This window comes from Raphanus sativus, chromosome 9, assembly GCF_000801105.2.
Source record: "Raphanus sativus cultivar WK10039 chromosome 9, ASM80110v3, whole genome shotgun sequence".
In the NCBI taxonomy this organism is placed as follows: domain Eukaryota; kingdom Viridiplantae; phylum Streptophyta; class Magnoliopsida; order Brassicales; family Brassicaceae; genus Raphanus; species Raphanus sativus.
This window is the reverse complement of record NC_079519.1, coordinates 20566651-20636468: the sequence shown is the minus strand read 5'-3', so window position 1 is coordinate 20636468 and position 69818 is coordinate 20566651. Positions and strand designations below refer to the sequence as shown.

General features: G+C 37.6%; 7 protein-coding genes, 2 long non-coding RNA genes and 2 pseudogenes across 14 annotated transcripts in view; 8 read left to right on the top strand and 3 right to left on the bottom strand.

Annotated features, from left to right (window-relative positions):
• The window catches only part of LOC108823920 (uncharacterized), a 16363-nt gene extending 15349 nt beyond the window's left edge, over positions 1–1014 (bottom strand). The window contains exons 1-3 of the long non-coding RNA XR_008938887.1: positions 563–1014; positions 412–466; positions 1–253 (exon numbers count right to left, since the gene is read on the bottom strand). The exon at positions 1–253 is cut by the window's left edge and continues 483 nt beyond it. This is a non-coding gene — a long non-coding RNA (uncharacterized LOC108823920). The remainder of the gene's footprint in view (positions 254–411; positions 467–562) is intronic.
• A 16410-nt stretch (positions 1015–17424) lies between these two features.
• Positions 17425–19050, top strand: LOC108824924 (disease resistance-like protein DSC2). Its single transcript, XM_056994880.1, has 4 exons — positions 17425–17439; positions 17550–18512; positions 18600–18896; positions 18988–19050. Exons 1-3 carry the CDS (start codon positions 17425–17427, stop codon positions 18699–18701), a joined length of 1080 nt encoding a protein of 359 aa, XP_056850860.1. The 3' UTR covers positions 18702–18896; positions 18988–19050.
• LOC130494670 (disease resistance-like protein DSC2) lies at positions 18855–19569 on the top strand. Its single transcript, XM_056994879.1, has 3 exons — positions 18855–18896; positions 18988–19168; positions 19250–19569. The coding sequence occupies exons 1-3, from the start codon at positions 18855–18857 to the stop codon at positions 19567–19569; spliced, it is 543 nt and encodes a 180-aa protein (XP_056850859.1).
• A 1770-nt stretch (positions 19570–21339) lies between these two features.
• On the top strand, positions 21340–22279 carry LOC108824923 (uncharacterized). The gene has a single exon (XM_018598286.2). It carries the CDS (start codon positions 21428–21430, stop codon positions 22127–22129), a length of 702 nt encoding a protein of 233 aa, XP_018453788.2. The 5' UTR covers positions 21340–21427; the 3' UTR covers positions 22130–22279.
• Positions 22280–22823: 544 nt separating this feature from the next.
• On the top strand, positions 22824–23061 carry LOC108824922 (uncharacterized; annotated as a pseudogene).
• Positions 23062–23241: 180 nt separating this feature from the next.
• On the bottom strand, positions 23242–25706 carry LOC108824096 (putative transferase At4g12130, mitochondrial). Of its 3 annotated transcripts, none has more exons than XM_056993481.1 (6): positions 25191–25706; positions 24841–25067; positions 24661–24759; positions 24432–24590; positions 24094–24353; positions 23242–23536 (listed from the first exon to the last, which is right to left on the bottom strand). In XM_056993481.1, exons 1-5 carry the CDS (start codon positions 25646–25648, stop codon positions 24106–24108), a joined length of 1191 nt encoding a protein of 396 aa, XP_056849461.1. In that variant the 5' UTR covers positions 25649–25706; the 3' UTR covers positions 23242–23536; positions 24094–24105. The 3 variants fall into 3 exon arrangements, with proteins under 3 accessions (XP_056849461.1, XP_018452947.2, XP_018452946.2); XM_018597445.2 differs by lacking the exon at positions 23242–23536 and adding an exon at positions 23543–23693; XM_018597444.2 differs by lacking the exon at positions 23242–23536 and having other exon boundaries at positions 23897–24353.
• Positions 25707–26725: 1019 nt separating this feature from the next.
• LOC108824921 (ankyrin repeat-containing protein BDA1-like) lies at positions 26726–28716 on the top strand (annotated as a pseudogene).
• Positions 28717–29629: 913 nt separating this feature from the next.
• On the top strand, positions 29630–32401 carry LOC108832055 (uncharacterized). Of its 3 annotated transcripts, none has more exons than XR_001946454.2 (8): positions 29630–30035; positions 30263–30466; positions 30605–30694; positions 31166–31311; positions 31388–31469; positions 31552–31667; positions 31751–31898; positions 32006–32401. It is a non-coding gene; the product is annotated as an uncharacterized LOC108832055 (long non-coding RNA). The 3 variants fall into 3 exon arrangements; XR_001946453.2 differs by having other exon boundaries at positions 29630–30149; XR_001946452.2 differs by having other exon boundaries at positions 29630–30466.
• A 1335-nt stretch (positions 32402–33736) lies between these two features.
• On the top strand, positions 33737–38330 carry LOC108823779 (protein transport Sec1b). Of its 2 annotated transcripts, none has more exons than XM_018597061.2 (21): positions 33737–34055; positions 34266–34324; positions 34438–34519; positions 34610–34688; positions 34778–34828; positions 34930–35026; positions 35112–35144; positions 35386–35511; positions 35603–35794; positions 35886–35969; positions 36065–36163; positions 36270–36346; positions 36430–36526; positions 36662–36787; positions 36862–36957; positions 37050–37172; positions 37277–37351; positions 37439–37617; positions 37726–37816; positions 37910–37999; positions 38075–38330. In XM_018597061.2, the coding sequence occupies exons 1-21, from the start codon at positions 33983–33985 to the stop codon at positions 38129–38131; spliced, it is 1986 nt and encodes a 661-aa protein (XP_018452563.2). In that variant the 5' UTR covers positions 33737–33982; the 3' UTR covers positions 38132–38330. The 2 variants fall into 2 exon arrangements, with proteins under 2 accessions (XP_018452563.2, XP_018452562.2); XM_018597060.2 differs by having other exon boundaries at positions 33738–34055; positions 37274–37351.
• A 7540-nt stretch (positions 38331–45870) lies between these two features.
• Positions 45871–48941, bottom strand: LOC108826937 (uncharacterized). The gene is made up of 5 exons (XM_018600284.2): positions 48422–48941; positions 47155–47307; positions 46921–47057; positions 46600–46827; positions 45871–46506 (listed from the first exon to the last, which is right to left on the bottom strand). Exons 1-5 carry the CDS (start codon positions 48876–48878, stop codon positions 45988–45990), a joined length of 1494 nt encoding a protein of 497 aa, XP_018455786.2. The 5' UTR covers positions 48879–48941; the 3' UTR covers positions 45871–45987.
• Positions 48942–51321: 2380 nt separating this feature from the next.
• LOC108832051 (ATP-dependent Clp protease ATP-binding subunit CLPT2, chloroplastic) lies at positions 51322–52762 on the top strand. Its single transcript, XM_056994878.1, has 6 exons — positions 51322–51336; positions 51443–51738; positions 51819–51857; positions 51933–52042; positions 52144–52323; positions 52460–52762. Exons 1-6 carry the CDS (start codon positions 51322–51324, stop codon positions 52615–52617), a joined length of 798 nt encoding a protein of 265 aa, XP_056850858.1. The 3' UTR covers positions 52618–52762.
• Positions 52763–69818: the final 17056 nt, after the last annotated feature.

Here is a 69818-nt window from a genome sequence, read left to right as displayed (position 1 = left end):
CTGTCTCACAGACCATATAAGAGCTCCATTTGTGCTGGATCTGCAAATAAGCATATACATTATGCACTTCTGATTTGAGCACACGCCAAAAGCTTACAATACAAAATTATCTTCAGAGAACGTATCTGAACTTATCTGAAAGTGAAAACTCTCGCCTCATTCCCCCAAACGTATACATAATTCTGGCTTCATTCGATTGCTCCAACAGTACATATATATTACCTAAAATGTATTAAGACTGAGCTGATCTGATCTACAGATTGATCAAAACAACAGAGAATCAGTAATAGGGAAACAATAAAAGAATTGACTCAATACATAGTTCTTCCATCCGAACTAGCAAACAAATCTGACAAAAAATATTTGTCAAAGAATTGCTGGTATGGGACATACATAAGAAAAAAAGATGACCTGTTCATGGTGGCAGAGATAGTATAACAGAGAGCGTAAACGCCCGATCTCAGACCTGAATAATTATAACAGCCAAATATAATATTTAGAAAAAAAACCGAGATCAGAATTGAAGAAGTAACGAAAAAAGAATGATCATAGGCTTTCTCACAAAAGAGATGATCCATGTGGAGGCAATGTTGATGGACAGTACTTTAGTTTTCTTGATAGACGCCCAAGAGTCTTACCTGTACTCGGAATACTTTTTGACGGAAATCGTTGGCGACGATTGTTGCGGCCTGTGACTTGGTTTGAGAAACGGTGGCGATATAGTCGAAGTTGGGGACTTGTTTGCCGGCGGCGGATTCGAACTGAGAGGTGAGCGGCGTCGGATCCTCCTTTGACTTCGCTCGACGACGCCGTATCAAGCACCTGTGATGTCGCTCATCGTCTCGCTTCCAAATTCCAGGAAACTGGAGATGCGATCACGTTGGGTGAATCCCTAGATTTTCTAATTGAGGATTTGCCGGAGCAATATTATTGGCGGTGTTAAATAGGACCGTTTTAGTTTAACGGTTCAATTTTCGAAATAAAATCAAAATCACAAAAGACGCCAAATAATCACTTTTCGGTCCGTTGGGAACTTTAATGCAATTAGGCAAAAGATACTCCTTTGTAGAACGAGTACATGAAAAATGTCTAATATAGTTAACTAATTTACTTTACAAACTAAACTTAAATGTAATGTAATTGATCCCAGAGCTATGGAGCATGGACTTCAGTTCATAAAGGTTCCCTAAGATGCGCAAAAAAGGACACGTTAATATTGACATTTTGAGAATTTAATCAACAAATTTTAAGGTATATCAAATATTGAATTCAATTAAAAAAATACAAACGTACCAGCAGTTTGAGCGTTCTAAGCTAGATTTCTCTAACACTTCCATTCACTATAGTTCAGTTTTCCTTTTCACTTTAAATATGGTAGAGTAATCGAAAGATGAAACAATTATAATCATAGGGATTTTTTACTTTGTAATAATATCATAATAAAACACTTCTCGCTTAACGCATACATTTTTCTTGTTTAATGACCAAAATACCATGTAAAGAGGTAATTCCTTCTCACTGGATCACCGGATTTATGTGAATACTAGGTGGTAACATGTGTCCTGCGCAGGATGAACATACTAAAATAGATTATTAATTTTAATCTATATAGATATTATAAAATTAACAGTTATAGACACAAATACTATGTATTATATAATGAAAAATAGAACGAAATTGTGCATGTTTATATAAGGTAAGCTTCGATTTTTTAAAAAACTTGTGTAAGTGGTTAGTTGTAATTGAAGTATATTTTGTGGAAGTAAACTTATCACAGTAATCAAAGACATATAAACTTTTGATGAATTTAAGATAAAACAAAATATAGACAACAAAATCATAGTTTTCATAATATTAATTATGAATATAAGATAAAATGAAACATAAGTAAAATAATAATAAAATATGAAAGGAACAAATTATAAAGAAACAAATAAAAAACTGATAAAACCGAAACTACTTTGAAAAGTGCCTTCAAAACTCTTCGTTTGCAATCTTTTACCAAACTGAGCACAATTATTTAACAAAAAATTGTTTCGTTTGCAATCTTATACAAAAGTAAACACAATTATTTAACAAAAAATCGTATGACTTTTACATTAATATTTCATATAGACTTTTTTGGCTTCAAGCCGGAGATGAAATCCATAACACTCATTATCTTTGCGTGTTTTAAATTTTGTAGGTTGTGATACGGTAGATGAAAATTTAGTATATTGTATATAGTAGTAACCAATAAGGTTTATCCTATAATAATTGAGTCAATCAAATATACTATATCGCAAGACTAATGGCAGAAAAATCTCTACAGTTTCCTGTTTAATTTTTAATTGGTAATGAGAATTTAAATAAATTAGTAGTAACTTTGCTATATTAAATAAAACCAGAATGTGATTAAATTAACATAGGCATATCAATTTCCTATTTTCGGTTATTGCATAAATTACTAATGTGATTGGTATTGTAATAACTAATAGGGTTTAAGCCATAATAATCGAGTCGATCAAATATATTACATCGACTTAATTAAATTCTCATAAATTATGGTCAAACGTTAAATTAGGGAAAAAAATCAGGGAAATATAGAAAACAATATTATTTGATTTGATATTAATAGATGCCCTGAAATCCCCATTGATTTAAATTTACAGGTTGATTTCATATTTATTTACTTGAATCTCTAAATCATTAGCTGATGCAAGCCTCTTCATCTACAATAAAAATTGCACTCTGCTCTACCTGTTAGTTTACGTCGATGATATTATCATCACTTGGAACAATGACACAGTCGTCAACAACTTCATTCAGTCTCTCTCCAGTCGTTTTTCACTAAAGGACCTAGGCCTTCTCTCTTACTTTCTTGGCATTGAAGTTTTACGTACAACAATGGGTTACTAATTAATCAGCCCAGCTATATTGCAGATATCTTACACAAGACCAAGATGAGCACAACCACACCTGCAACGACACCAATGTGCTCGACTACACCTCTCACATTGCACTCTGGAACTCCACTTCCAGATCCTAAGGAATACCGTGCTACTGTCGGGAGCTTGCAGTACATGTCCTTGACTCGACCTGACATCTCCGACGCTGTCAACAAGCTCTCTTAGTATATGCATCAGCCCGCGACTGACTACTGGACTGCAGTCAAGCGGATCCTCCGATATATCTTGGGAACTGCTTCAAACGGTCTCTTCTTTTCCAGAAACAATCCTCCTTCTCTCTATGCCTTCACTGACACTGACTGGGCCGGAGATAAAGATGACTACATGTCCACTGGTGCTTACATCGTTTACTATGGCTCTCATCCAATCGCTTGGTCCTCCAAAAAACAATCTGGCGTAGCCCGCTCATCCACATAAGCTGAATATCGCTCGGTCGCTAACACCACTGCTGAAGTCATCTGGATCAAGTCTTTACTTGCATAACTCGACATCATAACCACCAAAATCACCTGCCATCTACTGTGACAACAAAGGAGCTACCTATCTTTGCGCTAACCCAATGTTTCATTCCAGAATGAAACACTTAGCTCTTGATTATCCCTTCGTCAGAAACCATGTCCAAGCAGCTAACAACCGCGTTTCACACATACACTCTACTGATCAGCTTGTTGATGCTCTCACCAAACCTCTACCACGGCCTCGCTTTGCCTCGCTCTGTATCAAGATCGGATTTGCTACCCCTAGTCCATCTTGAGGGGGCGTATGGGGCTATTGAAAGTCTTGATGCTCACTCCTCTGATTACGCACAATATATTCTTTCATTAACTTAGTATATAGCCTTACCAAACTTGTACATTCTCTTCTGTATAAAACAGATTACTCTTGTCAATAATAATCATCGATTCCATAATACAATAGTATTTGATGAGATATCAAGTTTCTGCAAGCCTTCGCATCGATATCAATGTCTCTAGTTTCTTAGATCATGGCTGCATTCGAAGGCTCATCGAAGATCAACTCATCAACTGATGTTGGTTAGCACCAAAGATCTCAAGGGCTGCAACCAAGTTAGGGTTTAGCCACAGCAAGCTTTTCCGATATTATTAGATGGACTGTAACCTTTAGATGCAAGAAAAAGAAAACAGTCAGTCGCAGCAGCACTAAAGCGAAGTATCAAAGAATGGTTTTGGCAACTTGTGAGCTTATTTGGTTACAACAACTAAGCTAAGCTGTTTTGTGATAACAAGTTTGCCATTCATATATCCACCAACCATGTGTTGTTTATGAACGCACTCTGTCACACAATTCGGGATCAGGTCAAAAGCGGTTTCATCAAAGCTGATTCATGTGCTGAATTACTCTTTACTGTATGTCAATCTCAAGCCCTGTGTTTTTTATGAACGCACTCTTTCCCGTATGTCAGTATGAAGCCTCTCCTCTCCAACTTCATTGTCCATTTCAGAGACTGTGGGGGAAGAGGGGGGGGGGGGGGGAGGGGTGTATCAGATATACTAAGCCTCGTACGCGTACGAGATACTAGATGCTTTATATACTTGTATACAAACAAAGTCATTGTACATCATTTATTAACTATTGAGTATAATTTTAAGTTCTTGAAGTCTACTCTTTTACTCAATAAGCAAGCTTTCCTTCCGTTTTAGTATCTCATTTAGGGATGGACAAAATATCCGTAAATTTTGATTTCAAACGTTATTTGTTTCAATTCGATTTAAAAAATCTGAATATCCGTTAATTCTAAAAATCAAAGCAAATAATAAACTTCAATATCCGTCAAAGACGGAACAAATCACGAATAATCATTTTTCTTAAAACGCATATCCGATCTGATCTGCAACATACATATGCATATACATATATATATATATATACCGTATAACCTTTTTAAATTAATAATCTATAAATTAATATCTCTATAAATTAATATAATTTCATAGTTCCGAATTGAGTTTTTGGTTCAATTAGTATCTCGATAAATTAATAATCTCTATAAATTAATAAAAAATTATAGTTTTGGTGTAGTCCCAACATTATTAATTTATAGAGGTTTCGCTGTATATATATATATATATATAGTTATATATTTTATACCTCTATATAAATTCTAGTTATTTTATCCACTAAATTAATTATTTAGTCATTAAATTTTTAAAAGTATGTAGCTTTTTAATAATTGTGTAATGAAATATTATTTTTAATAATAAAATATTCATTTTCTTTAATATTTTTCAAAAAAAAAAAAATTTATTATCTTTTACCGAATTGACGGAGATCCAATAAAATATAAAATTAATTATTTTTACGGAGCGATCATAGAAATCTTTAAAATTCCGAATATTGATTCTATCTATGTCCACCCATGATCTCACTCCGAAGATAAGAAAGCAGTGGGAAGTTTGAAGGAACACAAAATAATAAAAGAAAAGTCAACGTTTTTTTAGTATCTTTGCATAACTTTCTTCTTTATCTATTAAGTAATTAATAAATAACAATTGTCTTTAGGTTTCTTTAAAGTCAAAGACATAGCTTTTTGTTATTTCTCCCTCTCTCATTGCAGAAGTTCCATGTCTTGTCTTTAGGCCTGGGATTTTTAACCGGATCCGAAGAACCGGACCGGAACCGACCCGATTTTGTTCGGTTCGGTTTGATTTCGGTACAGCCAAAAGTAACCAATGGATAATCATATAAAAGTCCATGGATAATGGGTCGGATCCGGGTTTTACCCGAGCCATTTCGGATATCCGATATATCCGGAATTAAAGTCCCGACATAACCGTTACACGCGTGTGTAGACATAGTGTATCAGCTCGAGAAAAACCCCAATTCCCAAAATACGAACCCTAGCTTTTCGATTCATCTTCTCCATTATAGCAATCGAGAATTGTGAAGGTTCGTATACAAATAGAGCAACCCGTGTTATCAGAAATCTTAAAGCTGGAAACATTAGTCGATTCTCTTCTCTCTCCACCGTCTGCATCTTCGAGAATTCACTCGGAGGTGAGCAACGATTTCAATTGTTTTATTTGATACTTTGATCACTTATTTATGTTATCGAATATTGATAAAGCTATATTGATCATTTGATTGTCTGATAAGTGATAACTTTGATTCCTCTTCTTTTTTTTTTTAACTCACTTCAAGTCTTCAATCGTATCAGTTCTTATTTCTTAACTTGTTCTTGTATGTTCTATGTAGATGGATTCTTCTCCAACTCATGAACAAGATGAAGTCAACGATCAACTAATGGATGAAGATATTTCTTCAGATGAAGATCTACAGACACCGAATTCGGGGAAAGAAACAACAGAGAAGAAGATGGTGGTTCTAAGTCAAAGAAGAAGACGAGGTCTGATGTCTGGGCTCATTACAGCAGGCTGCCAAGCAACTACAACAGATGCAAATGCCGCTATTGTAAGAAAGAGTTCAGCTGTGCAAGCAAGTCTGGGACCTCTAATCTGAGGAAGCATAAGAATGGTTGTAGGGCATACATGGCGTGGAAGGCTGCAACTAAGTCCAGAAACCAGTCACAGATAGATCCCGATGAAGAAGGTAACATGAGTCTGTCTAAGGTGTCTGAGGAAGTGTTCAAAGAAGCTACCAATGAGATGATAGTCCTAGGCGAGTTGTCGTTATCCTTTGTGGAGAGCTTAGCGTGGAAACACTTCTGCAAGAAAGCCAAGATAGATCCGCCGGTATGTAGGAAGACTTGCACAAAGGAGATAGCGGCAATGTATATGGCGAGGAAAGCAGAGATGAAGAAGGTTCTTGGACAGAACAAGCAGAGACTCTCTCTCACAACCGACATCTGGACTGCTCCCTACACTGCGGTTAGTTACATGGTGATTACTGCTCACTTCATTGATTCTACTTGGAAGCTTAGGAAGATGATTATTGGGTTCAAGAACGTTGACGATCACAAAGGGTCTACCATTGCAAGAGTCCTTGTAGATTGTTTAGCAGAGTGGGAAATAAAAAGGGTCTTCTGCATCACGGTTGACAATGCCACAGCTAACACGACGGCCATGAAGAAGTTCAAAGAAGAATTCATGAAACATGGTGGAGATGCATTGGTTCTAAAGGGCGAGTTCTTGCATGTTAGGTGTGCTACACATATTTTGAATCTGATCGTGAAGGAAGGGTTGAATGAGGTGGATGATAGCTTGACTGCCATTCGGAATGGAGTTCAGTATGTGAGGTCTTCAACCAACAGACTCAAGTCGTTCGAGTTTCGGGTTGATAGTGGCAAGATGACTAGAGGAAGCCTTCCATTAGACGTCAAGACAAGATGGAACTCTACCTATCTCATGCTAGACCAAGCGATCAAATTCAAGGCAGCATTTGAGAAGATGGAGGCTGAAGACAAACCGTACAATGACTACTTCATGGAGCTTGAAAATGGAAAAAAGAGGATTGGACCACCGACTACAAGAGATTGGGAAGAAGCTGAGAGGTTGGTACACTTTCTTGTCATCTTTTACAATTCAACTCTGATGCTGTCGGCTACAAAGGGCATTACGTCGCACAAGATCTACAATGAGATTGTCACCATCACTAGGAATGTCAGCAAGATAAGCTCTGTGCCTGGACCTGATGAAACACTGCGGTTGAAAGCTTTGAATATGATGGGGAAGATAAGGAAGTACTGGAATCCATTTGTTGAAGAATCTGAGTCTGAGAGCAGTAAGTCTAAGAGCTGTAAGATGAATAAGCTTTTGATTGTTGCTACTGTCTTTGATCCAAGAAAGAAGATGAACTTTGCTAACCTCTGCTTTGAGAAGCTCTACGGAAAAGAAAGCATCGAGTATACTCTGCTTTCTGAATCAATAATGGACATCCTGAAGCGCTTATATGAAGAGTACACTCTTGGATACATCACAAGTGGTGGAGGATCAGGTGGCTCGCAGTCGCAAGGAGGATCATCTTCTCAAACCCAAACTCAAGACAGTGGTGCAGTTCTCCAGAGTCCAGTTGTAGGCAGTGGTATCGGATACGAAAGAATGGATAATCTCTACGAGGAGCTTGTACAAGAAACAGGTACACAAGATTCTAGTAATGAGTTAGAAGTTTATTTGAGAGAGAAAGTAGAGGTTACAAAGAGTGGTACTGGACTTGGAGCCGAGTTTGATGTTTTATCGTGGTGGAGAAGAAACAGTGTGAAGTTCCCGATCTTCTCTCAGATAGCTGCTGATATTCTTGCGGTTCAAGCATCATCTGTAGCATCAGAGAGTGCATTTAGCACTAGTGGGAGAGTCTTAGACCCGTACAGGAGCTGCTTAACTCACTTCATGGTTGAGGTGTTGGTGTGCACAGAACAATGGTTGAAGTCCGAGATTCACATCAATGAGAAAGGCATTCTTACAATAGAGCAGTTACTTTCAGATGTGGAAACTCAAGATGATCTTCTGAGAGGTATGATTCACTTCTTTAAACTCTTTATAATATAACTTTGAATCTTCAAGTTTTGAACACTTATAGGTTTCTGTATTTGTTTTCATAGAGTTTGAAGCTGGATGCAATTTAGAATAAGGAGTGGCTATGGAGTATGGAGTGTGGACGACTGAGAGTGACTGTCATTTGTGATTTGCATCATTTCGTTTTTTTTCTTGTTTAAGACATCAACTTCTTTATGTTTCGGTTGTGATTTGTGAACTTGTGATTTGCTTTTCTTTATGTTTGGGTTGTGAACTTGTGATGCTTTGTTTCAGTTCTTGCTTTTCTTTATGTTTGGGTTGTGAACTTGTGATGCTTTGTTTCAGTTCTTGTTCTTGTTTAAGTCTTTCAGACATCAAGTATGTTATTTTCAGTTCTTGTTTTTATTTCAGTTCATGAATTTGGTTTCAAAATCGTTTTTTCGGTTAATAATTTGTTTTCGGTACGGGTTTAACCGAACCGTTTGTACCCAATTGGTTTCGGGTCTACATTCGGATACTTTTTAAACCGAAACATTGAGTACCCATTTTTCGGATTGGATATGGTTACTTTTATCAGAAGACCGAACCGACCCCGGAACCGGTCAGACCCGATCCGAAACCAAACCGTAGGTGTTCAAAGTACTCATTGGATACACTTTTCAAATAACCAAAAACCCGGAACCGAACGGTTCCGACCCGGAACCGAACCGAATACCCGAAATCCCAGGCCTACTTGTCTTGTATGTTTGCTCCATCGATCATTCTAATGAATTACTCGTTTTACATTACAGTGGCTACTGCTCTGGCGGTTGGTTTCGTCACACTTTTCTGTGTACTTGGCTTTTTGGTATACAAAAAAACCCAAATCAGTCGAGCCTTCGTCATCTCTGATCTCATCTCCTCCGTCTCGTTCATCCCCTCTGTCACGAATCTGGACACACCAAGTGTTCCCTAGCTTCCGCGGGGAAGACGTACGGAAAGGTCTTCTGAGTCATATTCAAAAGGAGTTCGAAAGCAGAGGAATCGTTCCTTTCGTTGATAACGAGATCAAGAGAGGCGAGTCAATCGGTCCTGAGCTCTTTCGAGCGATTAGAGAATCAAAGATCGCCATTGTCTTGCTCTCAAAGAACTACTCTTCATCAAGCTGGTGTCTCAACGAGTTGGTGGAGATTATGAGGTGCAGGGAAGAGATTGGTCAAACGGTTCTGACTGTTTTCTATCAAGTGGATCCCTCTGATGTGAGAAAGCAGACAGGAGACTTCGGGAAAGCCTTTGACAAAACCTGTGTCGGGAAAACGGAAGAGGTGAAGCAGAGATGGAGGCGAGCGTTGATGGACGTTGCTGAAAGAACAGATTTGTGGCTAGTCTATGTATTCCTTTGCAAATATGTTAGAGAGCAAATATGTAAGTGCATAAAGTAAAGAACACATAGAAATTTGTTAACGAGGTTCGTTTCCTACATCCCCGGGACCACGTCCAGAACTCATTCACTAGAAAGATCGCAACTACAATTGCTATATGGTACCAGCACACACCCGTGCCGACCACTCTTATCTAGAATTACAATGATGAGAGCAACTACTACTCCTTGTCTTCTTGACGAGTATAGTTCTCTATAACAAAACTACCAGATCTCTCAACTGGTAGGACGACGTCACACACATCCATGTGCATCTTCAATAAACCCTAGACGCGTAACACTTCCAGTCACCGTCTCGTTGTCTTTATACTCAAACGCCAAACCCTAACCAAGGATTGGGCTTAGTACAAATCACCAAGGCCCACATGACTTCTCTTATTAATTCAAAGCCCATGTGGCCTTTCCATCACATATTCTCAGCAACTCACGTACCATCACGTTTTTGCTTCAGCTACACCATATCATTCTGCACATACTTGTCTCACAAGTAATCACCAAGTTCCAGCATCTATATAAAGCTCAGTTAACATAACTCAACAATCTCTCCCTTGTTTTCTGAGTTTTATAATCCAAACAACATCTAAATATGCTCCTCACATAACAACAATAAGGCTGCTCAAAGATCAATCTTCTTCATTCTCTCCCTTTTTATTTGAGTGTGTTAACTCAAGCTCAACTTTGAAGGCATCAAACGCTCACCCTAGATTATTGCATGACATTCTCTCCCTGCTTGAGTGCACACTCACATAAAACCACCACGCTTAGTAAGTAGAACACATTCATACTTTTGTCTCAACGTCACTTTCCAATAAATTCTGCGTAAAACTGATGATCACTTAGAACTGCTCTCCCACCATCAGTTAGATTCTCTCCCTATTTGAGTGCACATTCATATAACACAGTCGTTTGTAGATCTGTCTCTAGCTTCCGGAAGGTCTGACTGTTTCTCAAGATCTCATGTCGCATCAACTCATGCTGCAAGTGACAGAATCCATACACTCGGTTATAGTCTCATTGCCTTTTGGTGTTCTGAACTAGATTTAGAAAATCCATGAAACTCTTCAACACTATCATCTGCTGTGCATCCAGTTTAGACCAAGATTGATAATCAAAAATATCATGTTTAACACTTAACGTGTGTTGAATCCATAAACCCAGTTCACTTCTTCTTTGATTCTTAGATGATATAAGCTTGGCTTTGTTTCTTCTATAACTTCTGCTGTTAATCAAAAATCTTTGATATCCTTTGATACTATCAACCTTCATTTTAACCGTACCCAAAGTAACATGTTCTTGTCACACATTCTTTCTCTGAACTAGAGAAAACCAGAAAATCAGATTATAACATGTAGTCCTCATCTATGCTATTTGCTTAGAATCAGCTGTCCCAACATCAAACAGATACCGCTGTCGCCAATAGCACAGGATCGGAGCCTGACGTACGCACAGAACAGTCTCTGACTGATGCAGTAGCAGTTCTGAGCTTCATTCTTCTCTTGTTCCATTCTCTCTTCAAACAACTTGATCTAATTTCCTTTTTCTTCTTGGAACTCTTGGAACCCCGTCAAGGAATCAGCACGTAGAGTTTTATGTAACACTTGCAGAAACTGAATCAGATAACTTGCAACACACCAAACCAAGTGTAGGCTCAACCACTTCGTTATAGAAAGAATCTAAAGCAAAATCAAGTATCTGCTACAACAGTACTCAATCACTTTAACCTCCCTTTTTTAAAAAAGTCCTGTAGCCATTGGCATATAAGAAAAACTCAGCTCCCCTTTGCTTTCTCGAGTAAGACACTGATATCTTTGACGTTTTGCTACCAAGAGTAACCAAGATGTGATTCTGTCCAGTTACACATATTTATTCATCATCTTTTCTATGATTTAGCATCAGACCCAGCTTGACAACATTCTCTCAAATCTTAAGAACCTGAAACAGAGGAACAAAACAAATCTTACGCATCACCATTTTCTGAAAGCTTCCATTGCTCATTCTTTTCAGGACACACTGGAAAGTACTGCTCCAAACCACATGTCATCAATCTTTAGCCCTTTTAATATTCTCGTGAAAGTATCACAGATCATGTCAAAGACTGCAGTAGGAGAAACTTCTCCGAGAAACCATCACTCGTATGATCTCAATCAAACTTCTGAAAACACAGTGAAGAAACTCAAAGGAAGTTGTTCCATTATCAGAAAGGCACCTTGAACAACTCTTCTCTCAACACTGACAAGAAAATCTTGTGTTCCATCTTAAAACTGCACCAAAGAACAATCATCACAAGACACCAGACTGATTCTGCAATAAATTCTTGTGTTCTGATGAGTTGGACCCCTTTTAGATTGCTGACTTAGCGGTTCACACGTAACGGTAAGAACATAGCACTCTGATCTCGTCCCAGCGGAGGCATCCTAAGAGCACTAGCTCGCACATTTAACTATAATTTATAAAACCCCGAGAACATCATTCCTCATGCACCAGACACAATGACTTTCTATTGTTCATTTCACCTTAAAGACCAGTGATTTCTCTGATTTCGTTGTTATCCTTTGAGGTAGCCACATGAGCCTTCTAACTTCACTTCACAGTCATCTTCTTGCTTTAGTTTCAAGACCACACTGAGCATCTTTGGATTTGAAACTCTCAAACTCTGAACTCTTGAGTTTTCAGACTCGTCAACAATGAAAAGATGAACAAATATATTCCTGAGACTGAATATCACTTCAAGCAACCACTCACTGACACCTTGAGATCTCTTGATGACCTTTATTGCTACAATAGTCTAAGATTTTGATGGTGGAAATCTGCATCTTAGCCTTACGATGATCCCTCTCTTCACAGAATCAGAATGTTGCTTCATCCTTCAGACTCTGAACCCTTTTTTTTTTTTTTGGTTTAGTAACTCTTTGCAATTTAGAGGTCTGAGCTTGCCTTTGACCATGATTCCACAAGCTGCTTTTCTTGTATTTATCAAAAACATTCTCTTCTACTTGAGTCACGTGCAAGAACCATTGGTAAAAACATGACTGCAGACTCTTAATCAGCTGTTCTGGCGCTCCATCAATCAACAAAGACATAGGTCTCTGCAACAAATTCCTTCTATTGAAATCCAGCTCTACATGTCTAGAAAGTCTCTGGAGGGAGTTAACGAAGCTCAGACACAACTTACACCAACCGTTGGAATCACAATCCCACCGTTGAATTTCAAGACAGTAGCGTAATGAGGATTTTCACCAAGTTTCAGCTCAATCAGATTACTTTTGAATCTCAACACGTTGCCTTGAAACACCCATCTTAGAACATATTGATGCAACAGTTTTTTGGATCATTTTTTTTTTTTTTAATCTTCTTGTTGACTTGAGATGCCCATAAGTTTTCTCAGCTTCAGATGAGTACGATCCTTTAACAAAAATCTGCAATTCTTGTTTTCTTTTCCGCTTGAGTCTTGACAGAACTCACATACTGTAGTAATCACCTTTCCAAGCTACCAAATACATGTTGTCTGAGAACAATAAACCTTGCATGCTCTTTTAAACGAACTCTGCAAAACCTGCAACCATCCTCTGTTTTGCTCCCTCACAAGTTGTACTTCTTACTCCGTGCTCTAGCCAAATTCAAGACAAATGATTTTTCCATCTTTATTCTTCAACACCATACCCAGATATACCAACTTTGACGCTAACTGCTTCCCGGGATCCCATCTGCTCAACACAGCTTCACACTTATCTTAGATGCTATGAAAACTGAATCAGACAAGAATTCTTCCTTTTCTGCATTTTTCATTTCTCAGTCCCTGATTCCCTTGATTTCTTCAGAGCATGTGTATTACTCGCTTCATCTCTAACAAGTTTGATTACTTGATCTTCCCCCTTCAGTCTGGAAACAAGAGACATATCGTGTTTACAGAGACGAAACTGAGATTCTTGAGTCTAGCAGCATAAAAATTTTGCACTAATATAAGCCAATCTTTCTGAAATCAACAGCAAGGCCATATCTCTTCTACTTGACTTGTAGACCAGAACCAAGCGTAGCCAGATCTCACGGCACCATATTGAAAGAAAATTCAGCGAGCATACTTGAGTTTTCTTCTTAAAATGGTCTTTGAACAAATGACTTTTAACCAAGAGAGAGTACACCAGTTGCTTGCATTACCAACACAGCGAGTGACTGTATTTTAACAGCTTGATTGCTAGTGCCTTGCCTTGAGGACTTTTTGTGATCTCTTTTTAACTACTCAAATCTTGATTTCTCTTCTTCTTTCACTGCTGCACCCAATATAACATCCAGAAATCTTATCTCTGTTTCAGCTTAGCTTGCTCTCAAATCGACTATGTATCTTGAAGAATACCATGAACGCTTTCTGCAACTGAAGCTTTCTCCATTGTATTAAGTGTGACCCCTAAGCCTCTTTTCAGATCAGATAAAATAATATCGATTGATTCTTCTTCTGTCTCTGTGCTTTATATATAAATCTTTTGTAACTCTTCCCTTGATTCTATAAGCATCATGAAGAACTATCTCTGCAGCCTCCAGGAATTTATTGACTCTGCAAATGTTCCTTCTGGTGGTACACAAACTTACCTCTAGCACTATTGAAACTTAGGTCGTCAAATTATTCAATAATCCTCTGATTTTTTCTTGAAGCGATTCTGATACATCTCCAATCACTTCTCTGCAAGTCTAGAAACCTGGATTGACCACCCATGACATCTACTTTTAGTCTTTGCAACATTCACTTGCAACACTAGTACTGCATCTCTTGATATATTTTACAACATAAAGCCTTTTTGCAAGTAACTTGATAGAATCTCATCTGACTTCGATACTGTCTTCTTATACCAGCAGTTCTGATGCTGCCCTTGCTTTATGAACTGAACTCTCATGTTCCAGAGATAATAACCATTGACACGGCAGTATACTTCTTTTGCTTCCAGATATTCTGTTCTTTGATCTGAAATCACACTCACTTCTTGATTCATCTTAACAAGAACAGAACCATACGCTTCACACCACGATTTCAATACTTCATCATTCATGTTCATTCTGATTTTGCGTGCTTCACACTTATTAGCCATGAATCTCAGCCTTTTGTCAACCTTATAAATACCAGGCTGAACTTGATCATTTCTGACCAAAATCTCTGCATTCTACAACATTCTTCCGTGTACTAAGACTGACAGTATCTTACTCACCCAGGTAATTCTCAAGTTTCATCACATGTGAGCAACAAAGCTTACTTTCTTGAGTCTCACAGAACATATTCAATCACACGGATCACTTTTGCAATGAGAACCCAGCATTCAACTCCATCTAAACACTTTGTACCTCTCACTGTTACCATTAACATTTCTTGAACCCAGCTTAGGAGATAATTTAACACAGACCCATGGTTCTTCATTGACAACTCCAAGCAGCTTTCAAACACTATTCTGAAACCTTTGATCAATTCTGACAGGAGACATCACAAGTTTTTGCATATGCTTCTGAATGCACCAATCTACCTTGAAAACTCTCAGCTTGTTTCCCTATGATCCGAAAGTACCTTGATCTTCTTCTTCTCCTTGATACATTTCTCGTCCACTGAGAACTCGCATGACACTTCATCTTCTCCCAAAAACTCAGGTTAGCCAACCCAAACTCAAACCCTCTGAGCTGTAGCCAGTAGACTGATCCGGATCCAGTTCTTTCTTTTATGACAATGAGACTGAAACAAAGACATTTTCGACACAGCTCTCTTATAGGCAGATATAACCGATCACTGTTGACAGAAAATCCTAACTCTTCAATTGAAAGTCCTGATGCTGACTATATCTTCACTGACACTTTACTGCTCATGCTACTACTCACTTGAGCTGATCCAAACTCTCTGCACCTATCAGGAGATGATTTATTTCTCTTAGCTTTCTCTAAAGCATGTTCCTGCCGCTAGTCTTTCGAGACCTCACAACTTATCATGGCTTCTCACACATCTCGGTACCAATCTGATCACCACTAAGATAACGCTCACAACCAGCTCTTCTTTCTCATAAGTTTTTAAATTGATCCCAAGCGCAAGCCATTTTGTCTCTCTCTCTATCAAATCTTGATGACATGTCTGCGATTTCCAGTAAATGTTGTCGCTGACCTCTAAAACACCCACATGCACTACAAAAAATCTCCACACTTTATATACGATCAATGATCTGCCTTGACAAAAACACTTCTTCATCTTCTACGCTGCCCCCTTTGAGACTTTCCTACGAATCGTTTCAGTGGTCTTTGGTAGATCGGAGTATGAACTTGTATTAGAAATCATTTGAACACTCTCTTCAAGTCGTTCAATCAGGTTTATGAGACTACAAACACCTGTTGTATCTCGACTGACCAATTTCTAACCATCGTTAAGGCTCAAGCCAACACATTTTTATATGTTCCTTGATCTCCAAGTTACACACTTGTAACCACCAAAAACCTTTTTCAAACTTCGACGGCTAGCCTCTTGTCAACACCACAACTTCATGAGCTTACTTCTCCATTGATTCTCTGCATTTCTCTTCTAGGTTCTTAAAATCGTCACTTCTAACAAAGCAGCCATAGTTTCATAGAGTTCTCACTGCCATGACGTCCCACAGACGTAAGAAGTCGATTATCAAGGCTTCATATTTCTCGTTCAGCCCTAGCGTTTCCGACTACTCCACACCTTCGCTGAAGTCTTCTATCTTAGCCACAAATACCATCTCCAGGATCATACCCGAATCAAAACTAGATCCGACACATCTATAGCGGGAACCTGACTCTGATACCAATTGAAAGAACAGATTTGTGGCTAGTCTATGTATTCCTTTGCAAATATGTTAGAGAGCAAATATGTAAGTGCATAAAGTAAAGAACACATAGAAATTTGTTAACGAGGTTCGTTTCCTACATCCCCGGGACCACGTCCAGAACTCATTCACTAGAAAGATCGCAACTACAATTGCTATATGGTACCAGCACACACCCGTGCCGACCACTCTTATCTAGAATTACAAAGATGAGAGCAACTACTACTCCTTGTCTTCTTGACGAGTATAGTTCTCTATAACAAAACTACCAGATCTCTCAACTGGTAGGACGACGTCACACACATCCATGTGCATCTTCAATAAACCCTAGACGCGTAACACTTCCAGTCACCGTCTCGTTGTCTTTATACTCAAACGCCAAACCCTAACCAAGGATTGGGCTTAGTACAAATCACCAAGGCCCACATGACTTCTCTTATTAATTCAAAGCCCATGTGGCCTTTCCATCACATATTCTCAGCAACTCACGTACCATCACGTTTTTGCTTCAGCTACACCATATCATTCTGCACATACTTGTCTCACAAGTAATCACCAAGTTCCAGCATCTATATAAAGCTCAGTTAACATAACTCAACAATCTCTCCCTTGTTTTCTGAGTTTTATAATCCAAACAACATCTAAATATGCTCCTCACGTAACAACAATAAGGCTGCTCAAAGATCAATCTTCTTCGGTTGCCAATATACTTGGAGAGGACTCTCGCAACTGGTACGTATGTTCTCTTGACTGGTTAAGCCGTGTGTGTTTATGAGTTCCTTACCCTCTCTCTCTCTCTCTCTTAGGATAGAGAAGCGGACATGAGTGTCGGACGTGTTGAACTATACGCCGTCGAGGGATTTTGATGACTATGTTGGACTCAGACCGCATATCACAAAGATCAATTCCTTATTATGCCCCGAGTCTGGTGATGTGAGGATGACAGGGTCCTCCTGGGATTGGCAAGACCACCGTTGCAAGAGTGCTATATGACCAGATCTCTGGAGATTTCCAGTTTGCTGTCTTCATAGAGAATATCAGGCTAAGCTATATGAGACGCTGCCATGATGAGGGTTTAATGAATGGTGAGCGGCAAAGGAAAATGAATTTACAAAGACTGCTCTTGTCTGAAATATTCAACCAGAAGGATATCCAGATTCATCATCTAGGTGCGGTGCAAGAGAGGCTCAAGGACCACAAAGTTCTTGTCATTCTTGATGGGGTTGATCAGTTAGAGCAACTAAATGCAATGGCCAAAGAAACTCAGTGGTTCGGCTACGGAAGTCAGATTATCATCACGACACAAGATCAAAGGCTTCTGAGTGCACATGGGATCAACCATATTTACAAGCTGGATCTTCCGGCTACTGATGAAGCCCTCCAGATCTTCTGTCTATACGCTTTCGGTCAAAAGTTCCCACGTGATGGTTTTAAGAAACTTGCCACGGAGTTTACTCAACTTGCGGGTGAACTTCCTCTGGGTCTTCGAGTTATGGGGTCTTATTTGCGAGGAATGTCCCTGGACGAGTGGGAAAATGCACTGCCAAGGTCAAGGACAAGCCTTGACGGTGAGATTGGTGAGATAGAAAGAACTCTAAGATTCAGCTATGACGTCTTAAGCGAAAAAGATAAATCTCTCTTTCTCCACGTAGCATGTTTGTTCCACGGTTTTCGAGCTGACCATGTGAAACAGTGGCTTGCTAACAGCGGTTTGGATGTTAACCATGGATTGGAAGTCTTAACTCGTAAATCTCTCATATCTTCTTCAAATGTGGGTTTCCTAAGGATGCATTCTTTGCTGCAACAACTAGGTGTTGACATTGTCCGTAAAGAATCTATCAGAGAGCCTGGGAAACGTCAGTTTTTAGTAGATGTTAATGACATTTCTGATGTTATCACAGACAATGCAGTAAGTATATTTACAGCTGACTACTTGTCTGATACTATATATACTTTTAGTCAATTAACTAAATCTTTGCTTTGGAAAACAACACAGGGCACTGGGACTATTCTAGGCATAATGCTAAATATCTCTAAGATCGAGGAGGACGCATTAGTTGTAGAAGAAAGCGTGTTTGATGGGATGACTAATCTCTAGTTTTTGATATTTCACGACTGTTTAAGAGATAAATTGAACTTCCCTCTTGGTCTGAATTGTCTTCCTCGTAAACTCAGGTTACTGCACTGGGACTATTGTCCACTAAGACTTTGGCCCTCTACGTTCTCCACAAAGTTTCTCGTTGAACTTATCATGCGGGGGAGCAAATTTGAGAAGCTGTGGGAAGGAATCCAGGTAAACATATAATGATTGTTTTTACAAAAAACCATCTCGACTCGACTCTAAACACATGAATGAAGTGTGCTCTTATTTTTGTTTTGCACAGTCGCTTAAGAATCTCAAGCGGATGGATTTGAGTGACAGCAGGAGCTTGAAAGAGATTCCAGATCTTTCAAACGCCACTAACCTCGAGTCATTGCTTCTCTCGTTCTGCACGAGTCTGTTGGAAATTCCTTCCTCTATTGGAAACGCCACTAGTCTTAAGACATTGGATCTCAGTTGCACAAGTCTTGTGAACCTCCCATTCCTCTATTTGTAATGCCACTAGTCTCGAGAAACTGGTTCTTAGCGGTTAAAAACTTTTCCAGAGATCACCACAAATATCCAAGAACTCAATCTGAGTAGTTCAGCTATCGAAGAATTGCCTTCATCTATCAGGCTGTGGTCTCGTCTCTATAAACTAGATATGCATAAGTGCAAAGGCCTGAAGGTGTTTCCCCCTGTTCCTGAAGGAATTGAAGAGCTGGACTTGAGTGAAAACGTTAATAGAAGAAGTTCCTCCGTGGATCGAGAATCTCTCTCGGCTTCGACACTTTGCTATGTTCAGATGCTGGAAGCTGGACAACGTTTCATTGTCAAGAATATCCAAGATGGTAGGAGTTTCTTGTATGCAAATTACTCGTGGTGATAAGGATCCGTCTAGGTATGTGGAAGTAAACATCAGGTGGTTTTCTGACTTCTTAAACCAGTGGACTCTACAGACAGATATGTTACAGATTTGTCTGCCAGAGACGGTTTACACTTCTCTAGTGTCACTCTTCTTCATCCGTAATGATTTCAAGACTGTTCCAGATTTCATCAAACAGCTTCCTCAACTAAAACAGCTTTCACTCTATGAATGTCGAAGTCTTGTATCATTACCTCAGCCTCCAGATTCCCTTTCATCTCTAGATGCGGAGAACTGTGACTCACTTGAGACAATAGATGGCTCCTTTCGCAATCCAGAGATCCGTCTGAATTTTTTAAACTGCGTCAACTTGAATCATGAGGCGAGAGAGCTCATCCAGACATCGGTTTGCAAACATGCGCTTTTACCCGCTGGAGAAGTTTCTGGACACTTCATTCATCGAGCTACTGGAGGTTCCATAACAATCCATTTGAAAGAGAGGCATCTTCCTATGTTCTTGAAATTTAAGGCTTGTCTTTTGATGGTCGATGACGAGGGTGATGTTGATGAGGAGGCTGATGACTACGACGAGGAGGTCATAGTCTATGGTGATTATGATACTTACCCACATAGCGATGGTTATAAGAAACAGGATACCATGAGGTTATCTTGTCGCGTCAACGGCAAACAGAATGGCCTCACTACTCGATATGGATCGAGTGTGCATCTATTACCTACTCCACGTGCATTCACAGACCATATCTATGTATTTGAAGCTTCTTTTTCTCTAGACGAGTGCAACAGTCCTGAAGCAGAAAGCGTACTTGTCTTTGACTTCAAGGTTCACGATTACTTTTGGATGATAAAAGAGTGTGGTCTTCAACTCTTGGAGCTCCCTCATGTTCAGATAGAGTAGACAACTGGATGAAGAAGAATCTGGTGATGACGAGGAAAAGCATGAAACATGACATCTGCATAAACCTCTCTCCTTACATATTTGGAAAGTAACATACGAAGCCAAAAAAAAAAGGAAACTTTTGTTGCAAGAAATGGAAGGTAAACAGATCGGTTGTTGTTCCTTTCTGAAAGTCTGAAAGAGGGCAACCCCTCATGAAGCAGGTGTGACTCTCAGCAAGCTTGTAAAGTCCGCAGCGACTCTTGGAAGATAAACGTTGGTGGGACCATACTCGTACAGTTCAATGGAGACAAACTGATCCGTCACTGCAAGCAAAAATTACAGCAATGCACAAGATAAGAACATGGCCAAGCTCATTTGAGTCCGGGGGATTTCTGAAGATCCAGTTCGGTTTTGTTCAGGAAATTAAATTTTTGTTTGTTTGGTTTGACAGTAAGTTAAGTTTTAAAGTTCAGTTGGAGTCAGTTTGGAGTTGAGCTCAAATCAGACTTGTTACCAAATTCATCAACAAAGCAATAAAATCAAAACCAGTATCAATAAAAGTTTCAATCTTTGTTATTTGTTGAACAGTGGAATAGAAACAAAGGTACCAACTTGCTTGTTGACTGTCACTAACATAAAAAGCCAGCTTCTCGCAGGAAAAGTATTCAACTTTATTCTCTAGAACTGCAAATAAAAAAATGAAATTCGTTGATTAAAAAATGGAAGTTCTTTATATAAAAAACCCAGAAAAAGGAAATTTATAACAATCAGTTAAAAGGAAATTTACAACAAAACTAAAAAAAGGAAATATTATAACAAAAAAAAATACCAATGTCGCTCTTATATATATCTAATTAACATATCCATAAACTTCACAACTTCATTCTCTTGACAGCTTTTTCATAATTCTATTTCTCTGCCACAATAAAAATATTGCTATTTTTCATCAGTCTCTCTTCTGAATTTGTTGCGTTTTCAAACATGAATACTCCACTAGTGGATTTTCGCGTAACTCAGTCTAGAATTCTTTCTCCATCAGAAGGGAACGGAAACTCAGTCACCATGATCATCGACACAAAATTTTATGATGTCCGTGAAAACCCAACGACCGGTCGTCGATTCTTTATTGGCCGGTCCACTTTGGTTTATCCACCAGTTTACATCAATATCAATCTCCTTAGTTCAAGTCCCAGCAACATCTTCCAACAACTTCTCTGGGAACAAGGGATTCAAGATACTAACCGTCTTTACTTATTATCATATTTAGCCAAAAAGATCTCGACGGCTGCAATCTCATTAGGTTATGGACGCAACGGTTTCGTCATGGAAATCTACTGCAAAGTTTTTTACGAGAACGTCGTGGTTAGGTCTGATCACACTTCTCGAGACGAGTTGTTATCATCGAAGGCTTTCTTGTTGAGGTTGGTTCGATTAGGGAGTGTCGGATATACAGAGGAAACCAAGGGTTTGAAGATGGAAACAGAGCCCGAGCCGTGTTCTATCTGTCTCGACAATCTCATCTCCCGTGATTCGAACTCGAAACGTGGTGTCCCTACACGCATGACCTGTTCCCATGTCTTCCACGATGGTTGTCTGTTGGAGTGGCTTCAACGCAAAAACACTTGCCCCTTGTGTCGCACTGTGCTGTACGATCGGTCTACTATTTTGAACAATGGGGATTGAAGTTAAGGCTTCGAAGAGAAAATTAGATGTCGTAGTTCCTAAAATCGAATGTAATTTTGGTTTTTTTTTTCTTTTATTTTAGGGTTTTGAGTCGATTCTGAGAGTGTGTTGTTCGAATGTAATTTTGGTTTTTTTTTTCTTTTGTTTTAGGGTTTTGAGTCGATTCTGAGAGTGTGTTGAAATTTTAATTGTATCAGTACTTAAATATATAGTTTTATGATCACATACAAGTAACAAAGTCTATCTTTTCTGTTATCAACTTAATCAAAAAAACATCCCCACCTACACAGACACCAAAGTGTCATAAAGCTGCATGTGTAGTGTGCTCTGTTTTTCTTGTTGAAGATCCAAAGAAAAAAAAAACAGGAATAGCCATTCCTATTCTTCAATGTGATTTGTTTCAACAGCCGCTTGGAGAAAAATACAGAACTTCACATCTTAATCCTTCCATGAAACTGAACAGCCTTGTGAATGAAATTAGATTTCAAGATAGAACTTTAAAATGTACATTTGTCTTTCATGCGGAGACGATGAATGGTCACCATTTTTCATAATAGAGAAGCCTTCAACATAATCTGAACGTTCTACTATATAAGAAGAAATTTAAGGGTTTTAATCAAGTAAACACGGTTTAATCGCGAGCTTCACCGCCAATATAAGCCTTTCTCCATCGAAGGAAGAGGTGTTAACGAGGATGGTTCAACAAGGAAAGATGAGCAAAGAGGACTTGAAGAGTTCTAAGATGGAAATAGAACCGTGTTCAACGTTGTCTCTCGTGGTTCGAATTCGAAACATGGTGTACCTACACGCATGACATGTTCCCATGTCTTCCACGATGGTGGTCTCTTGGTGTGGCTTCAGCGCAGAAACACTTGCCCCTGTGTCGAACTGTGCTGTACGATAGATCGATGATTGGGAACAGAAGGGGTTGAAGTTTGTGTTTTTTCTTTCAAGGTTTTGAATCAGTTCGAGGAGAAGTTTACTTTTTAAATAAAACATTATTTCCTCTAATACCATATTATCTCCTTTAAATCTTTTATCCAAAAAAAAAAACATATTATCTCCAGAGTTGTACATTACTTCAATGTTTTATGTTAACATACAACTTCCTCAATGAAAAGTATTCACCTTTCTTATTCTGTTAATCAACTTGATCACCAAAGTATCACACTTAGAGAGAAACTGATACACCAGAAGACACTGATATCAAAGGAGCTCCCACAGAGCTCTGTTGCACTAATCGAGAACAGAATTCTCATAAAACACGAGTTAGAAGACCTTGTCGTTGTTAAGATATTCTTTCACAACAGGAAAATCCATTTCCTTTTGGCTCATTGATCAAGTTAGCTAAGCCATGAGTTGGTTTCATTTTTGCCTCTTCTATGTGATGATTTGTTTCAACAGCCCCTGGGAGAAAAAAAAAACAGACTTCCAAATCTTAATCCTTCCATGATGGTTCTGAAGCCCCGCTCAATCTTCAACACACCATGTATAAGTGATACGGAAAGCCCAATGATTCCAAGTTGTCACTGAAACCAGGTTTCTAGAGAACTTGGGAATGTACCTGGCATTTGCCAATACATCCGTTCAGCCTCACAATTGCTATGCAGAAATTGTAACAATTTCATTTTGAATATTCACTAGCACTTGACCTAAAAGACCTAACTTATGAAATTTACTGAACGTCCCTTCTTGATCAAACTAAGATCAGACTTGTAACCAAATTCATCTACCAAGACCACCAAAATTTAATAAACATCCAGCAACTAAAACTTGAAAGTTTCAACCTTTATTACTTGTTCAACAGTGTAATACAAAACAAAGCTACAAACTTGCTTGTTGCCTACTTGCTTGTTGCCTACCACTAACATAGCTTCTCGCCGGAAAAGTATTCAACTTTATTCTTTTAAAGGATATGTAAATCCGTAACACCATTATGTAAAACAACAAAAAATTTCTTTAACCTCGAAAAGTAGTTACGACGCAGAGGCAACCCCTGACTGATTCTGTTGGAACCACTCAGCTGGCCACCACCTCGGTCTAATTGCCTCCACCTTCACTTCCTCTGACCCACTTACTGTCAATTCAGCCGATGCTTTAAAGACTTCCTCTACTCTCATCACTCCCATTCCTCGGCTACCCAAAGCTGTTGAAACTGTCCCCACTTTCTTGCCGCTTCCTGATTCAACCACTTCAGCTCCAGCTGCGATTTTCTGGTTCACCTCTGCATTAAACAAGCACCATTACAAATCGTTTGCATTCTTGACCACAAAGATTCAAAGAAAGTTTTGAAAGCTTTAACCTTTCCCACTGCTATCAATGAATCGTAAAGGGACTAGGCGTTTGCGGATGACACCACGGTGGTGAGTACGAGCTATAAGCTCTTGACCAACATAGCAGCCTTTGTCAAAGCTTATCGCATTAAGACCCACAAAGTTATATTCAAGTGGAATTGCCTCACCTGTAGTTGCACCACATATTAGAAGAGAGTATTATCCAATGAGCAAGAAAGAAAAGAACAAAGATCAAACCTTTAGGTATTTCAGCTGATCCTTCAGCAACTCCGTGCTCTAATCTCCACAAAAGGTAATTGCTTTCATCTGTTTCTTTATCTGCTTCCACCAAAGGCGCTTCAAAACATCAAAACAAAGTACAATCAGTCAGTATACAACGCCCAAGAGCTAAAGCTTTGACTCGATCAAGAACCTTACGAGTTGCATCAGAAGGAAAGACGCTTCTGTAACCGAGACAGTCCAACCTCGGATCCTCGTACCATTGCCAACCATACTTATTACCACTAGCTGTAGATTCACCAGCACGATCAACACCACCGCCCCAACCAACAGAAGAAGATCCAGTTAGGTTCCTACCGTAACGCTGCCAACACGATAACTCCTCTGCAACGTTTTCAATATCCACTTTGGACCTCAAACGATATCTACCAAACATTTCCACAAACACGAACTAACCCTTAACAACAAAATGGTTCCTTCTTCCACAAGAATCTAAAATGTAAACCCTAATCAGTAAGGAGGATTGCTAAGACCTAAAAGAGACTTACTTTTTGAGTGTTTCAAGCAACTCATCGAGGACAGAGACATCAACATCTGCAAACAGCTCAACAGACCCATCACGACCCGGATCCGACCCGGGTCCGGACCCGGTTCGATCGAGCTTTTCATCGGGTCGGGTCGGGCTGTACAGGAAAAAATCGTACAGGAACCTTCCCTGGGGAGTTAAAAGCGCGGCGTACATAGGCGGCGTCGAGACGGAAGGCATGTTCGGAGTAGGAGGAACCGTCGAGCTTTTCTCGCCGGACGATTCACCGAACCACCTCCGTACATCGTTGGTCAGCAACCCCTGGAGAAACTTAACCGTATCCGGTCCGCTAAACCGGACGACGGATCGGGATTTAAGCTTAGATGCCATCGGGCCGGCATCTTCGAGACCGCTGTGTATCGTCCGGTGATAAATGCCGGATGAGTTGGAGAGTTGACGGCGAAGATTATTGAATCGCATTTTTTTTATTTGTGGGAAGGCTTTGTTAGTACTGTTCTTCGTCTCTGTGGTTTAACGATTTGCCTTGGTGGAAGAAGCTCTAAGACAAAGCCACGTGAGTAACACGTGGAGGTGGAAGTGACCTTTGGTATGTGACACGTGTTGTGAAAGTAGGGAAGTTGTGTGGGTTGTCTAGGAAGTGTTCGATGAAATTACTGAACATCGACAAAGTAAAATTTACTTTTTCCTCGACTGAACGAGTAGAGAAAATTCGATAGGCATTTCTTTTGGGGAAATTTGACTCGCTATAATCCCTGAAATAATCAAATAATCATAACAAACAGTTAGCATATATTATATAAATATATTAATGTTGTCTGAATACATATATATATATATATATTATATGTATGCAATGACATCTAAAAATTAGAAATATTAGGTAAATTAATTTTTAATTCTAGTAAACTTGAAAATCCTAATCTCAGTATTACATAGTTTAAACTGTTGTAAGATTTAATAATAACTCAATAACATTAAAACCAAAATCAGGTTCATGTTGCAAAGAATGTGAATCTACTGTGGCTTCGAAGATCTGTTAGAAGATCATAAACTAATAGCATGGATGAATGTCTTAGCAGCTCATCCACTTGATTCGGATTTTTGAACAAAATATAAAATTATGGACATTTAGTTTTGTTTAAAGTGATTAGGACTTGTGAATATAATTGAAAAAGAAAAGATATAATAAACTGCAAATGTAAACGCAACATACGATGAGGTCTAAGACTCATTAATTTATTTGCAGTAGAGAACCAGCGAGGAAACTGGATTATAAAGAAATGGACTAAGTCAAACTTATTAACTTGTGTATTTTCTCAAGAAAAGACTTTGCTAAGATGTCCCTTTCTGAACTCCTCAAGTGTTTATCTTATATTGGCTTAGCCAAACTATATCATTTACCTTAAACTAATGGCCTAGGCCAAGTTCACATCATATACTAATGTTGGGTCAAGTTTGGGTCAAGTTCAACGATCCATATATTAAACAAGTAATGTAAATTTTCGAGTAATCCGAATTGCTCATCACATTTCCCAAATGGATTCAAGATTGATCTCAGCGGCTCAAATAGGAAGCATAGATGATTTGTATTCTCTTATCCATGAGGATCTTTATATTCTTCAAACCATTGATGTCGTACCCTTCATAAACACTCCTCTTCATGTAGCTTCTGCTTTTGGAAATCTTGCTTTTGCCATGGAGATGATGAATCTTAAGCCATCATTTGGTAGAAAACTCAACACATATGGGTCAAGTCCACTGCATCTTGCTATAGAAAAAGGCCAAACACGGTTAACTATGGGGTTACTGAAACTTGATCCCGATCTAGTTCATCTTCGAGGAAAAGAAGGTATACAAACTTTTTTTTTGTCATTCTACCATAAGAAACACAATAACACATCTTGTATGTGTTTTTTTTGTTGAAATTGTTTGAGCTCTTGTTTGTTTTGGTGTGACTTGGTAAGAAACAAACTAAAACAGCTTGAATGTGTTTGATCTGTCTTGTTTTGGTGTAACTTTTGTAAATATGTCATTATTTTGAAAGTAGGTACGACCCCGTTTCATATGCTTGTACGAAGAGGAGAACTTGATCTTATGACGGAGTTCATTTTGGCTTGTCCTCGTTGTGTTAAGGATGTGAACGTGAACGGTGAGACACCTCTACACATTGCGGTTATGAACGATAGATATGAAGAACTCGAAGTACTCGTGGGATGGGTGCAGAGATTGCGTCAAAGAGATGCCGAATCACTCGAGACGCAAGTGTTGAACAGACGTGATCACAATGGTAACACAGCCTTGCACATAGCAGCATATCAAAATAAAATCAAGCCAATAAAGATTTTGCTATATTCTCGAGCGGTTAACCGAAACATCTATAACCGGGATGGTTTGATCGCTCTAGATATTTTTCAAAATCAAAGACATAATCATAGGAATCGAGAAATGGAAGAAACTATTAGAAAATCGGGAGGCAACATCGCAAACTCTCTACCAAGTTCGAAGAAATTATCAGAAATATTAAGATCACCTATAAGTTTCAAGGAGCATTTGTTCACAAAAGCAGCTCGGTATAGGAATCAGATGGATCACGTAGCGCGCTTCTAGTGATAGTTGCACTGATAATCACAACTACTTATCCGACAGCTCTTCAACCACCTGGAGGTGTTTACCAAAGCAATGCTGAGGAAAGTAGTAGTAGTGGTACAAAGAGTGTTGGTAAAGTTGTGATGGACCTAAGTTACTTTAATGTTCTAAGGATCGTGAATAGCATGGCTTTCGAAGGAGCGGCTCTCATGGCATTTACTTTTTTACCAGCTGGAGAAGAATATGTGTGGTCGTTTTTGTGGATAATGGTGCCTCTCCATATCTCTTACTTAGTCTCAATGTCTGTTATATCTCCAGATACAATGTGGTACTTGCCGGTCAGTTTTGGTTGGGTTATAATTGTTGTTATTGTTTACATGATTGCATTCTTCTTGCGGTGGAAGCGGCCTAAGAAGAAGATACCTGAACCAAGAAGCGAGTTGATTCTTGAAGGCTTGACAACTTTGGATCAAGCAAAAGGAGTGTAGTGAACCACGTGTCAGTGGTCAAGTGGTATGTGCTCCCTCCTGTTGTCCGCAAGGTCGAGGGTTCGAGGCTACCTCTTGCAGATTTGTGGTGATTATCTTGAGGGATCTTTGGGCCCAATACGGAGAAGCCCAGATCTGCTGCGCGTGGCCACTGGTGGCTTAACATGGGGTAATCACCAGCCCTCATGGATGCCTTCGGCGGGTTCTCTGGCGGGCAATGCCCAGATTTCCGAGACGGTCATTAGGCGCTAGTCGGATTCCTCTCGAGGCATTCGGATATCAGGGTCATCAAAAAAAAAAAAAAAAAAAAGGAGTGTAGTGATGTCAGTTGTGAGACTTGTGTCATTGTGTGTTTGGTAATAATAAGACATTAAGTAGTGATGATTGTGTGGTAGATTGTTCAATGTAAAATATGAATAGTATCTCTTTGTTAGGAGAGACATGAAACACGTACCGCGATGTAATCTATTTTCAAGATTTGATGGAGAGACTGATTGATGACAATCTTTGTGTGTTCAAATTTTGAAAATTGTTTTGTGTAATTTTCCATGATAATTATCATCTTCAATATATATCTAACAATAATAAAGTGAAACATTTTGTTAGGCTAATCCAAGTAAAAGAAAACGGAAACTGAGTTTACTTGGTAATTATAACAATAAAGATTTTGAGCTATCAAAGAGCGAAATGAAAAAAATAAGAAACACGTAAAAGCAAAATGGTAATTGATGATATAATTTGTAAGATGTAAAATAATATATGAGATACGAAAGTAAAATCACTATTGTAAAAGAATTTGCTTGTTGAATAACATAGGGGAAATTGTAGATTCTCAAATTAACTGTAACAGACTTACAATATCCCACATCAATTTAATGAGAATAATATGGTTATTTTTCCTTATCATTCATAATTAATTAAGGCCTTTTCCACTGAAATTATATTATTGATTCAAACTGAAATTACAACAGGAGGCTACGAATACAAAGCTCGAAAGGTTGTGGGAAACAAAGCCGAGGAATTAAGAAATTTTCTCGGAAACTAAACCTAAACTAAAGAAAACTGTCCAAATTTAAAATAAATAAAAACAAACTATGAAAAAATATTCTAAGAGATTTTTTTATCTGAGTAATAAGATGGGGATTTATATTTGATTTGTTAAAAATTAGTATTTGTCGTTTTAAGCATTTTCTCAACAATGAGTTATAAACAAGTTACTCTACTCTATCTATCTATCTATAATAATAAAGTTGGATTGTTTATCACCTCCTTCGTCCACGTCATCAAGTAGATTAGGGCATTTCTTGCCACGTGTTTTTTCATTAAATCTTCAGAAAAATCAACTTTTTCATTCTAAAAAGACATCGTGAAAACCATTACGGGCTCTAAAAATCAAGAATTCTGTTTGGGCTTATATCAGGTTGACCTTTTCAGACCCGATTGTTTTGTGTGTCTGAGCTTACGATCTCTCTTCTGTTTCCTGTAATCCAAGATCAGGTTTCTGTATTCAAGAGCTTATCATCCCTCTTCCGCTTCCTCGGCCAAATAACGCATCAGAGTTGTGTCATTCAATGAAGAAAACCCAAAAATCCCATGAACTCTTCTTTATTTATTGTTCAGTAGATCTCCTCACTATATATATACGTTCGGTGTGGCCTTCCAGTTTCCCATACTCTCAGCCTATTACTTATGGGCTGAAACTCTCAGACAAGCTCTTCAAAAATGGCAACTTCCAGCTACACTTTTCCGAATTGAAGACATGCCGGTGTATGGTATGGATATTTTTTTTTTCCTTTGACCAAGGTGTAAGTATATTGTTCAGACAAGACTTTTCTGTTTTGGGGACGTCTCATGTTGTGAGAAAGGAGGTCAATTGATGGGCGTGGGTATACTACTTCTTGACGCCAAGCTATTTTGTCCGACTGAGATTTTTTTTTAGATAACTATGGTATTGATGTTGTGTTCAAGATGTTGGCTGAGTAACCTACTTTATTCTCAGGTGACTGTGGTTCAGGGCTTCAGTACATAGATAAATGTACACCGGCTGAACATCTTCTAATGCTTATCGAGTGAAAGGCCTGTTTCTGAGCTGGGGGCTTTTGATGTAACAAGAAGCAACCGGAACATCTTTGTGGAGATATCTGAATAGGCTCAAACCAATATCGGTAGAGCACTTCAGGTTTCTGATTATGACCAACTAATGGTACTAGCCAAAACCAATTCTGATGTACCAGATTAGATTCTGATGTACCAGATTAGATTTTGATTCACACTTTTAATACTTCTCAATGCATTACTTTGATATCAGACTTACTAGCTTGCGTATATATTTCCTCCACAGATATTGTTGAGAAAGTAAAGGGGACAAGAACTACATACAATGAAAGAGACTCAGAGTACAACGTATGATGTTTACCATAAGCATCAAAAGGTATAAACTCACGTACAGTTCTTTACCAATTAAAGTTTTTTTTTTTTTTTGAAACACCTATTAAAGTTTAGCCAGCTTTCTTTATCATGTAACTAGCTAGATTTTTAAAATATATAGTATTCCCATCTATATACTGAAAAGTAATATTCTAGCTGTCTTCACTATTTCGTGATTTTGTATTACTATAGACAAACTGCTTTGGACCAAAGCAAGTCAAACATCATTTCATATATGCATGTTTTAAGAATAAACGTGAAACCATCTCTAAATAAAAACCTTTTTGGTACAATAAACCGAACACATCTTAGTCTTACAAATGCAAGTTCCAAATAATTAATGAGCATTATCGCTGTAGAACCCATACATTTGAATAGATTATACGTTCCTTTCTTAATTAAATAATTTGAGCTGTCAGCCTAAATTATAATTTGAACTTAATTTCTCTAATGCTTTAAGTTCAAGCAAATGTAGGAAGCAACTAGATCCATGTATCGACATGTATAAAAACTTTCCTGACTGTCGGTTTACAAACCCAATGATGAAATGAGAACTTCTGAGGAGCAGTTTTGAACCGAATGTGGTGGTTGCCACAAACTTCAACCCTAAATTATTTGGGAGTAAGCAATTAACCACTATTTCTTAAGCATGATATACCTGGTCTTAAAATGTTAGTTGACTCAAGTTTTGTTTCAGGTCGGCTCTTCCTGAATGCAACCTCTGCAATTCATTTCTATTTTGATAATGAGAGTGGTGCAGATACAGGTTATCTTTTGAGGTAATGAGTTTCACCACTATTTTCTACAACAAGGAGAATACCTTAAGTCCAAACCCACTGACCGAATGTGGCTCTTACTAAGGACATGTGGCAGTTGCAAAGGCACGACCTCCAGTACTACTAAAGATGGGGGTGTTAAGAAGATTTAGAGAATGACGGTAGCAGAGCTAAATGACTGTCCTAAAATCTCCACCTCAAGTATGCAGTTAAATCAAACATAATTTATCTTACTGCAACATAATTAACCCATGTGTGCCTCTAATAAATCGAAGTAAATTCAGTCAGAAGAATTCATTTTCACTGGCGTTGTAAGTGGAATCGACACATCAAATGAATGGTCCTACATTTCTTGCTCCAAGTGCTACCGGAAATTGCAGCGTGGGTTTACATCATTCACATAGGCTTCCTGCAATTATGTGAACGCATAAGGTAAGCCATTCTTAAGTCTTAACGAGACCACCAATTGAAGTTCCACTTTTCAGTTCCCATCCTGTAAATGTTTCAAAGTAAGACACCATTCTGGGAAACTATGCTAGGTACCATGTGCAAATGACTGTTTGATGCAACCGACACTGACGCATTTGTAGCTTTTGACACTGAAATAACTAAACTGACCAATATCCGGCCTGCAGATGTGTCTCCCACCGGCAAGTTCTTATTTGTGCTCGACTAGCACCTTCACGTTCTTAATTTTGGGAACAGCCACTAATATTTTCACATTCTTTGGCTTATGAAGGCCACAGGTGCACAAGACCCACATGATCGGGACCTTCCAAAATGCTTACAGGATATTGTTGAGAGCACTTTAATCTTCTCTTTAAACCTATTTCACTTCAACTTCATTGCAAAATAATAGAGTTTCACCTTCTCTTGCATTCTTGAGAACAATCTTTACCCTCTCTAGCGTAATTTTGAGGTCCAGTTGGTCAATATAAGCAGCGCCAAAATTTTCAACAATTTAAAATAATTAGTTTAGTTTTTAAATCATTTGTACATTTGAAGTTAAACTTAGGTAAGTACATAAATTAATTAAATAATTTCCCACAAAATTTTCTTCACACTGAATGCATAGTCTACATATAAAAAACAAGAACAAAATGATTCATATAGATCGTTTTGAGGACTGATATAAGGTCACGGATATATGTTCTCCCTCGGCCTTCGTATACTCATCATTCAAAATTAATTCAAATCAGTTTCCTTGACAAAAAAAATCAAATCAGTTTAACTCATAATCTCACAAGGTCCTACAATCAGGTGAAACCAAAACAAACAGCTGAATATATAACACATATTTGTTTAGTAAGAACGACCGATCTATTATTACTCCGACGTTTCAAAGAAACAACTTAAGCACATTAGAGATTCTCAACACCTCCTCTTTCACAATTAACATATTGCAACTCCTCTCCATTTTAATATTATCAGCCACTTTTGATGCGTTTGATGCGTAGGAACACCCGCTATTCCTTGGCAACTGGTTAAGAAGAAACCATCACAAACTGATGAACGTAACATGGAGTTGTCTGGTGGGCTCAAATCGAGAGTTAGGAGACGCTCTTAGAGCAACAATAACCCAGGTTTGCGATCCACAAACAATAGAACGAAGTGACCAATATAGAGCTATCTTGCTACACATGCAATCTCTATCACAAAATTGTTTATCCTTAACACAAGTTTCATGAATAAAAATTTCCTAAAACTTACGCAAAATATAAGTAACACAAGTTCCATGAATAAGTTTAAAACATCGGCCAACAGCCACTACAGTTATTAAAATATAAAATCAACACCGTAGTGAAAACACACAAACTTCGCAAACATGTATGAATTACAAACAAAAATCGACAATCCTTACAAAAAAGAAAACCAACGAATCATTAAAATAATTTCTGATAAAATATTTTCAAGAAAAATGATTTCATATATAATAACAACATACCACAATACACAACCAGATACCAAAAACACTACCACTGCTCAAAATACGACAATTCGACAACTTCATAACAAATTACAATATGCATCAACACCAATATCGAAAACATGACCTCTATTTGAAAATACACAAACAAAAGGTCACCACTAGTTACTAATAAAGAACAAATAATAAGGCATAAGTACTGAAACCTAGTGGGATGATGTTATACAATTTCTTTAGATGGTGGCTTAATTAGAAATGACTGATTATTGAGGGTTAGTCTTACAAATAATAAAACTTGTCTTAATAAAATAACAATTCTTGTGTCCCCTAAGTTTGACTCACACACGTCTGTGAGAAAACTGGTTCAAAGTTTGAAAAATCGTGGCCTCGCTCTCTCGAAGCCGACGCGGAAAATCTAGAAGAAGCGCCAACTTTCTTTCTTTTTTACGTTTCTCTTCATCACCAAGTAAATCCTAAGATTCTCCCCCCCCTTTTTTCTTCGATCTAGAGATCTTCAAAATTATCTTCTCCGAATCTCTTCTCCCGATTCGATTTGACTTTCGGCTCGACCTTAATTTTCACATACGCCATGTCTTTCTCCGATTCTGGATCGTACTCAAATGGCGGAGATCACAAGAGTTTCAGGCAAATCACCCGCGAGAGTGAGCTTCTTCCCCCCCCCCTACTCTTTCTCTTACGCTTCTAGTGTTTGGGGGTTCTAGGGTTTCGTTTGAGGAATCGTGTGCGTCTTAGGGGTTTATGGATTTCGAATTAAATCATGAACAAGTTGTCTAGTTATGTTAACTTTACAAAAGTTGGATCAATTTTTTTTTTTTCAGGTTTGTAATGTATTTGTCACTTTTTGATTTCAGGATTACTATATGAAATGCTTATGCCAGATAAAAATGGGACCTCGAAATCAGCTTGGAAGGTGATTTCTACACAAAATTGCTTAATTAACTTTACCTTTTTTAGATCCATAGGTTCTATGGGGTTTCTTCTCATTTAATTGATTACCTGAACCCCTGTAAACGTGTAATATAGGTACTTGTTGTGGACAAGTTCACCGTGAAGATACTTTCATCTGCCTGCAGAATGTCCGAGATCACACAGCAAGGCATTTCTTGTAAGTATATTACCTTGTTTTAAACTTCTTGGTATTGCTTTCTGTGGGTTTTTTTTAATGTTTTTTTTGTTTGTTTGTTTCGTTTTCTAGTGGTTGAGAACATAACTAAACAGAGGCAACCTATGACTTCCTTCGAAGCCATTTACTTTATTCAACCAACCGAATCAAAGTAATTTTTTCTTCCATCTGAGAGACAGTTGAATATCAGTTTCTAGCGAATGAAATTAGATTTCCTGAAGCTTTTTCTTTGTTTTTCAGTGTCAATGCGTTTTTGTCAGATATGACTGGAAAATCACCACTTTACAAGAAGTATGTGAAACTCTTCCTTCCTGTTTCACAACTTCTTAGTTGTATACCTATGGACTGACTTGTCCGTAATTAATAATCGTTTTTATTTGATATGGTTTCAGGGCTTTCGTTTTCTTTAGTTCTCCTGTTTCGAGAAGCTTAGTTACTCTCATTAGGAAGGACGTGAGAGCGATGAAACGTATTGGCGCACTGAAAGAGGTTGATTCTATATGCCACTCACATTTTCTTGTTACATGTAATCTCACAAAATTGTTAACGTAAATTTTATTTTCCTGATTTGCAGATGAACTTGGAGTACATTAGCATGGACATCCAGGTATCTTCAATGTTTAACAATTGTGATATCTGCCAATGAGTTTCGTTGTGATATCTGCCAATGAGTTTCGTTCTTGAACTATCAACTTATTGGTTTCTTTTGTTGACCCCAAAAACTTACATACAGCTCTAAGACAGATTAGAACTGACTTGTCTATATAGGAAAACTGTTTTTGACTACATTTCCATTTTTTGTACATTAAAATCTGTTTATTAATTCCTCCTGTGTTTTGTGTTTGCAGGGGTTCGTTACGAATAACGAAAATGCTCTGGAAGATCTTTACAGCGACGAGGAAAACCATCAGAGAGCAGATGCTTGCTTGAACGTGGTAGCTAAACGTATTGCTACAGTTTTGGCTTCACTAAAGGTACGAAGCACAGATCACAAGACCTTGTTTGTTGATTTAAGCTGAAATTTACTAAGACAGTCTTTATCTTCAAACTCTTCTGGTATTACAGGAATACCCCTTTGTGCGCTACCGTGGAGCCAAAGCTCTTGATGCCACAACAATGACTACTTACCGAGAGTTGATTCCTACAAAGCTTGCTGCTAGTGTATGGAATTGTCTGGCAAGATACAAACAGACAATCGAAGATTTTCCTCAGACTGAAACATGTGAACTACTTATCCTGGATCGATCCATAGACCAGGTCTGGATCTTCACTGAGACAATTATCTTTCAGTTTTAACTTGAATTGTTATTGTTATTAAGTACATAAATAACCTTTTTGTGCTTCTTAGATCGCACCTCTCATTCATGAGTGGACCTATGATGCAATGTGCCACGATTTGCTTAAGATGGAAGGAAATAAATACACATACGAGGTGACATTTTGATTTTGCGTTCAAACATTCTAACAGTTGGTTGTAGCTCATCACTACAGCATATGGTAATTTTCCTTTTATTTCTTAGTGTATAGGTTCCGAGTAATAGTGGTGGTAATCCTGAAAATAAAGAGGTTCTTTTAGATGAAGAAGATCCCATTTGGGTGGAGCTTCGTGATGTTCATATTGCAGATGTACTACTCTTGCTCAGACTTCAATATTTCACAGGAAGGGTTATTTCATTTATGTTGATTTGTTTGGGAGTAATCTTTTCTTCTTCTTCTTTTTTGTTTTGTTCAGGCAAGTGAAAGATTGCATGAGAAGATGACAAACTTCATATCGAAGAACAAAGCCGCGCAAATGAAACACAGTTCAAAGTAGTTACCGGTTTGACCTTTTTTATCAATTCAAGTGATCCATTAGAACTATTCTGATTAATTTATTGACTTCTGGTGTCCAGAGACTTTGGTGACATTTCATCAAAAGATTTGAAGAAGATGGTTAACGCTTTGCCTCAGTACAGTGAGCAAATTGACAAGCTCTCACTTCATGTAGAGGTCAGTTTTAAGCTTATAACATAAACCATGGAAGAAAGTTTGACTAAGCATTTTTATATTGCAAGTTGATTAGCTTAATGTGACAAGGTAGATCCCTTGTACTTGATAAAATAAAGATGGTTAATCTCACTGCAGATTGCTAGAACAATTAACAGAACAATAATGGAGCAAGGTTTGAGAGAACTCGGGAAGCTAGAGCAGAACCTTGTTTTTGGGGATGCTGGAAGAAAAGACGTCATCAAATTCTTGAGCACCAACAATGTAAGATGATCTGCTTTTATTTTTTGTTTCAGTTTCAGAAGATGATTGTGCTGAAAATGATTTGACATTTCCAGGTTATAAATCAAGAAAGCAAGCTTCGGTTAATGATGATTCTTGCCGCAATCTACCCAAAGAAGTTTGAAGGTGAAAAGGGACGAAAGATGATGGAGGTATATAACAGTATTCCTCCCTCAAAAAGGCTTGAACCTAAGGATATTGATTATGATTTTTGAACTTTTCTACTTCTTGATTAAATCCTCAGCTAGCAAAATTGTCGGGGGATGATGTGGTAGCTGTGAACAATTTGAGATTACTTGGACCAGTACATACAGAATCTAAAAGGAGCACGACAGGATCTTTCCCTCTCAAGTTTGATGTCCTTAAGGTACGTTTTCTTCCTCGTTTCTTGTTTCTTATTACAGTGTCTAAGACTGAGATCTTACCTGAAAATCTAATAACTGGAAACTTCTGATCCGTGTGAATCAGAAGAAGCGAGCTGCTCGGAAAGATCGGGTTGGTGAAACTCAAACATGGCAACTGTCTCGTTTTTATCCAATCGTAGAGGTTCTAAGTTTCATCTTTCTTTCAATTTCAGCAGTGTGTTTTCAGACAGATACGGTAACATGTTTGGTTTCTTTCTCTTTTATTCAGGAACTTGTTGAGAAACTTAACAAAGGTCATTTGCCAAAGCAAGACTATCCTTGTATGAATGAACCAAAACCAACCTTTTATTCTGCCTCTCCATCTCCATCAGCGAGTCCAGTATTGCCTCATTCAAGACGAACACCAACTTGGGCAAGACGCCATCTTTCTGACGATGGATATTTCAGGTAATTCCATCTTTCTAACGATTGATATTTCAAGTCCTTGTTAAGATGTTATTTATGATATGGTGAAATCAACATTAACATTATTCACAATCTCTATGTGCGTATCAGTGACTCAGTTCTAGGACGAGCATCCAGCGGATTCAAGAGAAAGGGTCAGAGGATTTTCGTCTTCATAGTAGGAGGAGCAACGAGATCTGAGGTACTGTGAATACTTTTGAACTGAACTGAGGATTCATCAATTGGTTAACCAAACGGGTTAATTAGTGATACATTTTTGGGGTTGTTGTTACAGTTAAGGGTTTGCCACAAACTTACGGAGAAGCTTGACAGAGAAGTTATCCTAGGCTCCTCCAGCTTCCTTGATCCCCAGACTTTCCTTACTGTATGAATTCTTTCGCATGCCCAAAAGTTTTCTTTGCGTCTCTGTTTCATTAATGACTAACAATGTGTTGTGCAGAAAATGAAACAAATTAATGAAGAGGAGGAGATTTCACTGGATGATATCGACATTTAGTCTCTTGTTTTTGTTTCGGAGAGGTTTCTCTGTCCTTCTAGAGAACTTATTATTGGTTGGTATTGATTTGTGCTTTTGGAAATAAAGAACGGCGACATGATATGTCTCCTCTCCCCATGTAAATAAACACATTTTGTTTGTTTCCTTGGTTTGACTAACTAAACTAATTGGTTGATTATTTGTTTCTTTTTATTGGTAATTATGTCTGTGTATTAAATAAAAAAATAAAGAGGTAATATATTTGTATGTCCTTAGAGAAAGTCCATATTTGATATATACACATGGCAAATTTAACAACTTTTTACCTCTATTTCATATTGCTTTCTACGTGCATAATTCTCTAATTTGTGTCAGGTTTGTTAGTAGACTCTGTTTAGTATTATTTATTTCTCTTTTGTTATTGTAGATTCTAGCAGCTTTTCTTCTCTCTTTTCTTTTATTGTAATTTTTCTTTTCTTCTCGTAATTTTTCTTTTCCAAACTCTGTCTCTCTTTGCTTCCACCATTTTTATTTTGTTTTCTACAATCAAATCTTTCTTTAAATTTTTTTCAATTGTTTCAGGTCCAAGAAGATGATCTCTAATGGCTTATTATCAAAAGAAAAATAAAGAAGTTTCAAACTCATGACTATGTTTTTCTCGGAGTATTTGATTAAGCTTTATATTTCATGCTCTCGGTGTTTGTCGCAATCCATAGAAAGCATTTTTCAGTTTGTAAACCTTATGTTCCTCGCCGGCAATGATGAAACCTTCTGGCTGAGTAACAAACACCTCCTCCTTTAATTCTCCATGAAGGAAGGCCGTCTTGACGTCAAAATGGTGTATCTCTCATCCGTGTGACGTGTTTGTTACTCAGCAAGAAGGTTTCACCATTGCCGACGAAGAACATAAGGTTTACAAACTGAAAACTGCTTTCTATGGACTGCGACAAGCACAGAGAGCATGAAACATAAAGCTTAATCAAAAACTCATGACAATTTTTCAAATTGCTTCAGGTCCAAGAAGATGATCTCTAATGGTTTATTGTAGACGAATGATTATATTTCAGAACATCCATCGGATACATGTGGTTATCAGCTATTGATTCTGGATGTTTAACATCTCTTTTAGCCTATCCTGCCCTTGGAGATGTTTATTTCAACACAAAGATATGGATTACTATAAGGTGAAATAGGAAATGAGAAGGGAAAGATAAAACTTAACATCTATACAAACTTGAGTAATCAGAGAACTTCAAAGCAACTACATAGCTGGAAATCAATTCATTTCCGAAACAAACTACAGATTCCAATACAATCCACCAACAAGAACATCAAAAGAAGGCAACCGAACATGAAGCGTTTCAACCTATCTCCACAAAGATCCATCATAGATTAAAAACAAACATTCACAATCACACACACACATAGGCGTCAAATAAAAAGAAAGAGTGAGCACCGAGAAAAAAGTGAGCCGCTGCTTCCTCTCCTCTCCGGTGACCATAGCATGTCTCTGTGTAGGATCTGTAAGGGAAGGCTTCTTGTCTTCATTTTCCTTTTATTTTCTCCTTTTCGTCTGTGTTCTTTTGTCTATTGTTGTGACTAGATGATTTTGGGAAGCGGATCTAGATCTAGATCTCAGATCTGAAATTTTGGTTGAAGTCTGTAGGTGGTGGATCATTCTTCCCTCGGTGAGGTTTCGTTTCTCCGTTTCTTCTGTGCTTCGGCCACTAGGGTTTGTCGGCGGATCGTTGGAGCTCTGTCCCTTCTCAGCTGGTGGCCTTTTAATTCCGATCTGCTTGTGCGTTCTACGGTTGCTTCTGGTGATGATTCTGTCGAAGTTGAAGGTTATGCTCTTCCTTGATTTCGTTAGCAACGGAATAGATTCTGTTATTTTTAGGTTCTATTGTGGTCCGGGTTTGGTTTCTCTGGCCTGTTTTCAAGGAAGAGGAGCTTCGGCTCTTTTGTGCTCTGTGCCGTGGGTGTTTGAAGGTTAAATGGTTGTCACTTCTGTACTCTGGGATGTTTTAATCGCTTCCTTCCTCGTGGCTCCTGGTTTGTTTCCGAAGCAATAGTTTGAGGTGCAGTCTGCGGTTCTTCCCAAATAAAGTTTGGCTTTCTAGGCGCTTCTATTCAATCTGCCTTCTTCGATGGTCTCTATTGCCAGGGTGTCTTGTGGCTATGATGTTAGCGCAGCGTACGAATGGGTGAACGGTCGATCTAAGAATTTAGGGTTCTTCGAAACCTGTTCTTGAATCCATTAAGGGTTTCTTTCGATAACTCCTTAAGACCAACTTCCTGTTCGATGAATTGAATCAAATCTAACAAGGTATAAAAGCAAAGCTCTTTATTATTATCAAAATTATGAGAGCCTTAGCTCTGTTTATATAGTAAATCCAAAGCCACAAACCAGCTAGGAATAGGAAAGATAAATACTAATTAGAAAAGGAAAACAAAGTTTATCATAACTAGAGAAAAACTCATAACAGTAAATATAGAAAACGATAAGGATGATAAATTGAATAATTATCATGTTGGCGCCAATAGTAGAGATGCTGCTGCATCAGATGTGGATCTTGCTTTCTAAACTCTCTAGTCGCTTGTAAATTGTTCTCCTTTTGGTATCAGAGAATCTCTGGATTCTGCTGACTCTTGTCTCTAAATGAAATTGTAATTTCATTCTGGCTTTTAGTCCTGGGAGTACTTGTTACTCGCCGGGTGTGTATCCCAAACAATGTATCCTTCTTTGCTCATCAATTAAATCAGTAGTGTTAAAAAAAGAAACAAATTTATCATTGAACACACAAGGATAATAAAAATGATAAAAGTTAGAAAGAAACAGAAGAAACTGTTAATGTATATGGTTTTAGTGTAAATGAAGATGATATAGACAGATGAAGATGGTTCAACTTGCCTGCAGGAGAGAGATTATTGTGAGAGTTTTACCTGCTATTGGTGATGAGATGATTTATCCTCTGATTTGTGTGAAGTTCCATATTCAATATTTCTTCTACGAATTCGGATCAAAAGACAAATAAGTAAAGATTTTTATTTTGGTCTTATAAAGTGATCCTATGAGTTTTAGATCAAACTAGTGGACTTCTCTAATTCACCAGCTAAGCTACCGGCTCTATGCTTAATGCCTTGCAGGAAGAACTTAAAAAACTTTCATTACAAAGAAAAGAAACTAGTATCACCGGAACAAACCTTTCTTCCAATTATTTACATGCACGTATAGATACATTATTGTTTTGCAAGAAGATGATAATAAGAAGTCCTTCTCTTATTCAATATCAAAAGCTTTTAACCACAACACAATGAAAGCTTTCAAACACAAAAACCACACCATATGTCAGTTCATCGACATATCAATATATAGGTAAATAAAGTCCTAAACTAAACACACAAAGGAAAGCAAATAACTTCCTAATCCAAAAGGACTTTATAAATCGATAACTTGGTCATTAAGTTATTCAAGCTTATCAACATTCTCCCCCTTAAGCTTGATCTTCTCTTCACTCACATCTTCAACTCCAATAAGCTTCCTCATCGCTTTGAACTTTAACTTCCCAAGTGACTTGGTCAGAATATCAGCTCTTTGCTCAACACCTGCGACATGCTCAACTTCGATTATCTCATTTTCGACACATTCCCTTATAAAATGAAACCTCCGATGAATGTGTTTGCTTCTTCCATGGAACACCGGATTTTTCGTGAGGGCTATTGCAGATTTATTATCAACTTTGATAAGCACACGCTTGCTCTCTTCTCCCACGGCTTCACTTAACAGTTCCTGCAACCATACTGCCTGTTTTGCTGCTTCCGTTGCGGCCATGAACTCGGCTTCACATGACGAGAGAGCCACAATCTCCTGTTTGGTCGAGCACCATGTAATTGGACTGTCACCGAGATAAAAAATATGTCCTGTGGTGCTTTTTCCATCGTCCTCATCAACATTATGAGACGCATCGCTATAACCTATCAACTTCGTTCCTTTCCCACGAGAATAGCATAATCCAAGTGAGCAGGTACCACGCAGATACCTAAGAACTTGCTTTAAAGCAGCCCCATGAGATGACCTTGGATCCTGCATATAGCGACTAAGAACACCAACCGCAAAAGACAGATCAGGCCGAGTGTGCAACAAGTAACGAAGGCATCCAATAGTACGACGGTATTATTTCTCATCTATCTTCTCTTCGTCACACGCTTTAGAGAACTTGGCATTTATCTCCATCGGCACATGCGTTAAATTGCAGGAGCTCATTAAGGTTTCTTCAAGTATCTTCTGAGCATATATGTCCTGTTTTAGTATAATCCCGTGATCATGCTGTAAGACTTCTATGCCTAAGTAATAGGTTAATCTCCCGAGATCGCTCATCTCAAACTTCATAGCCATCTCCTTCTTAAATTCCTTTATAGCTTTAAGGGATGATCCGGTGACCAATAAATCATCCACATAAACGCAGACAATAAGGAGCTCTCTGTTTTCTTCTTTTCTATATAGAGACGGTTCTTTAGAGCATCTATGAAACTTTAAACCTCGGAGAATCTGATTCAGCTTTATATTCCAAGCTTTAGGAGCTTGTCGTAGACCGTAGAGAGCCTTTTTAACTTGTAAACCTTATGTTCTTCCCCGGCAACAACGAACCCTTCAGGCTGCGTTACAAATACCTCTTCTTTTAATTCTCCGTGGAGGAACGCAGTCTTAACATCGAGATGATGTATCTCCCAACCATGTGATCCTGCTAGTCCAATGATCAGTCGTATGGTTTCTATGCGTGCTACTGGAGCAAACACTTCGTCATAATCTACACCATGACGTTGAACATACCCTTCAGCCACCAAACGAGCTTTATACTTGCTAATAGTTCCGTCGGCGTTACGCTTGATTTTAAATACCCACTTTAAGCCAATAGGTTTCACACCGGATGGTAGCTCGATGAGATCCCATGTACTATTTTTTTTCTATAGAAAAAATCTCATCCTTGCAAGCATTGATCCAAACTTCTAGTTCCTTAGCTTCCTTAAAGCTCCATGGTTCGTCGTTGATGATCATTAGTAGTTGTTCTCCTTCTAACTCGGCAAGAAGAATATAATCATTAAGGTGTGAACGTGTCTTTGAGACTCTGCTCGAACGTCTTAGCTGCTCTGTTTCTTCAAAATCGTTGTCATTATCCTCTGCTTCATCTTCATCAAGTTCTGAACTGTCATCTTCATCTGCTTCGGTATTTTCACTATCATTACCAAGCATTCGTATATTAACCTCAAATTCTGCATTCTTATCCACACCAGTTTGCTTAGTCCAACACCATTCCTTCCCTTCTTCGAATATAACATCGCGGCTTACGATGATACGCTTGCTAAGAGGATCATATAAACGATATGACTTTGATCCCGGCTCTGTTCCTAAGTGAACCATAGTTCTAGACCTGTCATCAAGCTTTTTTCTCCCAGCTGTCTCAGTTCGTGCGTGACACACACACCCAAACACTTTTAAGTATGAGAGATTAGGCTTCCGCTTCCTTAGTGCCTCATAAGGAGTTACTCCGTCGAGAGACCTTGTTGCCATTCTGTTGATCAAATAAGTGGCGTGGCGAACAGCTTCGCCCCATAACTCATTAGGCATGTTCATGCCTTTAAGGATTGATCTTGTCATCTCTAGTATTGTCCGATTACGTCTCTCCACAACTCCGTTCTGTTGAGGAGAATACGGAGCAGTTAAGTGACGTGCAATACCATGTTTATCGCAGTAGACAGTGAACTCATGGCTAGTGAATTCTCCTCCTCTGTCTGTTCGCAATGTCCTCAGTTTAGTATGTGTCTCTTGTTCGACTAGTATCTTGAATTTCTTGAACTTCTCAAGTGCCTCGCTCTTCGTATGTAAAAGAATGGTCCACATATATCTTGTGTGATCATCGATAAGAACAAAAACGTAACGTTTTCCTGCAGGCGTCGACGGAGTAATGGGTCCGCCTAAGTCTGCGTGTACAAGTTCCAAAGGCTTTGATGCTCGATACGCAGTTTCTTGTGGGAAGGGCTTCCTTGTTTGCTTCCCTCTCAAGCAAGAGACACAGGTGTCCGTATCTTTATTAATGCTAGGAACACCAACAATAAGTTCCTTATTTATCATCATTCTTAACGTTTCTTTGTTGATATGGCCGAGACGGGAGTGCCAAATTGCAGGATCACTGCAACTCTTCATGTGAAGACAATGGAGTTGATCTACTTGCAGTGTGACCTTGTATAGTCGATTGTTTGCCCTTGTTGTCTTGACCATAAGTTTTCCATGCTTGTCAATGAGGCTTAGTTCCTTATCTTTCATGCGTACTTCGCAGCCTCCTTATGTGGCTTGTCCCAAAGAAACAATATTGCTTCTTAGTGCTGGAACGTAATATACATTCCTCAAGATTTTCTTTTCGCCACTATTGACTATGAAACGTACCGAACCTTTTCCCATTATATCTATCTTTGAATCATCACCAAAACGAACCTTTCCAGATACTGTTTCATCAAGTTCAAAGAAGAACAAACGGTTTCCACTCATGTGGTTACTAGCACCATTGTCTAAATACCACACGTCACTAGTATCCGACTCTGTTTCGAATGTTTTGGGATTCACCTTCTTCTCATTTAAATAGACCACTTCATTCATCATTAGTGTATCAGCTGCCTGAGTTTCTTCATCCTTTTTTTCAACTGTCTCCTGAAGCTTTAGCTGCTTATCCGGACAATCCGTGGCATAATGCCCAAGTTTGTCGCACCTAAAACAAGTAATATGAGATGCATCACCTCCACGTCACTGTCTGTATGCATCTCTTTGTTGCTGATAAGAACTATAGCGACCGCGACCTCTTTCTCTGTTGAGTCTTCCACCACGTCCACGACCACGACTATTGTATCCATAAGCTTCGTTACTTGAGTCACCACTGGCGTACATTAGCTTTCCTGTATCATCATGAGTTTCATCGTCTTCGTCGGCTACTCTTTCCTCAAACGCCTTTAATCTCCCGACTATATCCTCAAAACCTGTTGTTTTAAGATCAAGTATTTGTTCAAGAGAAGCAACCATGTGAATGTATTTTTTTCTTGGCAAACACTTGAGAAATTTCTTAACAAGCTTTGATTCTTCTATCGTCTCTCCTAAAGAAGCAGATTTGGAAGAGATCTCGGATAACTTGCCAGCAAAGCTATCAATTGTTTCATCTTCTTTCATCTTGAGCTTATCAAATTCTGAACTTAGGGTTTGTAACCTAGCTTCTACTACTCTTTCAGCCCCAACATGCCTTGCTTTTATTGCTTCCCATAATGCTTTTGCCGTTTTAGAGTTGCCGATCTGTATAATCAATGCTTCCGGTATTGATTGCCATAGAAGTGCAATTGCTAGATTATTTTTCTTATCATCAGTGGTTCCCGGATCTACTGCCTCCCAAACTTCGTTGATCTTGAGTGTTATAGTTATCCTCATTGACCAGACAGCATAGTTTGAACTTGTTAGCATCGGGTACTTGATGGATTTTGTTCCGTTCTCTTTGTGCAGAACAATTGCATCCTTAACGTCATCACCCATGGTCATATGTAGGTCTTTAGAAATTCTTTGTAAGGCTCTGATATCAAATATTGTTTTGCAAGAAGATGATAATAAGAAGTCATTCTCTTATTCAATATCAAAAACTTTTAACCACAACACAATGAAAGCTTTTAAACACAAAAACCACACCATATGTCAGTCCATCGACATATCAATATATAGGTAAATAAAGTCCTAAACTTATCAACATACATATCGATAACTTGGTCATTAAGTTATTCAAGCTTATCAACATACATATCCCCGAAAATATCACACACAAAATGTGAGATCTCATCACATTCACAACTCACAAGGACTCGTTAGTAAAAAGGATCTCTTGGAACTTAAACGAAGCACTACCCACATTCTCGCGTTCCAACCTGAACGCATCATCCTCGTCATCCAGCAATGGCATCACTTGTCTGTCACCGACCTGTCGTGGTGGCAAAGCCAATCGATGCCACGAAAACTCGCTAGAGTCTAGTGATTGGTTACTAAACAAAATGTGGGTACCAACGCTGCTGCTCCTGGTCGGTGAGGAGAAAGCCGCGGTGGCAGAGGTATCCCAGAGGATAACGTGGAGGATGATGGAAACGTTTGCGTGACGGTGAAGCGACAGTTTCTGGCTGAGCGAAACAGTGTCGTAGCAGCGAATGGCTCCTGTCGAGGAAGCCATCCATGGCAATACCTTCTGGCTACCGACACGTGAAACCACCAGACGACGCGAGGCCTTGGCTGCATCTCTGTATAATGAGCTCAGGCCCGATCTTGCAGCTGGTGCATTCTCATCTTCGTGGTCCGTTACTGAGGAGACATAAATGAATCCCTGTGGAAGAAATATTCAAATTTAATGTTTAAGGTGTTGTGGTTTGGAAGAGATGCTGATATATTATACAAAACTCAAAATAGACATTTTTACCTCTTCAGTGCGGCTAATGGAGAAGCCAAGTTTGGTGTCATCATCTCTGAGTTTGATTTCAAGTGGCAACTCAACACCAAGAGGAGCATACCAAAGCCGAACCGCTCTCATCAGACCAATATCAACTCCATGATAATCCTCAAACCCATAGAGACTCGCGCTTGCGAGATTCGACAGGTCAGAAAGCGAAGTCGTATTAACCGTTGCCGAGGCGGTTTCTCCCGATATCTTTACTATGTAAAAAAAAAGAAATATAAAAATTGCCATATTCAAATTCTCTATGCACAAATAAAAATATTACACAAACTATCAAAATCTGACCTTAGTGAGCAGAGATTCAGTCTGGATATTCATAAAGACGATTGGTACGCCATTAGCTTGTGAACAACTTAGCCAAGCATTTGCACGAGCAAGTGTGTCTTCCAAGTCGTTATACCGAGAACCCGCCCTTCCATTAACTATTTTAAAAAGGATATTAACATTCACACTATGATACATTAATAAACAGTTTCATCGAATGAATGTGCGACTGAAAATTTAATTAATGTTTCTTACCAGAAGCTTTAGGAAGAAAAAGAATGGAGAGAAAGTTGCTGGATCCAGAGATTGGTAAAGCTTCTTGCATCCGCCTTTCCCATGGATATGAAACATAGCCATCTTGAAGCTTGGCTCTCCCCAATGCTTCTACCATTCTTGACCCTCTTGAAGCTGCAAATCATTTTAACAACATTTCTTATTTTGTACTCGCAATAAGCGAGGTTATAGAATTTTTCATTCTTGAAAATTATGATTAAGAATGGCTCCAACTGGTGACGAAGGAACAAAAGAAAATATTTAATTCCTTTTAAAAATGTCACAATTCACAAGAAATATTTTTTTCTTTCTTTTTTGCTCTTTTTTCTTTTTTTGTAGAGAAATAAAGAACAAAACTATTTTTTATTGAATTTGAGAAGGAACATTTATTCATTTTCATTCCTCTATTCATTTTCATTCCTGCTATTTTGTTTCTGGTGTAAGATATTAAAAAATAAAAAAAAAGTGAAATTTATATTTAAATAAATATAATATTTCTGAGATATTTTTGAGACTTAAAAGTAAAGGTAACCACTGAAGCAAAACAATCTTCTATTTTTAAATTGAAAAATAGAAGCAACCATTGAAGAGGTTTTAAGCAACAACGGTTTTATTAGTTTTTATTTAGTGACAACTAATTTAGCATTTTTTATATCATTCTAATAAAAATTAAATCACAATATTTATCACATTTAAGTAGTTATTTGTTAAAATCATCAACTGAATAATCCAGAATTTTAGCCACTACATCAACTCATCGCTGGTATAGATATAACATTACCCAGCCGTCGAAGTAGCATCTTTTAGTTGAGTGGAAGCTTTTTAGTTTATTTTTATTTTGTAGGACCAAGAACAAAAAACATTCTTAGTGTACGGTTAATGATCAAATGATAACTCTTAACATGTATAAATATTTTTTCTTAAATGTAAAAACATCCTATATTTCGTTTTTTTTAACTCACAAACCTTGTATATGTTTTGCAAGAAATATCATTACTATAAAATTCAGAATTATATTCGTATTTCTTGTTCAACAACAAATTGGTACACTTTTAAAACCTGTTAGAAAAAAAATTAACTGGTACACTTTTAATAAAACAAAACAAAAGTATTAACAATAACTGCATTAATTGAATTTTCACCAACTGAGAAGCACGAGAGTGTACGATTACGTACGATGCCAAGGCAAGTATGCCAGAAAAGTCAACACAAGAACCAAAAAGATAATTAAACGACCGAGTTAACTCACCTTGAATACCGAGGCAAACCGACTCAGTACGATCCGAGAACCCGACTGTATAGTTCGGGTCATCAATGGATCTTAGCATGTACTGTCTCTTACCCGCGGATTCGTTAGGAACAATACAAGCAGAAAGATCAGAGAGATCTTCGGAGCCACGTCTGACTCTGACAACAATTGAAGTTTCTTTGTTCCTGTATGAATTGTGAAGAACCTTCTGGAGCCAAGCTTTACCTCCTTTAAACGGAGCTTTGAAAATAGCCGAACCGGGTCCTGAACCGATCCGGATCTCTTCCACTATGTCTCCGGTTTGAAGCATATCGCCGCTCCATTCCTCGCTTTTTGAGCTTCCTTTGAGACAGTCGATGGAGAGGACGACGGTGTTTTCGGGTCGGGTCGTGGACTCTGATTGGTGGGTGCGATCCATTGGAGATGTAACCGGGTTTTGTCCTTTGGACCTCTTCATATTGTTGAAGGCTTGAAGCTGTCTGCACGAGAGAGAGAGAGAGAGAGAGAGAGAGAGAGAGAGAGAGAGAGAGAGAGAGAGAGAGAACGAAAGAGAAGAGTTTATTATTTTCTTGGAAAGTGATTCGGTACGCGAAATCTTTGAGATACTATACAAAGTGACTATACAAAGTCGTACTTGGCTTAATAGATCATTATATTCTTCACTAGATTATTGGAATGATTAATTCTTAACCATCGACACTTGTGATGGAAACTCTTTTGGTGTAGGTTTTAGTTATATTAATTCCCGTAAAATATATTCATTCCATTTTAGAAAGATATCATCTTTTCAAAGACACAAGTTTTGAAGAAAATGTTTCAAAAATATATATTTTCAATATGTTTTGTAAGGTGATGATGAAAAATTGCAAATTAAAAAACTTGTAGATATTAATTTTTATTAGTTTCAAATTATAAGAAATAGTTTTGTAATTTTTTTTATAAGAAATAAGATAATTTCGTAAAATAATCCACTACAATCAAAAGAAATATACATTCTAATATTTGTTAAATTATAAAACATAATTTCCTTTTTAATAGAGTGAGTATAACTCTGTTAGTTGTAAACCTTCTCGTAATAGTTTAATAATTTATAATAAAATAATGTTGAAGACAACAACATTTGTCAAAGAAATACTTTTTTTTTGAAGTCACTCTCTTAACTGATCAAGATTTTATATATATAAAAAAAGATTTCGTATGTCATAGAATTTGTTTATTGCGATCGTATCTATGTGTCCATTATAGACAATATATCATTCTTTTTTATTAGTACAAACAATATATCATTTATTTTATTTTATTTTTGCTTAAAACAATATATCATTTATTGTAATAAGGTAAATATCGAAAGTCAAATGATTAACTGATTACACAACGATCGACCGGCAAATGAAGTTCTTTTCATGTTGCTCAATTTTGAAAATATCTTTTACCAAATTTGTTTTTGAAAATATCAAAGATTTTAATGTAAACATCTGAGTTTAAAAAAAAAAAACATCTGAGTTACGACTTTTCTTTGTTTTTCTTTCTATTTTTACTAACAGAAAATGCATGGAAAAACACACTATCTAGTAGTTAGCAAAAAAATAATAATAATAATCACACTATCTAGTAGACTAAGCTAGGTATTTTATCCGTTAAATTGATTCGATTCGTTATTCTTTTTGATTCGATCCGACAATTTCGGATATCCGTAAACTTTCGAGACAAAATAAATACTAAAAACCAATATCTATTAAAATCAAATCAAATCACAAATATTAAAAAATTTGTAAGTGGATATCCGCTTCGATCCGGCAATATATAAATACATGTATATTTTAATATATTTAAAGTTTTAAATGTTTGAAATTATATAATTATTATTCTAACATATAATTTGAAAAATTCCATTTACATTATTACTTAGATAGAAGTATTACATAAGAAAAGGGAAAAAAATTATGACAATTGTAACTTTTTTCTTAATTTTTGTGTTATTATAATTGTTAACTAAGTTTAAGAAATTTACAAAATATTATTTTGATTTTTATTTCATATATGATATAAAAAATATTTTCCAAAACAAATTTGTATCAAAATTTTTATGATTATTTATATTAATCAAAGGGCGAAATATCAATAAATATTCGTAAATTTTTGAAAATATATATTTATTTTCCGGATATTTATATTTGTTTGAAGCAAAATATATCGGAAAACTAGATATATCATATATGTAATAATTGAAAAAATCACGGATATCTTTAAAAATCTAAATATCGATCCATGCCCGGTAAATATCATACGACCAAGATAAAGAGTAAAGAGACAACGAAATCGTCTCATGCTCGATCTCCCTAGACATTGACTTAAAAGCATGAAACATTAGTATTTGAAATGCAGCATTCACTACCGTCGTCTTATATAAAGACTTTTATATATATATATATATATCCACATTTTGAATTTTTATTTTTTCTACATAATTGTTTTCACATGTATTGCTACAAAGTTTTTGTACATAATTGCGTGGGATATATTTCGCTTGATTTTACTAGATTATGTTCTTTGTTTTCAATTCACTTAACTGATCATGTTTGAACAACACTATCTAGTAAAATCAAGCGAAATAGAAAGAGAGAGAGAGAGAGAAGATGAACTTCTCTCATGCTTTGTCTCCGTAGTCGTTGACTTATCAGCTAGTAAATGAATCTAAAGAACAGGGGGGAAAAACACATGAAAAACATCAGTATCTGAAATACATGCATTTATTTTCGTCTTATATAAAGACTTTTATATCGACATGTGAACTTTACTTTTTGCGACATAAACTTTTCACATGCCTTTGCTGCAAAGTTGTTCAAAGAAGGATTGACTTTTTTTTTTCTTAAATGTGCCAAAGGATCATGCTCTAGTAAATGGGCCGTTTCAGGGTTTGTTTAAATCTTCACAAGAAACATTATATTTTTCTTTTCGGGCTTTTAAACGTTATGAAAATCAAATTATATAATCAGGAAAATACAAAACGGCGCCGTTTAGGGTCTTCTTCATCCTCCAAGAATCTTCCGTTATCCAAAACACCACTTTCTCAGTCCTTTCTCCGCGACAAAAATGGCTGCTCAATCTTTTACTCTGGCGAACCTAAAGATCGATTCTTTCTACAACCAGAAACTATCTTCTCCATCACACTTCTTCTCCACAAGAAATCCAGTAAAATCCCTGAACCTGACGAATCCATGGATGCGCGGTGATTCTTCTCTCTCTCTCGATTCTCCCGCCTCCGTCTCCTCACGCAGAAAGATCCCAATCGCCGTCGTTTCCAGCTTACCCACCGCGTAGGTTTCTTCGATTTCGTTCATCAATTATAGCTCTCTCTCTCGTCTTCTAACTTATTAGTGCTTGATTTTGATTCCAGGAATCCAGAATCTGCGGTTTCTGATGCGAAGAAGCCCAAGTAAGTGTTGTTAAGGTTGATTTAGGGTTTCTTTAAGAAAGTTGAGGATAATCCGATAATGTAATCATGATGTAGATGGTCATGGAGAGGAATCAAATCATTTGCAATGGGGGAGCTGGAAGCTAGGAAGCTCAAGTATCCCAACACTGGTACTGAATCACTTCTCATGGGTATCTTGGTTGAAGGTACTTTTACTTACTTGTTTTCTTGATTGATATCAAAGTTGTCATCTTGATTGGTGGTATTGGAGTTAAAAAAACTAGGTGTTGAATGTGATGATGAGCAGGGACTAGTTTTACTTCCAAGTTCTTGAGGGCGCATAAGATAACGCTTTACAAAGTCCGTGAAGAAACAGTCAAGTTACTAGGTAAAGCTGATTTGTATTCCTTCAGCCCTGAACATCCTCCTTTAACCCAAGACGCACAAAGAGCTCTTGACTCTGCTGTCAGTCAGAATCTCAAAGCAGGTTTTCTTCTAACTCAAAACCTTAGTGAATGTCTGTTAATCTCTTAGCTACTCTAATCTTGCCGGCAACACACATGTTTTTTGGTTATAAGACAGTGTTAAGTAACATTGTTGTTTCATTGCCTCTATTGTTACAGGTGGTATTGGAGAAATAATGCCAGCCCATATATTGCTGGGAATCTGGTATGAAGTTGAATCTCCTGGTCACAAGATACTGGCAACTCTTGGTTTCACTGATGAAAAAGCTAAAGAGTTAGAGTCCTTTGCCTCTGAATCTGGATTTCTTGATGAATAGTGTGTCTTGTTACATTTATCATCCTCCATTTATGCCATCTTAATTTTCATACTAAACTCTCCAAATTTATGGTTGCAGTTTGCAATAATGTTACTTATCTGTTCATCCTACTGATTCTTAATTTTCACTTCCTTGATTTTGCCTTGCAGACTTAAGTTTAATCTTCTCGTTTTTGCCATTTCTGTCCGCAGCCTTTTTTTTTTACTAGAAACAGTTGCACAATGTAAATGTGGCTACTAATCCTACGGTTATGAACCAACCCATTAAACCTGCTGAAAGGAACCCAAAATTTTAGTTTACGTTTTAGGTTTGTTATCGGTTGTGAACTGATTAGCAAGTTTATAGAATTAAAACTAACTCGGTTATTGGTTTGATGATCGATTAGTTTTATATTCAATTTAATCTAACCAAATTATACCAATTTCTTCCGAATTATTACAAAAATAAAAATTAATCGAACAATATTTACTAATTCAGGATTATTAATATTTTTTGCCACTACTCTTACTTGGTATATTACGTAGAAGACCACTAGACCTACTTATTTTATACTCCTTCCGTTTCACTTTAAGTGATGTTTTAGAATTTTTATTTTATCTCATTTTAAGTGACATTCTCACTGATTTAGGTATAATTTAATATGATTTGAATTTTATGACCAATTACAAAATACTGTACTTTTTTATTATTGGTTAAACTAATTTTATTTAATGTATTTTTATGTTACCAAGATAAACTACACAAAAATATGTGTTTTCTTAATCTATGTGAAATAACCTAAAACATCACATAAAGTGAGACAGAGGGAGTAACAGTTACTCCCTTTGATTATTGTTCGCTTCATAACAAACAAAACATCAATTACTTACTTTTTTTTATCACTATCTATTCCATTTATACTAATTATATTACTTTTTACAAGCAAGATCATCCCATCATATACAGAGTACGATTTCAAACTTATACAATTGTGAATAAAAGGGAAAATTAACGATCACTCTATTGCTAGAATCTCAGTAAGAAAACAAAACGATTATTAAAAACAAAACTGAAGATGATGATTGTAACTGAGACTAAATCAGAAAATAGAAGTAAATAGATAGATACTAAGGGCATGTTTGTTTCTCCATCTGAATAAATCACTTGGATGAAGATGAGAGTTTTGTTTGTTTAGACACTAAAAATGCAACTCATTCAGATGAATCATTCGGATGGCTTTTGGAAATCTAGACTTAATTTTAAAGTCCATTCAAATGAACCAATTTGGATCATTTGAATGGAGATGTTCATTCAAAATGGTATAATGTCTATTATGCCCCTAATGTAATTTACAAATTATAAAACTAAACATAATATCATTTTGTCCCACATAAAAATTGACAAAAGCGCAAAAACATTTTTTCAACCAAAACCAAAAAATTTCGTTTTTCCGCCAAAATTGAAAATCTCGTTTTCTCGCAAAAACGTGTTTCCCGTCAAAACAGCAAAAAGGCGTTTTTCCGCCAAACCGAAAAATCTCATTTTCCTGCCAAAACCGCAAAAATGTGTTTTTCCGCCAAAACCGGAAAAAATCTCGTTTTTCCGCCGCAAAACCGTGTTTTTCCGCCAAAACCACAAAATCTCGTTTTCCCACCAAAACCGAAAAACTCGTTTTCTCGTCAAAACCGAAAAATCTCGTTTTTCCGCCAAAGCAGCAAAAAAGCGTTTTTCCGCCAAAAATGAAAAAAACTCATTTTTCCGTCAAAACCGCAAAAAAACGTGTTTTTCCGCCAAAACCGAAAATCTCGTTTTTCCATCAAAACCGCAAAAACGTGTTTTCCGCCAAAATTAAAAATTTGTATTTTCATACTAAAACCAAAAAATGTGTTTGTCCGCTAAAACCGAGAAATCTTGTTTTCCCGCCCAAACCGCAAAAAAAAAACTTGTTAATTTTTGAAATAATTCTAATGTAAATATATAAAAATAAATAATTAAATGTAATATAGTTAAAAATAATATCAACCATATGATTAAACTAACAAAAGGGTATTTTGGTAATTTGTTTACTAAACTCATTTGAATGGAAATGAAAATAAAAAAACAAACATATGATTCATTTAGATGATCCATCTAGATGAGATATCTGGATGAACAAACAAACATGTACAAAATTCTGAATGAATCATCTAGATAGATCATATAAATGAATCATCTGAATGGAAATGACAAATGGTGAAACAAACAGCCCCAACCTGTAAAACATTTTGATGATGTAATCGATAATGGAACCTCATATATTCAGTTTTGAGGAATAAACAGAGGAACACACCAACGTATGACAATGGACTAGTGCTTTTAGTTGTGAATAGCTAGAAACTGTTAACGTAATGAAGAAGAAAACTATACTGTTTTATTGCTTTTCAACTTGATGGCCAAAGAGACCTCATTACATCATTATATATACAATCTCAGAATTAGGGTAACCTCAGCATACGACAGCACAGCTGTCCAGACACTCAAATCTATGAAACAGTTGCACAATGAATGTGGCTATGAATCAGCCCACTAAACCTGCTGAAAGGAACCCAAAATTTTTAGTTTACGTTTTAGGTTTGTTATCGCACTACAAGAAAACATATATTTAACGAGGGCTATTTTCCTCGTTAATTCCTCGTAAAAGGATATTTACGAGTAATTAACGAGGAAAATTGTTTCGTTGTTTATCGTCCGTCGTAACAAAACTTTCGTCGCCATTTCCTCGTACAATAGCGAGTCTACTATTTCCTCGTAAAGACGAAGTTAATATTTCGTCGTAAGTTCCTCGCCGCTTTTCCTCGTAAATCACTCGCGGGCTTTCCTCGTAGAAACCACGCGGAACACGCGTCGTTACTTACACGTAAGATCCTTGAAAATAAATCCTCGTAAATTCGATGTAACTTCCTTGAAAAGATTCCTCGTGAATTCCACGTAGAGTCCTTGAAATATTTTCCTCGTAAAAACCTCGAAAGGCTTTCCTCGTAAATTCCTCGGAAATCTTTTCATCGTAAATAACTCGTAGAATGCCAATTTTCGAATTAATAAAAATATTATTTGATAAATATAATAATTATTAATTTAATAAAATAAAAGTATTTAAATATTGGGTTTATAAATAAATTTTAAATAAAATTCAGAAGCAACAAAATATTTTATATATAATTAAGTTTTGGATTTTATAATACATAAACCGAAAAAAAAACTAAAAAAACTAAGGCTCGTTCATCGCCTCGTAGAATTTCTTGCTCCTCCTCGTAACATCCTCCTCGTTATGTGTGCCCGATGACTCGCCTGGAATGGGATTTTGTTGTTTCATGTTCCTCAACAAAGCTTCCCATTCCGGATTTGTGGACGCTATAACGTCGATGAAGGCCTCGAGTCCACTCACACGGCTTTTGGTCGCGCCCAGCTCGGAACGCAACTGAGTGACTTCTTCGGTCTGTCTCTGAGCATAAGACGATGTCGCTCTCGGGACATCATTGACGGAACCGATCCCCAACGTACGTCCCTTTTTCTTAGGGACAACCTTAAAAACAAAAAAATTATATTTGTTAGTTAAATTTAAAAGGTAAATTTAATGAATTAATAATTAAAAAGATATAATGTTAAAAATTTTTACCTCCTCGTAAATCTTATCCACTTCAGTTGTGGATAAGGTAACCGGTAATCCGTCGGCGGACTGCTGGGTCAGCTGAGTCTGGCGCTCCTCAACCCGAGCAATTACGTTGTTGTAGATTTGCTCGGACTTGCCATCTAAAAACTGGCCCGCCTTGTTCTTGTGGGTCCGCTCGTAAAGTTCCAGAAGAGTCGGGAGACGTCCCAACTCTTTGGCCTAAAAACATTTAAGAAAATTGTTAGAAATATATTTAATTATATTAAAAATAATAATTAAAAAATTAAATATTTAATTACGTACCATTTGCAAACGGACACCGGCATGGGGTTTTTGGCCCGTAGAGTGTTGCATCGGGCCGTTACCGTGCTCGTCTACCGTGTTACGGGCGGCAGCACAAATGTTTGCGATCCTAATGGAGTTGGGATCCTTCCAGTAACGGATGAGGCCGTCCCAAACATCCGTGGTAAGCTCAGCGGGCTTGCCACGGGTGTACCCCTTGACGATCCAAACACCCTTCCAGTTGCAAACCGTGTCCGACAAGCGAACTTGCGCCTTCTCGTAAAACGCCTTCCTCACTCTCTCACTGACCCCGATGGACCAATGATACTTTTGCTGCAAAAAATAAAATAATAATTGGTTATTAAAAAAATAATAATAATTAATTAATAGAATTACTTACAGCGTAAATCTTGAACCAGGTCTTTCGGATGTAGATCGGCGTCAATTTCCAGTTTGGATGCGCCATGGAGAAGTAACCTTTAATCGTCTCGGTTACATCTGTCGCAAAGCAATTGTCAACCCCAAACCTGGAAAAAAATGAAAATTTAAATTATTTAATGAAGTTATAAATTAAAATAATTATTTAAAAAATGCACTTACGACAAAGTCCCGTCGGGTCTATCGGGGTCTATGATTGGTAAACCAGCTCTGCCTGGCATACCGAGAATATCCTCGACAGTGTACTGCGAGAAGGGAACAGTAGGTGGCACTATGAGATCGGAATGAACAGCGGCGGGGATCTCAGGAGGAGCCATTGGAGGAGGCACCGGAGGAGCCATCGGCTGAGCCATCGGAGGAGGCATCGGCTGAGCCATCGGAGGAGGCATCGGAGGGAAGAAATGCTGAGTCTCGGGAATAGACTCCTGATCCGAAGAACCTGAACCGCCGGCACCTGAAGAAGAACCTGGCGGGTCTAACTGACTACCAGGCTCACCGAATATCTCCCTGTAGTGAGCAGAAAGCATGCGCTGGCGAACCTGCAAAAATATATTTTTTTGAGATTATGATCATCAATAATTAAAAAATCTATCTAACGAACATAAAATCCGTAAACCTATCTAAATTTCCTAAACTAACCACCTAAACTAACCACCTATCTAAATTGTCTAAACTAATTATGGGGGCGAGGAAATTACCATTTTCGGAGGAGAGAGGAATGGGGGAGGAGTTGGAGATGAAATGGGGAGGAAGTGGAGAGGAAGTTGGGAGGAATGGAGAGTGTGAGGTTTGTGCGGTTGTATATATAACTTACGAAGGTCTCGCAATTTTCTCGTAAGTTTACGAGGAATAAGAGGCCCGTGTTCCTGTTCCTCGTAAAATCCACGTAACCTTACGAGGAAATTGCGAGGCCCGTCCCAAATCAAACGATGAAATAGCGAGGCCCGTCTTTCTGTTCCTCGTAAAAGCCTCGTAAGTTACGAGTTATTAACGAGGTTATTTTCTAAACCTCTAAAATCGAAACCCCAAACCTTAAACCCCATCTTTCTTATATTCTACTTCATATATTCATAACATATCTTCTTTTTAACCTCAATATTCTTAACATTTCAAACCTCAAAATTTATAACCACAATTCTTTAACTTCTAATATCAATCTCTTCTTTCTAATATAAACTTATACAAAATCAAATTATTTATTTAAAATTTTTATCTTAATTGCAACAAAAATATAATCCTTTGAAGATTTGAAAATATAATCCTTTGAAGATTTGAAAATATAATCCTTTGAAGATTGAAAATTATAAAATTATTAATGGGGTTTGGAGTTTGGGATTTAAACAAAATAGATAAGAAAGATGGGGTTTGGGGTTTAGGGTTTAGGGGTTTAGACAACATATCTCGTTAAAACCTCGTAAATCCACGAGGAAATAACGAGGAAGTAAAAAAAACAGAAAGCCTCGGTAATTCCACGTAAGCTTACGAGGTCTTTACGACGATTCTGTCTTACGTGGAATTAACGAGGCCCGTGTTTTTCTTTTTTTCTATTTTCCTCGTTATTTCGTCGTAACCTACGAGGAATTAACGAGGTTTGCTTTCTAAACATCTAAAATCAAAAACCCCAAACCTTAAACCCCATCTTTCTTAAATTCTACTTCATATATTCATAACATATATTTCTTTTAACCTCAATATTCTTAACATTTCAAACCTCAAAATTTATAACCACAATTCTTTAACTTCTAATATCAATCTCTTCTTCCTGATTTAAACTTATACAAAATCAAATTATTTATTTAAATTTTTTATCTTGCAACAAAAATATAATCCCTTGAAAATTTAAAAATATAATCTTTTGAAGATTTGAAAATATAATCATTTGAAGATTTGAAAATATAATCTTTTGAAGATTTGAAAATATAATCATTTGAAGATTTGAAAATATAATCTTTTGAAGATTTGAAAATATAATCTTTTGAAGATTTAAAAATATAATCTTTTGAAAATTATAAAATTATTAATGGGGTTTGGAGTTTGGGATTTAGACAAAATAGATAAGAAAGATGGGGTTTGGGGTTTAGGGTTTAGGGGTTTAGACAACATATCTCTTTAAAACCTCGTAAACCCACGAGGAAATAACGAGGAATTAAAAAAAAAACAGGAAGCCTCGTTAATTCCACGTAAGCTTACGAGGTCTTTACGACGATTCTGTCTTACGTGGAATTAACGAGGCCCGTGTTTTTCTTTTTTTCTATTTTCCTCGTTATTTCGTCGTAACCTACGAGGAATTAACGAGGTTTGCTTTCTAAACGCTTAAAATCAAAAACCCCAAACCACAAACACCATCTTTCCTATCTTCTACTCTTCATATTCCAATCCCAAACCTCAATCTTTTATTTTTCATTCAAAACCTCAAACCTCAATATTTTTTTTTCTTTATAATTGAATCACATGCATTAAGTCTGAAAATCAATCATATTAAAACACAAATACATCAATCGAATACATTTTCGTCATCACTAGAAACATCATCATTTTCATTAAACTCGTCTTCAACAGCTTCGTCTGTGCCATCGTCGGTAAGATCTTCATACTCATGATTATGCGGATCAATGAGAAGAATGTCATCAATTTGTTGTTCAGGTTCCTCGACTTCATTTATCTGTTCTTCTTGCAATGGTGGTTCTTCTCCACTAATGATTCGTCCTCGAGGTGTAACTTTGATCACGGATAACCAATTTATTCCCGATTCTCTCATCCGAGGGTATGGAAGGTAGCTAACTTGATCTGCTTGTGAAGCTAAGATGAAAGGCTCGAATTTGTTGTACCTGAAAATAAAGAAAACATAGAAGTAAGCTTATTCTGCTCATGTATGCCAAATAAAGAATTTGTTGTACCTTCGTCCACCATTGACATCAACTACACCGAATTTGTTAAACCGAACACCTCTGTTGACGACGGGGTCAAACCACTCACATTTGAAGAGGACGCATTTCAGCTTCAATATCCCTGGAAATTCCACTTCGATAATCTCTGTCAAGATACCGTAGAAATCGGTTTCCCCTTTCACACATATTCCATAGTTACTGGTCGTCCGCTGTCTACCATACTCATATGTGTGAAAAGTATAGCCTCGTGTGAAATACATCTGTGAAGTGGTGACCTTTACATGTGGAGATTGAATTACTTCATGTAACCACTTAGGATAATCTGCATCGTCGTCAAAATCAACCTGCAAAAACAAAGTGAACGTTAAAATACAAATCATTTATGAATAAAGAGTTTGAGTTAATACCTGACTCTTCAACCACTTTATAAAGTGTTGATCTTTCCTTTTGTCTACGTCAGTTGTGGATATACCAGGAAATGTTTCTTCGACTTGTGAAACAAATAGGCTGTAAAATCACATTTTATATTAGTTAATATTTGGCAATTATATATATGTGTTAATTTATACGTGTCCATTTATGTTACCTTTCAAAATAACGAATCAATGGATCCTCACAATTGAGTAGAATATAGGTGTGTGCACTATAAGCGTCTTCTTCACTCGACTACCAAACCTCTTTTGATTTCCCACCCAGTCGCCCAATCTGGCTAAAGATGTCTGGAACACCAGCAACTGCGTATGTTGGCGCGACACCACCATCATCATATCTCCTTGGAGCTCTTTTCCGAGTACGTACTTTTGACGCAAAGTAGTACGATGTGAAGTGAGAAGTTTCTTCCGTCAAACTTCCAGCAATTATAGAACCTTCAACCTTTGCAAGGTTCTTTGCTTTACCCTTCAAATATTTCATGGTTCGCTCATACTGATACATCCATCCGTAATGTACAGGTCCACGAAGCAATGCCTCATATGGGAGGTGGACAACTAGATGCTACATTACGTCAAAAAACCCAGGAGGAAATATCTTCTCCAAGTTGCACAATAAGATGGGAATGTTCTCTTGAAGCTGTTCCACGACTTCTACTTTAAGGGTGCGGGTGCTCAGATCCCTGAAAAATGCTCAAATGCCTTGTATATTCCAAAAACAATTATACACATATTAGTCATATATATTTCAAACTAAATCATTATATATAAAATAACTGCAATATATAATATAGTACCTGCAAGTGCTTCATGTACGTTTGTAGGAAGTAGCTCCGCAAAAGCAAAGGGAAGTAGTCGTTGCATAAAGACATGACAGTCATGACTCTTCATCCCGGAGAACTTTTGACCATTTTCAACGCATCTAGACAGATTTGAAACATACCCATCGGGGAATTTCACTTCTGATGCTACCCAGTTGAACAACACCGACTTTTTTTCTGAAGACAATCTGAATATCGGAACAGGAACTTGCCCATTGCTGTTTATATGTAACTCGCTTCTTGAGCAAATATCCGGCAAGTTTAACCTCGATTTTATGTTGTCTTTTGTCTTCCCCGGGACATTCAATATTGTATTCATGATGTTCTCAAAGAAATTCTTCTCTATATGCATCACATCGAGGTTGTGGCGCAGAAGAAGATCCTTCCAATATGGCAACTCCCAAAATATACTCTTCTTGTGCCAGTTGTGATGAACACCGTAAGAATCAAGCATATTAGGGGGAACATGCCAATTACCACCACGAGGAACTGTTTCCAAAGCTCCATAGTAATCGAGTTGCTTTTCAGTTTCTTCTCCAGTTAAATATGGAGGAGGAGTGTCTCTCACAACCCTTTTGTGCCTAAACAATGTCTTGTTTCTTCGGTACAGATGGCCAATGGGAAGAAATCTACGATGACAATCGAACCAAATTGTCTTCCTCTCATTCTTCAGTTGAAACGCATCTGTCGCTCCATTACAATATGGACAAGCTAATCTCCCATGTGTAGTCCATCCCGACAACATCCCATAGGCAGGAAAGTCACTTATGGTCCACAAAAGCATCGCTCGCATCGTGAAATTTGTCTTCGTTGAGCAGTCATACGTCCTCTCCCCTGTTGACCACAAATCCTTCAACTCTTTTATCAGTGGTTGCAGGAAAACATCCAGCGACCTTTTAGGATGTTTCGGACCAGGTATTAATATGGTCAAGAATAGCAACTCCCATTGCATGCACATCTCCGGTGGCAGGTTGTATGGTGTAAGAAAGACTGGCCACAATGAATATTGTCTCTCTGACATTCCGAATGGATTAAATCCATCTGTGCATAATCCTAAATACACATTCCGAATATTGCTAGCGAATTCCGGATATACTTTGTTAAAATGTTTCCAGGCTCTTGCATCTGATGGATGTGTCATCTCACCATCCGTCTGAGTATGCTCGGCATGCCATCTCATCTTTCCAGCAGTCTGCTCTGATTGGTACAATCTTTTCAATCTGTCTGTAATTGGTAGGTACCACATCCTTTGGTACGGTACCCTATTACGTCCCCGTCCTTGCGGCTTGAATCGTGGCTTCTTGCAGAATCGACATTCTTCTAACTTCTCATCATTTCCCCAGTAGATCATGCAGTTGTCGATGCAAACATCTATCATCTCCGAAGGCAACCTTAGACTATAAACCAGTTTCTGAATCTCATAATAAGAATCAGCAGACACATTGTCTTCCGGCAAATACTCTTTAAACAAGTCTGCCCATTCATTCATGCAACTTTCAGGTAGATTGTGATCAGTTTTAATATTCATCATTCTAGCAGCCAACGACAATTTAGAGAGACCTTCTCTACAACCACTGTAAAGTGGTTGATTCGCCGCATTTAACATTTCATAAAACTTTTTTGCATCTATGTTAGGTTCTTCATCTTCATCATGAGCTACGAATGCATCAGTTACCATATCATGAACCCTATCAAAATCTACCATCTGCTCCTCCTGATGGTAACTATGTTCATTATGCAAATGATGAGCAACCGGTTCTTCCTGAAAATTGCTATTACTACTACTATCTTCATTCTGATCATAATTATTATAACCTTCTCCATGTTGAAACCAGATATAGTAATTTGGCGTGAAACCTCTATTTATTAAATGCTTCCAAACATTTTCACGATTTGCCAATTTCGAATTGTTGCATTTCCGACATGGACAGAACATCTTACCGCTTTCTAGGGCGAGCGGTGTGGAATCTGCTTGATGCATAAATGTCTCCAGTCCCGCAATGTATTCTTTCGTCACTCTCTCGTTAGCATCTCTATGCATATACATCCACCTCCGCAACTCGTAGACATTCCCGGAGCCTGACATTTTTTTCCTTTCACGTTTTTCTTTTTTTTCTTGTTGGTGTGTTTAAAATGATGTTGAAACTTCCATATTTATAGATAATTTTCGAATCTGGTAGTTGAAGTTTTGCGATGAATTTGCGAGGAACAGGTAGGTAGCCAAAAAAAACGTGATTCAAAATTCGTCGTTAAGTTCACGTATATCATTTCCTCGTAAAGGTGACGTAATCTTACGTTGATTTAACGAGGAAAGTGTATTTCCTCTTTTCCTCGTAAAGATAATGCAATCTTTACGTGGTCTTTACGAGGAAAGTGTATTTCCTCTTTCCTCGTTAAGACCACCTAAAGTTACGTTGGTTTTACGACGAAATATTGTCTTCGTTATTTTACGAGGAAATAACGAGGTTTACTTCTTTCTTTGTAATTTCCTCGTCGTAAAGTTACGAGGATTATATTTCCTCGTTAATTTTCCTCGCCAAAGTACTGTTTTCTTGTAGTGTCGGTTGTGAACTGATTAGCAAGTTTATAAAATTAACTCGGTTATTAGTTCGATGATCGGTTAGTTTTATATGTTTTCAATTTATTCTAACCAAATATACTAATTTCTACCGAACTATTACAAAATAAAAATTAATCGAATAATCTAAACTATTAAGGCTGAAGTACATTTTGTACTTAACCATTTTTTCTTAATGTTTACAAAAAATGCCATTGAAATAATACAGTGTCGTTTCGTATGATTAATAAACCAGCAGCTTAAATTTGACCTACCTTACTTTTTTTTTAATCTCGAAACAAAACCGGACAGAACATTAGAGCATCTCCATTAGCAAACACATAGGACGCGAATTCCAAGACCAAAAAAGTAATTTTTTAATTCTTTTTGATGTTTAAAAAAAAAAAAGTTGAACCAATCGCGGGCCGCCACGTGGCGTGGGGGCCCGCGAAACAGTTAAGAGACAGGTTCCCTAGGAAGGGATTCGGCGAGACTGATTTATATTTTTGTGTGAGTCCCATAATTATTTTAATATTTTTTTTTTGTAAAAAGTTAAGAACTTGGGCTTTAAAACCCTTGATGGAGATGGCCTTACATAGTCCCCACCTGCATTGCTTTGTGTCAATATATTACTAAATAGACCAGAACATTAAACTAACGGGATTTTGGTCTTAACTTTAACACAAAATTTAGGCCCAATCTTTTTCGGAGTCCATTTTTTAATTAATTTTTTATCTATATTATTAAAACTAAAGTACAAACTAATTTTAAAAATATATTTGTTTGAAAACATGGACAACAATTTTAAAAAAAATAGATTTGTTTGAAAACATGAATAGAAATCTTAAAAATATATTATGTTGTTTGTAAATATAGATAATAAAATTTTTAAGAAAAAAATGAATTAATATTATTAAAAACATTTGAAAATCTACTATATTATGAGAAACAATCTATTTGGGTTAACTTTAAAATATTCGAAAATGAGCTAATCTAATTATCTAAAAATATCATTTGTCTAAAATAATCATAATCAAAATTTAAATTTTTTATATATATTCAAATAAAAATAATAATTTAAAGTTGATTTATATAAAAACTGATTCAAAATGTACATATTTAAAAAAAAATACTAAAATATTTCCCAATAACCATTATTAAAAATATTTTCAATATATATAAGAAAAATACAATACATAGTCAAATTTCATACCAACTTAAATTATGGTATTTATATTTCACACTAAAATTTTAAAATATAATATATGTGATTATTTATATGATAGTACGTATAAAATAATTAATTATTTGTTTGTTCTGTTTTCAAAGAAAAAAAATAAATTGTGAATTATCGATGGCTGGTGATAAAATCATGCATGCGCAACCTGAAGTTTTAGGTATATGTGAGAAATTCTTGGATACGAGTTTTGTTTTCGATTGATGAAAAACATATATCCCCAATAATTGTTTCTTTGTTTCTAGCTATTGATGAAACCAATGGATACTTGAACGATCAATTATGGAAGTTGTGTGCTGGACCACTGTTTGATACTCCAGAAATTGGAGAGAAAGTATATTACTTTCCTCAAACATTGAATTGTACATAATAGTCGTTGTGGATGTTGTTGATATGGACAACGACCGGGAGATTTTTGATATGTTTTCTATCAGTTTGATAAGGACAGTGGTTGAGAAAATTTTAATATGTTCATGGACAATTCTTGTGAACAGATTCATGTAAACAAAGTTCGTCTTGACAGATCCGTACAGATATGATCGCGTGGACAAGTTGATGTCAGACCTTAATTAGACCATCCTGGGAAGTGAATTCGTGCTACAATCAAGGGTCCTTGTTGGGGTCAAAAACGGTCACAACGAAATTAACTTTCGAAAATATTCTTCGAAAAAGATAATTCTCGTAAAAATTGCTTGAACTAATTTTTACGATAAAATTCTTGAATAGATTTGTCCGCAGCATCAAAACAAGCTCCAATGGTTCGTGTTGACGACGAAGTTAGTATCAAAACATTCGATAAAAATAAACGTCTTAAGAATTTCTACGTTTTCAAGGAAAACTTATACGAAAAACTTATACGAAAAACTTGCGGGAAAATCTTGTTTTAAAAACAACGATTTCTTAAATCAACGATTTGAGAAAATCAACGATTTCTTAAATCAACGATTTCTTAAAATCAACGATTTCTTAAATTTAAGATTCCTTAAAAATCGTCTCCTTGAAAAAGGTTCCGCGACTAAACAAAATTCTCGTTAAAACACGATCATCGGAGATAACAAAAAGATCGTTAAACCACGAGGATGCGGCATTGCAATCGCGGAACAACCAAGGGGTCATACGAAGCTCGGTCGCTGGAAACAAGCTCGGTCGATACGAAGCGACCGAGCTCACCAGACCCGTCTCGGCGAGGGCTTCGATTTGATATCTTGATCGTTTTCTGGGTCCTCACGGTTTGAGAGAACGGCCTCTTTGAAGTTCAAGGCAGATTCCTTAAAATCTTGTTTTAAGACAATGATTCTTCCTAATCAACGATTTAAGAAATCAACGATTTCTTAAAAAACGACGATTTCTTAATCAACGACTTAAGAAATCAACGATTTCTTAATCAACGACTTGAGAAATCAGCGATTTAAGAAAGTAACGATTTCTTAAAGTCAAACGTAACTTTGTTATCAAAGGACCAAACCTCCGCAAACAAGCATCCTAAGAGAATCGTAGCTTTGCGATAGGTTCAAACACTTGGATAACGGACCTCAGACCACAGCATAAACCCGAGAGCTCGGTTGCTATAGCAAACGGATCACGAAACCACGCTCGGTCGCTATAGCAACCGAGCCTCGGATGCGGCTCGGTCGCTAAAGCGACCGAGCTGCGGATAGATCTCGGTCGCTATAGCGACCGAGCTGCGGAAAGATCTCGGTCGCTATAGCGACCGAGCTGCGGATAAAGTTTGGTCGCTATAGCGATCGAGCGTTCGTACATCGATCATTCTCCGAAACGTCTAAAGTATTCCGAAACGACGATACAACATAAAGCTATGCATTCTCGACTATCCGTATAGCCGTTCTCCGCAACTCACGACTATCCGTTTCTTGATCTCTCGATCAAATGGAATCGTCCGTTTGGTTTACGATAAAACCGCGGAAACTTAACCTTATCGGAGAAATCGTAAAAACGTCTCAAATCAAATATATGGCCCAAAGGGGTCATAAACATGATTCGAGGCCCACTTACGATTTCTTAAAAACCCATAAACCTTATGACGGTTTATGCTTGGAGGATAAGCATCAGTTTCCGCGGAAAAAAATGGAAACTTTCCGCAGATAATCATGAAGATCGGAAAAATGGAATATTCCCATTTTTCGACTATGACGGCTTAAAGGCAAAAGGGGGAAGCGTAAACCGACCCTGGAAGAAGTATATAAGGAGTTCAAGGCGAGAGACATAGATGCATCACTTTTCCAGAGCAACTTAGCACTTAGAGCAATTTATGCAACTTTCCGTTTTTCTTTTTCGACCTGCTACTCAATTAGGTTTAGCCACCTTCGGGTATTAGAACTAGGATCTCGCCGACAGCTCTCGTAGCCGAAGCACGTTACCTTGTTGTTGTCAAGCTCATACGCAGATTCGGAATAAAATCCTTCTTGCTCTTTTTTACGATTTTTATTTTATTTTTCCGTTATTGTCGTGTTCTGATTGCTTGACGTGTGGTTTCTCAGAAATCCGGGACCTCTGGGAAATTAGGGTTTTCCTACTTTCTTAAAATATACGAAATATTGACGATGCGAATTTCGGTTCCCACAGTTTGGCGCTAGAAGGAGGGGAGTACGGATCAATCTTACTCACGACCAGCTCACGCTCAACCAGATATGACTAACGACGATTTAGCGAACTTGCAAACTCCTCTAAACGGAGCACCAAATGACGTCTTGAACACTCCAGCAGCGGATGTTTCCGCGGCCAACGCACCTGCTAACGCCGCGTCGCTCGACGAGTTCAAGAAGCTGCTTTCCGCCTACGAAAAGAGGTCGGAAGAGCAGCATAAACTCTTTGAATCCTCTTCGAAACGCTTTTCGTTATAGTGACCCAGCCCCAAGATGAGTCCTCCTCTGCATTCTCCTTTGAATCTTCTTCGAAATGCTTTTCGTTTCGTCTCAATCGGAGTTTCCGTTGAGATTTTACGACGAAAACAAGTTGGACTCGTCTTGGCTTCCTTTCACTCGCTATAGCGACCGAGATGACATCGTCACTCGCTATAGCGACCGATCAGGCCTCAAAGGAGTCCTCCTTTGTGTTCTCCTTTGATTCCTCTTCGAAACGCTTTTTGTTTCGTCTCAATCGGAGTTTACGTTAAGATTTTACGACGAAAACAAGTTAGACTCGTCTTGACTCCCTTTCACTCGCTATAGCGACCGAGATGACATCGTCACTCGCTATAGCGACCGGCCAGGCCTCAAAGGAGTCCTCCTTTGTATTCTCCTAGGATTCCTCTTCGAATCGCTTTTCGTTTCGTCTCAATCGGAGTTTCCGTTGAGATTTTACGACGAAAACAAATTGGACTCGTGTTGGCTCCCTTTCACTCGCTATAGCGACCGAGTTGACAACATCACTCGCTATAGCGACCGGTCAGGCCTCAAAGGAGTCCTCCTTTGTGTTCTCCTTTGATTCCTCTTCGAAACACTTTTCGTTTCATCTCAATCGGAGTTTCCGTTGAGATTTTACGACAAAAACAAGTGGGACTCGTCTCGGCTTGCTGTCACTCGCTGGCGCCGGGCGGCCAGACCGACGTCACGGTCCTGGGCGCCGGGCTGCGAGTCTTTTAGCAAGTTCGACTGATTCCTCGTGAAACCATCCCGACACTAGTCCAATCACGTACTTTGCATCCTCGCTCGAAGCCACGTAGTGCAAATTCTTAAAACCGTGAATCTAAAACCCCCATTTCATTTCGATCAGAAAGATCGGGAAAGTTACGAAAAAACTCGGAAGGTCCGGCTAACGAATGGATTGCAATTCATCGTATAAAACGATTACGGTTACTCTAAAACACCAATCATCTTAACTATACGTGGAATTGGGATTCATTCGGAAGACCGATACCATTACCATACTTCTTCCGAACAACTCTTTCGAGAAACTCCCGTTGCGAATGTGGTTTGTCTTGACTCTGTGGAGTGATTTCTATAAAATCACTCGAAACTTAAAACGGTTAACGAAGACTAAACAAAGCCAAGACGAGAGATCGTATCCCTCATTGCTAAGACGTTTTCTGACACCTAAGATTTCGCTCGTTGCGGACTCTCGACTTTTGTCTACTAATCTTACTTTCGGAAAACTACTCAAAACTCCTTCGGATCAATCCCACGGAAACGAGAAAGTTTATGATTAAGATTAGTCACCAAAATTACACCTCACCGCAGCTAGGGATCCGGTATTAAAATTCGATAACTTTTACGAAACACCTTTCGTAAGACAAAACTCGACAAATATTTCATGAGAAATATTTTGTACAATTAAACTCGACAACAATTTTACGAAACGACTTCCGTAAAATTAACTCGGCAGCAGTTGTGAAATAACTGTGGAAAAATAAAAGCTCGACAGCTCTTTAGGAAACAGCTTTCGTAAGATCAAGTTTGGCCATATTTTACGAAACATCATTCATAAAGCCAAACAATATTGTATCTGGAACATAACCAGTTAACTCGCAACCTGACGAACTGAGAGCCTCACTCGAGTGACGCCTTGTCCATTGACCCGTCTTTCCAAAACGCCCCTCTTTGTCTACGTCTCCTTCCTTTGGTTCAACGATTTCGTAAAATTCATTCGATGCATAAAACACAAAGTGATTTTACCAGATTCTGCCACGTTGAGTCGAAAAGCATCTATTCATAACGTTGATAGACTTTTCAACAATATACAAAGCGCACCTGACCAGGTCAATGATACCCCAGAGATACGAAGAAACGAGGACGAACTTGGACATTGATATCCCTTCCTCATTCCGATATTCTCGAAAACCAATTCATATGAAATTCGGTGACTCACTTTTCGAAGTCCTTTGACGTTGAATCGAAAGTGGCCATTCCTAAACGCATAATAAACTTTCGATAAAGTCAGAAGAAAAGAGGAAAAGAAGAAGGAAG

What these genes read in the sequence shown, in the direction of transcription:
- LOC108824924 (XM_056994880.1), top strand. An exon ending in ATGTTATCACAGACAATGCA is followed by an intron (nt 18,513 to 18,599) that starts GTAAGTATATTT and finishes AAAACAACACAG; the next exon opens with GGCACTGGGACTATTCTAGG.
- LOC130494670 (XM_056994879.1), top strand. Translation starts at nt 18,855, where the DNA reads ATGCGGGGGAGCAAATTTGAGAAGCTGTGGGAAGGAATCCAG. An exon ending in AGCTGTGGGAAGGAATCCAG is followed by an intron (nt 18,897 to 18,987) that starts GTAAACATATAA and finishes TGTTTTGCACAG; the next exon opens with TCGCTTAAGAATCTCAAGCG. An exon ending in ATTGGATCTCAGTTGCACAA is followed by an intron (nt 19,169 to 19,249) that starts GTCTTGTGAACC and finishes AAACTTTTCCAG; the next exon opens with AGATCACCACAAATATCCAA.
- LOC108824923 (XM_018598286.2), top strand. Translation starts at nt 21,428, where the DNA reads ATGAATACTCCACTAGTGGATTTTCGCGTAACTCAGTCTAGAATTCTT.
- LOC108824096 (XM_056993481.1), bottom strand. Translation starts at nt 25,648, where the DNA reads ATGCGATTCAATAATCTTCGCCGTCAACTCTCCAACTCATCCGGCATT. An exon ending in ATCAGCTGAAATACCTAAAG is followed by an intron (nt 24,591 to 24,660) that starts GTTTGATCTTTG and finishes GTGCAACTACAG; the next exon opens with GTGAGGCAATTCCACTTGAA. An exon ending in CATTGATAGCAGTGGGAAAG is followed by an intron (nt 24,354 to 24,431) that starts GTTAAAGCTTTC and finishes TGTTTAATGCAG; the next exon opens with AGGTGAACCAGAAAATCGCA.
- LOC108823779 (XM_018597060.2), top strand. Translation starts at nt 33,983, where the DNA reads ATGTCTTTCTCCGATTCTGGATCGTACTCAAATGGCGGAGATCACAAG. An exon ending in ATTCAACCAACCGAATCAAA is followed by an intron (nt 34,689 to 34,777) that starts GTAATTTTTTCT and finishes TTTGTTTTTCAG; the next exon opens with TGTCAATGCGTTTTTGTCAG. An exon ending in AGGGACGAAAGATGATGGAG is followed by an intron (nt 36,958 to 37,049) that starts GTATATAACAGT and finishes TTAAATCCTCAG; the next exon opens with CTAGCAAAATTGTCGGGGGA.
- LOC108826937 (XM_018600284.2), bottom strand. Translation starts at nt 48,878, where the DNA reads ATGAAGAGGTCCAAAGGACAAAACCCGGTTACATCTCCAATGGATCGC. An exon ending in TTTTCTTCCTAAAGCTTCTG is followed by an intron (nt 47,058 to 47,154) that starts GTAAGAAACATT and finishes TTTTTAAAATAG; the next exon opens with TTAATGGAAGGGCGGGTTCT. An exon ending in CTGAATCTCTGCTCACTAAG is followed by an intron (nt 46,828 to 46,920) that starts GTCAGATTTTGA and finishes TACATAGTAAAG; the next exon opens with ATATCGGGAGAAACCGCCTC.
- LOC108832051 (XM_056994878.1), top strand. An exon ending in GTTTCCAGCTTACCCACCGC is followed by an intron (nt 51,739 to 51,818) that starts GTAGGTTTCTTC and finishes TTTTGATTCCAG; the next exon opens with GAATCCAGAATCTGCGGTTT. An exon ending in CAGTCAGAATCTCAAAGCAG is followed by an intron (nt 52,324 to 52,459) that starts GTTTTCTTCTAA and finishes CTATTGTTACAG; the next exon opens with GTGGTATTGGAGAAATAATG.